Raw genomic sequence first — 72,089 nt, forward strand, 5'->3', positions numbered from 1 at the left:
AAATTTTCAAATGTAACTACTAGATTGTGATACAATACACTATTGGGTGAAGTTTGGTTGACTTCTGCGCAGCGGTTTGGGAGTTAACATCAAAATTACATTTCTCGGCCATATCGCATAGATCTCACTGTGAAAAGGCTTAAATGGCTTTTTTGACCTAAGTTTGAGGATTGCGCTCAAACCAAATGTCCTAGAACGAAATTTTCAAATGTAACTACTAGAATGTGATACAATACACTATTGGGTGAAGTTTGGTTGACTTCTGCGCAGCGGTTTGGGAGTTAACATCAAAATTACATTTCTCGGCCATATCGCATAGATCTCACTGTGAAAAGGCTTAAATGGCTTTTTTGACCTAAGTTTGAGGATTGCGCTCAAATCAAATGTCCTAGAACCAAATTTCCACATGTAACTACTAGATTGTGATAAAATACACTAATGGGTGAAGTTTGGTTGACTTCTGCGCAGCGGTTTGGGAGTTAACATCAAAATTACATTTCTCGGCCATATCGCATAGATCTCACTGTGAAAAGGCTTAAATGACTTTTTTAATTAAGTTTGATGATTGCGCTCAAACAAAATTTCCTAGAACAAAATTTTCAAATGTAACTACTAGATTGTGATACAATACACTATTGGGTGAAGTTTGGTTGACTTCTGCGCAGCGGTTTGGGAGTTAACATCAAAATTACATTTCTCGGCCATATCGCATAGATCTCACTGTGAAAAGGCTTAAATGGCTTTTTTGACCTAAGTTTGAGGATTGCGCTCAAATCAAATGTCCTATAACCAAATTTCCACATGTAACTACTAGATTGTGATACAATACACTAATGGGTGAAGTTTGGTTGACTTCTGCGCAGCGGTTTGGGAGTTAACATCAAAATTACATTTCTCGGCCATATCGCATAGATCTCACTGTGAAAAGGCTTAAATGACTTTTTTAATTAAGTTTGATGATTGCGTTCAAACAAAATGTCCTAGAACAAAATTTTTAAATGTAACTACTAGATTGTGATACAATACACTATTGGGTGAAGTTTGGTTGACTTCTGCGCAGCGGTTTGGGAGTTAACATCAAAATTACATTTCTCGGCCATATCGCATAGATCTCACTGTGAAAAGGCTTAAATGGCTTTTTTGACCTAAGTTTGAGGATTGCGCTCAAATCAAATGTCCTAGAACCAAATTTCCACATGTAACTACTAGATTGTGATAAAATACACTAATGGGTGAAGTTTGGTTGACTTCTGCGCAGCGGTTTGGGAGTTAACATCAAAATTACATTTCTCGGCCATATCGCATAGATCTCACTGTGAAAAGGCTTAAATGACTTTTTTAATTAAGTTTGATGATTGCGCTCAAACAAAATTTTCTAGAACCAAATTTTCAAATGTAACTACTAGATTGTGATACAATACACTATTGGGTGAAGTTTGGTTGACTTCTGCGCAGCGGTTTGGGAGTTAACATCAAAATTACATTTCTCTGCCATATCGCATAGATCTCACTGTGAAAAGGCTTAAATGACTTTTTTAATTAAGTTTGATGATTGCGCTCAAACAAAATTTCCTAGAACAAAATTTTCAAATGTAACTACTAGATTGTGATACAATACACTATTGGGTGAAGTTTGGTTGACTTCTGCGCAGCGGTTTGGGAGTTAACATCAAAATTACATTTCTCGGCCATATCGCATAGATCTCACTGTGAAAAGGCTTAAATGGCTTTTTTGACCTAAGTTTGAGGATTGCGCTCAAATCAAATGTCCTATAACCAAATTTCCACATGTAACTACTAGATTGTGATACAATACACTAATGGGTGAAGTTTGGTTGACTTCTGCGCAGCGGTTTGGGAGTTAACATCAAAATTACATTTCTCGGCCATATCGCATAGATCTCACTGTGAAAAGGCTTAAATGACTTTTTTAATTAAGTTTGATGATTGCGTTCAAACAAAATGTCCTAGAACAAAATTTTTAAATGTAACTACTAGATTGTGATACAATACACTATTGGGTGAAGTTTGGTTGACTTCTGCGCAGCGGTTTGGGAGTTAACATCAAAATTACATTTCTCGGCCATATCGCATAGATCTCACTGTGAAAAGGCTTAAATGGCTTTTTTGACCTAAGTTTGAGGATTGCGCTCAAATCAAATGTCCTAGAACCAAATTTCCACATGTAATTACTAGATTATGATACAATACACTAATGGGTGAAGTTTGGTTGACTTCTGCGCAGCGGTTTGGGAGTTAACATCAAAATTACATTTCTCGGCCATATCGCATAGATCTCACTGTGAAAAGGCTTAAATGACTTTTTAAATTAAGTTTGATGATTGCGCTCAAACAAAATTTCCTAGAACAAAATTTTCAAATGTAACTACTAGATTGTGATACAATACACTATTGGGTGAAGTTTGGTTGACTTCTGCGCAGCGGTTTGGGAGTTAACATCAAAATTACATTTCTCGGCCATATCGCATAGATCTCACTGTGAAAAGGCTTAAATGGCTTTTTTGACCTAAGTTTGAGGATTGCGCTCAAACAAAATGTCCTAGAACAAAATTTTCAAATGTAACTACTAGATTGTGATACAATACACTATTGGGTGAAGTTTGGTTGACTTCTGCGCAGCGGTTTGGGAGTTAACATCAAAATTACATTTCTCGGCCATATCGCATAGATCTCACTGTGAAAAGGCTTAAATGACTTTTTTAATTAAGTTTGATGATTGCGTTCAAACAAAATGTCCTAGAACAAAATTTTCAAATGTAACTACTAGATTGTGATACAATACACTATTGGGTGAAGTTTGGTTGACTTCTGCGCAGCGGTTTGGGAGTTAACATCAAAATTACATTTCTCGGCCATATCGCATAGATCTCACTGTGAAAAGGCTTAAATGACTTTTTTAATTAAGTTTGATGATTGCGTTCAAACAAAATGTCCTAGAACAAAATTTCTACATGTAACTACTAGATTGTGATACAATACACTATTGGGTGAAGTTTGGTTGACTTCTGCGCAGCGGTTTGGGAGTTAACATCAAAATTACATTTCTCGGCCATATCGCATAGATCTCACTGTGAAAAGGCTTAAATGGCTTTTTTGACCTAAGTTTGAGGATTGCGCTCAAATCAAATGTCAAAGAACCAAATTTCCACATGTAACTACTAGATTGTGATAAAATACACTAATGGGTGAAGTTTGGTTGACTTCTGCGCAGCGGTTTGGGAGTTAACATCAAAATTACATTTCTCGGCCATATCGCATAGATCTCACTGTGAAAAGGCTTAAATGACTTTTTTAATTAAGTTTGATGATTGCGCTCAAACAAAATTTTCTAGAACAAAATTTTCAAATGTAACTACTAGATTGTGATACAATACACTATTGGGTGAAGTTTGGTTGACTTCTGCGCAGCGGTTTGGGAGTTAACATCAAAATTACATTTCTCGGCCATATCGCATAGATCTCACTGTGAAAAGGCTTAAATGGCTTTTTTGACCTAAGTTTGAGGATTGCGCTCAAACCAAATGTCCTAGAACGAAATTTTCAAATGTAACTACTAGAATGTGATACAATACACTATTGGGTGAAGTTTGGTTGACTTCTGCGCAGCGGTTTGGGAGTTAACATCAAAATTACATTTCTCGGCCATATCGCATAGATCTCACTGTGAAAAGGCTTAAATGGCTTTTTTGACCTAAGTTTGAGGATTGCGCTCAAACCAAATGTCCTAGAACGAAATTTTCAAATGTAACTACTAGAATGTGATACAATACACTATTGGGTGAAGTTTGGTTGACTTCTGCGCAGCGGTTTGGGAGTTAACATCAAAATTACATTTCTCGGCCATATCGCATAGATCTCACTGTGAAAAGGCTTAAATGGCTTTTTTGACCTAAGTTTGAGGATTGCGCTCAAATCAAATGTCCTAGAACCAAATTTCCACATGTAACTACTAGATTGTGATAAAATACACTAATGGGTGAAGTTTGGTTGACTTCTGCGCAGCGGTTTGGGAGTTAACATCAAAATTACATTTCTCGGCCATATCGCATAGATCTCACTGTGAAAAGGCTTAAATGACTTTTTTAATTAAGTTTGATGATTGCGCTCAAACAAAATTTCCTAGAACAAAATTTTCAAATGTAACTACTAGATTGTGATACAATACACTATTGGGTGAAGTTTGGTTGACTTCTGCGCAGCGGTTTGGGAGTTAACATCAAAATTACATTTCTCGGCCATATCGCATAGATCTCACTGTGAAAAGGCTTAAATGGCTTTTTTGACCTAAGTTTGAGGATTGCGCTCAAATCAAATGTCCTATAACCAAATTTCCACATGTAACTACTAGATTGTGATACAATACACTAATGGGTGAAGTTTGGTTGACTTCTGCGCAGCGGTTTGGGAGTTAACATCAAAATTACATTTCTCGGCCATATCGCATAGATCTCACTGTGAAAAGGCTTAAATGACTTTTTTAATTAAGTTTGATGATTGCGTTCAAACAAAATGTCCTAGAACAAAATTTTTAAATGTAACTACTAGATTGTGATACAATACACTATTGGGTGAAGTTTGGTTGACTTCTGCGCAGCGGTTTGGGAGTTAACATCAAAATTACATTTCTCGGCCATATCGCATAGATCTCACTGTGAAAAGGCTTAAATGGCTTTTTTGACCTAAGTTTGAGGATTGCGCTCAAATCAAATGTCCTAGAACCAAATTTCCACATGTAACTACTAGATTGTGATAAAATACACTAATGGGTGAAGTTTGGTTGACTTCTGCGCAGCGGTTTGGGAGTTAACATCAAAATTACATTTCTCGGCCATATCGCATAGATCTCACTGTGAAAAGGCTTAAATGACTTTTTTAATTAAGTTTGATGATTGCGCTCAAACAAAATTTTCTAGAACAAAATTTTCAAATGTAACTACTAGATTGTGATACAATACACTATTGGGTGAAGTTTGGTTGACTTCTGCGCAGCGGTTTGGGAGTTAACATCAAAATTACATTTCTCGGCCATATCGCATAGATCTCACTGTGAAAAGGCTTAAATGGCTTTTTTGACCTAAGTTTGAGGATTGCGCTCAAATCAAATGTCCTATAACCAAATTTCCACATGTAACTACTAGATTGTGATACAATACACTAATGGGTGAAGTTTGGTTGACTTCTGCGCAGCGGTTTGGGAGTTAACATCAAAATTACATTTCTCGGCCATATCGCATAGATCTCACTGTGAAAAGGCTTAAATGACTTTTTTAATTAAGTTTGATGATTGCGTTCAAACAAAATGTCCTAGAACAAAATTTTTAAATGTAACTACTAGATTGTGATACAATACACTATTGGGTGAAGTTTGGTTGACTTCTGCGCAGCGGTTTGGGAGTTAACATCAAAATTACATTTCTTGGCCATATCGCATAGATCTCACTGTGAAAAGGCTTAAATGGCTTTTTTGACCTAAGTTTGAGGATTGCGCTCAAATCAAATGTCCTAGAACCAAATTTCCACATGTAACTACTAGATTGTGATAAAATACACTAATGGGTGAAGTTTGGTTGACTTCTGCGCAGCGGTTTGGGAGTTAACATCAAAATTACATTTCTCGGCCATATCGCATAGATCTCACTGTGAAAAGGCTTAAATGACTTTTTTAATTAAGTTTGATGATTGCGCTCAAACAAAATTTTCTAGAACAAAATTTTCAAATGTAACTACTAGATTGTGATACAATACACTATTGGGTGAAGTTTGGTTGACTTCTGCGCAGCGGTTTGGGAGTTAACATCAAAATTACATTTCTCGGCCATATCGCATAGATCTCACTGTGAAAAGGCTTAAATGACTTTTTTAATTAAGTTTGATGATTGCGCTCAAACAAAATTTCCTAGAACAAAATTTTCAAATGTAACTACTAGATTGTGATACAATACACTATTGGGTGAAGTTTGGTTGACTTCTGCGCAGCGGTTTGGGAGTTAACATCAAAATTACATTTCTCGGCCATATCGCATAGATCTCACTGTGAAAAGGCTTAAATGGCTTTTTTGACCTAAGTTTGAGGATTGCGCTCAAATCAAATGTCCTAGAACCAAATTTCCACATGTAATTACTAGATTATGATACAATACACTAATGGGTGAAGTTTGGTTGACTTCTGCGCAGCGGTTTGGGAGTTAACATCAAAATTACATTTCTCGGCCATATCGCATAGATCTCACTGTGAAAAGGCTTAAATGACTTTTGTAATTAAGTTTGATGATTGCGCTCAAACAAAATTTCCTAGAACAAAATTTTCAAATGTAACTACTAGATTGTGATACAATACACTATTGGGTGAAGTTTGGTTGACTTCTGCGCAGCGGTTTGGGAGTTAACATCAAAATTACATTTCTCGGCCATATCGCATAGATCTCACTGTGAAAAGGCTTAAATGGCTTTTTTGACCTAAGTTTGAGGATTGCGCTCAAACAAAATGTCCTAGAACAAAATTTTCAAATGTAACTACTAGATTGTGATACAATACACTATTGGGTGAAGTTTGGTTGACTTCTGCGCAGCGGTTTGGGAGTTAACATCAAAATTACATTTCTCGGCCATATCGCATAGATCTCACTGTGAAAAGGCTTAAATGACTTTTTTAATTAAGTTTGATGATTGCGCTCAAACAAAATTTTCTAGAACAAAATTTTCAAATGTAACTACTAGATTGTGATACAATACACTATTGGGTGAAGTTTGGTTGACTTCTGCGCAGCGGTTTGGGAGTTAACATCAAAATTACATTTCTCGGCCATATCGCATAGATCTCACTGTGAAAAGGCTTAAATGACTTTTTTAATTAAGTTTGATGATTGCGCTCAAACAAAATTTCCTAGAACAAAATTTTCAAATGTAACTACTAGATTTTGATACAATACACTATTGGGTGAAGTTTGGTTGACTTCTGCGCAGCGGTTTGGGAGTTAACATCAAAATTACATTTCTCGGCCATATCGCATAGATCTCACTGTGAAAAGGCTTAAATGGCTTTTTTGACCTAAGTTTGAGGATTGCGCTCAAATCAAATGTCCTAGAACCAAATTTCCACATGTAATTACTAGATTATGATACAATACACTAATGGGTGAAGTTTGGTTGACTTCTGCGCAGCGGTTTGGGAGTTAACATCAAAATTACATTTCTCGGCCATATCGCATAGATCTCACTGTGAAAAGGCTTAAATGACTTTTGTAATTAAGTTTGATGATTGCGCTCAAACAAAATTTCCTAGAACAAAATTTTCAAATGTAACTACTAGATTGTGATACAATACACTATTGGGTGAAGTTTGGTTGACTTCTGCGCAGCGGTTTGGGAGTTAACATCAAAATTACATTTCTCGGCCATATCGCATAGATCTCACTGTGAAAAGGCTTAAATGGCTTTTTTGACCTAAGTTTGAGGATTGCGCTCAAACAAAATGTCCTAGAACAAAATTTTCAAATGTAACTACTAGATTGTGATACAATACACTATTGGGTGAAGTTTGGTTGACTTCTGCGCAGCGGTTTGGGAGTTAACATCAAAATTACATTTCTCGGCCATATCGCATAGATCTCACTGTGAAAAGGCTTAAATGACTTTTTTAATTAAGTTTGATGATTGCGTTCAAACAAAATGTCCTAGAACAAAATTTTCAAATGTAACTACTAGATTGTGATACAATACACTATTGGGTGAAGTTTGGTTGACTTCTGCGCAGCGGTTTGGGAGTTAACATCAAAATTACATTTCTCGGCCATATCGCATAGATCTCACTGTGAAAAGGCTTAAATGACTTTTTTAATTAAGTTTGATGATTGCGTTCAAACAAAATGTCCTAGAACAAAATTTTCAAATGTAACTACTAGATTGTGATACAATACACTATTGGGTGAAGTTTGGTTGACTTCTGCGCAGCGGTTTGGGAGTTAACATCAAAATTACATTTCTCGGCCATATCGCATAGATCTCACTGTGAAAAGGCTTAAATGGCTTTTTTAACCTAAGTTTGAGGATTGCGCTCAAACCAAATGTCCTAGAACGAAATTTTCAAATGTAACTACTAGAATGTGATACAATACACTATTGGGTGAAGTTTGGTTGACTTCTGCGCAGCGGTTTGGGAGTTAACATCAAAATTACATTTCTCGGCCATATCGCATAGATCTCACTGTGAAAAGGCTTAAATGGCTTTTTTGACCTAAGTTTGAGGATTGCGCTCAAACCAAATGTCCTAGAACGAAATTTTCAAATGTAACTACTAGAATGTTATACAATACACTATTGGGTGAAGTTTGGTTGACTTCTGCGCAGCGGTTTGGGAGTTAACATCAAAATTACATTTCTCGGCCATATCGCATAGATCTCACTGTGAAAAGGCTTAAATGGCTTTTTTGACCTAAGTTTGAGGATTGCGCTCAAATCAAATGTCCTAGAACCAAATTTCCACATGTAACTACTAGATTGTGATAAAATACACTAATGGGTGAAGTTTGGTTGACTTCTGCGCAGCGGTTTGGGAGTTAACATCAAAATTACATTTCTCGGCCATATCGCATAGATCTCACTGTGAAAAGGCTTAAATGACTTTTTTAATTAAGTTTGATGATTGCGCTCAAACAAAATTTCCTAGAACAAAATTTTCAAATGTAACTACTAGATTGTGATACAATACACTATTGGGTGAAGTTTGGTTGACTTCTGCGCAGCGGTTTGGGAGTTAACATCAAAATTACATTTCTCGGCCATATCGCATAGATCTCACTGTGAAAAGGCTTAAATGGCTTTTTTGACCTAAGTTTGAGGATTGCGCTCAAATCAAATGTCCTATAACCAAATTTCCACATGTAACTACTAGATTGTGATACAATACACTAATGGGTGAAGTTTGGTTGACTTCTGCGCAGCGGTTTGGGAGTTAACATCAAAATTACATTTCTCGGCCATATCGCATAGATCTCACTGTGAAAAGGCTTAAATGACTTTTTTAATTAAGTTTGATGATTGCGTTCAAACAAAATGTCCTAGAACAAAATTTTTAAATGTAACTACTAGATTGTGATACAATACACTATTGGGTGAAGTTTGGTTGACTTCTGCGCAGCGGTTTGGGAGTTAACATCAAAATTACATTTCTCGGCCATATCGCATAGATCTCACTGTGAAAAGGCTTAAATGGCTTTTTTGACCTAAGTTTGAGGATTGCGCTCAAATCAAATGTCCTAGAACCAAATTTCCACATGTAACTACTAGATTGTGATAAAATACACTAATGGGTGAAGTTTGGTTGACTTCTGCGCAGCGGTTTGGGAGTTAACATCAAAATTACATTTCTCGGCCATATCGCATAGATCTCACTGTGAAAAGGCTTAAATGACTTTTTTAATTAAGTTTGATGATTGCGCTCAAACAAAATTTTCTAGAACAAAATTTTCAAATGTAACTACTAGATTGTGATACAATACACTATTGGGTGAAGTTTGGTTGACTTCTGCGCAGCGGTTTGGGAGTTAACATCAAAATTACATTTCTCGGCCATATCGCATAGATCTCACTGTGAAAAGGCTTAAATGACTTTTTTAATTAAGTTTGATGATTGCGCTCAAACAAAATTTCCTAGAACAAAATTTTCAAATGTAACTACTAGATTGTGATACAATACACTATTGGGTGAAGTTTGGTTGACTTCTGCGCAGCGGTTTGGGAGTTAACATCAAAATTACATTTCTCGGCCATATCGCATAGATCTCACTGTGAAAAGGCTTAAATGGCTTTTTTGACCTAAGTTTGAGGATTGCGCTCAAATCAAATGTCCTAGAACCAAATTTCCACATGTAATTACTAGATTATGATACAATACACTAATGGGTGAAGTTTGGTTGACTTCTGCGCAGCGGTTTGGGAGTTAACATCAAAATTACATTTCTCGGCCATATCGCATAGATCTCACTGTGAAAAGGCTTAAATGACTTTTTTAATTAAGTTTGATGATTGCGCTCAAACAAAATTTCCTAGAACAAAATTTTCAAATGTAACTACTAGATTGTGATACAATACACTATTGGGTGAAGTTTGGTTGACTTCTGCGCAGCGGTTTGGGAGTTAACATCAAAATTACATTTCTCGGCCATATCGCATAGATCTCACTGTGAAAAGGCTTAAATGGCTTTTTTGACCTAAGTTTGAGGATTGCGCTCAAACAAAATGTCCTAGAACAAAATTTTCAAATGTAACTACTAGATTGTGATACAATACACTATTGGGTGAAGTTTGGTTGACTTCTGCGCAGCGGTTTGGGAGTTAACATCAAAATTACATTTCTCGGCCATATCGCATAGATCTCACTGTGAAAAGGCTTAAATGACTTTTTTAATTAAGTTTGATGATTGCGTTCAAACAAAATGTCCTAGAACAAAATTTTCAAATGTAACTACTAGATTGTGATACAATACACTATTGGGTGAAGTTTGGTTGACTTCTGCGCAGCGGTTTGGGAGTTAACATCAAAATTACATTTCTCGGCCATATCGCATAGATCTCACTGTGAAAAGGCTTAAATGACTTTTTTAATTAAGTTTGATGATTGCGTTCAAACAAAATGTCCTAGAACAACATTTTCAAATGTAACTACTAGATTGTGATACAATACACTATTGGGTGAAGTTTGGTTGACTTCTGCGCAGCGGTTTGGGAGTTAACATCAAAATTACATTTCTCGGCCATATCGCATAGATCTCACTGTGAAAAGGCTTAAATGGCTTTTTTGACCTAAGTTTGAGGATTGCGCTCAAACCAAATGTCCTAGAACGAAATTTTCAAATGTAACTACTAGAATGTGATACAATACACTATTGGGTGAAGTTTGGTTGACTTCTGCGCAGCGGTTTGGGAGTTAACATCAAAATTACATTTCTCGGCCATATCGCATAGATCTCACTGTGAAAAGGCTTAAATGGCTTTTTTGACCTAAGTTTGAGGATTGCGCTCAAATCAAATGTCCTAGAACCAAATTTCCACATGTAACTACTAGATTGTGATAAAATACACTAATGGGTGAAGTTTGGTTGACTTCTGCGCAGCGGTTTGGGAGTTAACATCAAAATTACATTTCTCGGCCATATCGCATAGATCTCACTGTGAAAAGGCTTAAATGACTTTTTTAATTAAGTTTGATGATTGCGCTCAAACAAAATTTCCTAGAACAAAATTTTCAAATGTAACTACTAGATTGTGATACAATACACTATTGGGTGAAGTTTGGTTGACTTCTGCGCAGCGGTTTGGGAGTTAACATCAAAATTACATTTCTCGGCCATATCGCATAGATCTCACTGTGAAAAGGCTTAAATGGCTTTTTTGACCTAAGTTTGAGGATTGCGCTCAAACCAAATGTCCTAGAACGAAATTTTAAAATGTAACTACTAGAATGTGATACAATACACTATTGGGTGAAGTTTGGTTGACTTCTGCGCAGCGGTTTGGGAGTTAACATCAAAATTACATTTCTCGGCCATATCGCATAGATCTCACTGTGAAAAGGCTTAAATGGCTTTTTTGACCTAAGTTTGATGATTGCGCTCAAACAAAATTTCCTAGAACAAAATTTTCAAATGTAACTACTAGATTGTGATACAATACACTATTGGGTGAAGTTTGGTTGACTTCTGCGCAGCGGTTTGGGAGTTAACATCAAAATTACATTTCTCGGCCATATCGCATAGATCTCACTGTGAAAAGGCTTAAATGGCTTTTTTGACCTAAGTTTGAGGATTGCGCTCAAATCAAATGTCCTATAACCAAATTTCCACATGTAACTACTAGATTGTGATACAATACACTAATGGGTGAAGTTTGGTTGACTTCTGCGCAGCGGTTTGGGAGTTAACATCAAAATTACATTTCTCGGCCATATCGCATAGATCTCACTGTGAAAAGGCTTAAATGACTTTTTTAATTAAGTTTGATGATTGCGTTCAAACAAAATGTCCTAGAACAAAATTTTTAAATGTAACTACTAGATTGTGATACAATACACTATTGGGTGAAGTTTGGTTGACTTCTGCGCAGCGGTTTGGGAGTTAACATCAAAATTACATTTCTCGGCCATATCGCATAGATCTCACTGTGAAAAGGCTTAAATGGCTTTTTTGACCTAAGTTTGAGGATTGCGCTCAAATCAAATGTCCTAGAACCAAATTTCCACATGTAACTACTAGATTGTGATAAAATACACTAATGGGTGAAGTTTGGTTGACTTCTGCGCAGCGGTTTGGGAGTTAACATCAAAATTACATTTCTCGGCCATATCGCATAGATCTCACTGTGAAAAGGCTTAAATGACTTTTTTAATTAAGTTTGATGATTGCGCTCAAACAAAATTTTCTAGAACAAAATTTTCAAATGTAACTACTAGATTGTGATACAATACACTATTGGGTGAAGTTTGGTTGACTTCTGCGCAGCGGTTTGGGAGTTAACATCAAAATTACATTTCTCGGCCATATCGCATAGATCTCACTGTGAAAAGGCTTAAATGACTTTTTTAATTAAGTTTGATGATTGCGCTCAAACAAAATTTCCTAGAACAAAATTTTCAAATGTAACTACTAGATTGTGATACAATACACTATTGGGTGAAGTTTGGTTGACTTCTGCGCAGCGGTTTGGGAGTTAACATCAAAATTACATTTCTCGGCCATATCGCATAGATCTCACTGTGAAAAGGCTTAAATGGCTTTTTTGACCTAAGTTTGAGGATTGCGCTCAAATCAAATGTCCTAGAACCAAATTTCCACATGTAATTACTAGATTATGATACAATACACTAATGGGTGAAGTTTGGTTGACTTCTGCGCAGCGGTTTGGGAGTTAACATCAAAATTACATTTCTCGGCCATATCGCATAGATCTCACAGTGAAAAGGCTTAAATGGATTTTTTGACCTAAGTTTGAGGATTGCGCTCAAATCAAATGTCCTAGAACCAAATTTCCACATGTAACTACTAGATTGTGATAAAATACACTAATGGGTGAAGTTTGGTTGACTTCTGCGCAGCGGTTTGGGAGTTAACATCAAAATTACATTTCTCGGCCATATCGCATAGATCTCACTGTGAAAAGGCTTAAATGACTTTTTTAATTAAGTTTGATGATTGCGCTCAAACAAAATTTTCTAGAACAAAATTTTCAAATGTAACTACTAGATTGTGATACAATACACTATTGGGTGAAGTTTGGTTGACTTCTGCGCAGCGGTTTGGGAGTTAACATCAAAATTACATATCTCGGCCATATCGCATAGATCTCACTGTGAAAAGGCTTAAATGACTTTTTTAATTAAGTTTGATGATTGCGCTCAAACAAAATTTCCTAGAACAAAATTTTCAAATGTAACTACTAGATTGTGATACAATACACTATTGGGTGAAGTTTGGTTGACTTCTGCGCAGCGGTTTGGGAGTTAACATCAAAATTACATTTCTCGGCCATATCGCATAGATCTCACTGTGAAAAGGCTTAAATGGCTTTTTTGACCTAAGTTTGAGGATTGCGCTCAAATCAAATGTCCTATAACCAAATTTCCACATGTAACTACTAGATTGTGATACAATACACTAATGGGTGAAGTTTGGTTGACTTCTGCGCAGCGGTTTGGGAGTTAACATCAAAATTACATTTCTCGGCCATATCGCATAGATCTCACTGTGAAAAGGATTAAATGACTTTTTTAATTAAGTTTGATGATTGCGTTCAAACAAAATGTCCTAGAACAAAATTTTTAAATGTAACTACTAGATTGTGATACAATACACTATTGGGTGAAGTTTGGTTGACTTCTGCGCAGCGGTTTGGGAGTTAACATCAAAATTACATTTCTCGGCCATATCGCATAGATCTCACTGTGAAAAGGCTTAAATGGCTTTTTTGACCTAAGTTTGAGGATTGCGCTCAAATCAAATGTCCTAGAACCAAATTTCCACATGTAATTACTAGATTATGATACAATACACTAATGGGTGAAGTTTGGTTGACTTCTGCGCAGCGGTTTGGGAGTTAACATCAAAATTACATTTCTCGGCCATATCGCATAGATCTCACTGTGAAAAGGCTTAAATGACTTTTTTAATTAAGTTTGATGATTGCGCTCAAACAAAATTTCCTAGAACAAAATTTTCAAATGTAACTACTAGATTGTGATACAATACACTATTGGGTGAAGTTTGGTTGACTTCTGCGCAGCGGTTTGGGAGTTAACATCAAAATTACATTTCTCGGCCATATCGCATAGATCTCACTGTGAAAAGGCTTAAATGGCTTTTTTGACCTAAGTTTGAGGATTGCGCTCAAACAAAATGTCCTAGAACAAAATTTTCAAATGTAACTACTAGATTGTGATACAATACACTATTGGGTGAAGTTTGGTTGACTTCTGCGCAGCGGTTTGGGAGTTAACATCAAAATTACATTTCTCGGCCATATCGCATAGATCTCACTGTGAAAAGGCTTAAATGACTTTTTTAATTAAGTTTGATGATTGCGTTCAAACAAAATGTCCTAGAACAAAATTTTCAAATGTAACTACTAGATTGTGATACAATACACTATTGGGTGAAGTTTGGTTGACTTCTGCGCAGCGGTTTGGGAGTTAACATCAAAATTACATTTCTCGGCCATATCGCATAGATCTCACTGTGAAAAGGCTTAAATGACTTTTTTAATTAAGTTTGATGATTGCGTTCAAACAAAATGTCCTAGAACAAAATTTTCAAATGTAACTACTAGATTGTGATACAATACACTATTGGGTGAAGTTTGGTTGACTTCTGCGCAGCGGTTTGGGAGTTAACATCAAAATTACATTTCTCGGCCATATCGCATAGATCTCACTGTGAAAAGGCTTAAATGGCTTTTTTGACCTAAGTTTGAGGATTGCGCTCAAACTAAATGTCCTAGAACGAAATTTTCAAATGTAACTACTAGAATGTGATACAATACACTATTGGGTGAAGTTTGGTTGACTTCTGCGCAGCGGTTTGGGAGTTAACATCAAAATTACATTTCTCGGCCATATCGCATATATATCTCACTGTGAAAAGGCTTAAATGGCTTTTTTGACCTAAGTTTGAGGATTGCGCTCAAATCAAATGTCCTAGAACCAAATTTCCACATGTAACTACTAGATTGTGATAAAATACACTAATGGGTGAAGTTTGGTTGACTTCTGCGCAGCGGTTTGGGAGTTACCATCAAAATTACATTTCTCGGCCATATCGCATAGATCTCACTGTGAAAAGGCTTAAATGACTTTTTTAATTAAGTTTGATGATTGCGCTCAAACAAAATTTCCTAGAACAAAATTTTCAAATGTAACTACTAGATTGTGATACAATACACTATTGGGTGAAGTTTGGTTGACTTCTGCGCAGCGGTTTGGGAGTTAACATCAAAATTACATTTCTCGGCCATATCGCATAGATCTCACTGTGAAAAGGCTTAAATGGCTTTTTTGACCTAAGTTTGAGGATTGCGCTCAAATCAAATGTCCTATAACCAAATTTCCACATGTAACTACTAGATTGTGATACAATACACTAATGGGTGAAGTTTGGTTGACTTCTGCGCAGCGGTTTGGGAGTTAACATCAAAATTACATTTCTCGGCCATATCGCATAGATCTCACTGTGAAAAGGCTTAAATGACTTTTTTAATTAAGTTTGATGATTGCGTTCAAACAAAATGTCCTAGAACAAAATTTTTAAATGTAACTACTAGATTGTGATACAATACACTATTGGGTGAAGTTTGGTTGACTTCTGCGCAGCGGTTTGGGAGTTAACATCAAAATTACATTTCTCGGCCATATCGCATAGATCTCACTGTGAAAAGGCTTAAATGGCTTTTTTGACCTAAGTTTGAGGATTGCGCTCAAATCAAATGTCCTAGAACCAAATTTCCACATGTAACTACTAGATTGTGATAAAATACACTAATGGGTGAAGTTTGGTTGACTTCTGCGCAGCGGTTTGGGAGTTAACATCAAAATTACATTTCTCGGCCATATCGCATAGATCTCACTGTGAAAAGGCTTAAATGACTTTTTTAATTAAGTTTGATGATTGCGCTCAAACAAAATTTTCTAGAACAAAATTTTCAAATGTAACTACTAGATTGTGATACAATACACTATTGGGTGAAGTTTGGTTGACTTCTGCGCAGCGGTTTGGGAGTTAACATCAAAATTACATTTCTCGGCCATATCGCATAGATCTCACTGTGAAAAGGCTTAAATGGCTTTTTTGACCTAAGTTTGAGGATTGCGCTCAAACCAAATGTCCTAGAACGAAATTTTAAAATGTAACTACTAGAATGTGATACAATACACTATTGGGTGAAGTTTGGTTGACTTCTGCGCAGCGGTTTGGGAGTTAACATCAAAATTACATTTCTCGGCCATATCGCATAGATCTCACTGTGAAAAGGCTTAAATGGCTTTTTTGACCTAAGTTTGAGGATTGCGCTCAAACCAAATGTCCTAGAACGAAATTTTCAAATGTAACTACTAGAATGTGATACAATACACTATTGGGTGAAGTTTGGTTGACTTCTGCGCAGCGGTTTGGGAGTTAACATCAAAATTACATTTCTCGGCCATATCGCATAGATCTCACTGTGAAAAGGCTTAAATGGCTTTTTTGACCTAAGTTTGAGGATTGCGCTCAAATCAAATGTCCTAGAACCAAATTTCCACATGTAACTACTAGATTGTGATAAAATACACTAATGGGTGAAGTTTGGTTGACTTCTGCGCAGCGGTTTGGGAGTTAACATCAAAATTACATTTCTCGGCCATATCGCATAGATCTCACTGTGAAAAGGCTTAAATGACTTTTTTAATTAAGTTTGATGATTGCGCTCAAACAAAATTTCCTAGAACAAAATTTTCAAATGTAACTACTAGATTGTGATACAATACACTATTGGGTGAAGTTTGGTTGACTTCTGCGCAGCGGTTTGGGAGTTAACATCAAAATTACATTACTCGGCCATATCGCATAGATCTCACTGTGAAAAGGCTTAAATGGCTTTTTTGACCTAAGTTTGAGGATTGCGCTCAAATCAAATGTCCTATAACCAAATTTCCACATGTAACTACTAGATTGTGATACAATACACTAATGGGTGAAGTTTGGTTGACTTCTGCGCAGCGGTTTGGGAGTTAACATCAAAATTACATTTCTCGGCCATATCGCATAGATCTCACTGTGAAAAGGCTTAAATGACTTTTTTAATTAAGTTTGATGATTGCGTTCAAACAAAATGTCCTAGAACAAAATTTTTAAATGTAACTACTAGATTGTGATACAATACACTATTGGGTGAAGTTTGGTTGACTTCTGCGCAGCGGTTTGGGAGTTAACATCAAAATTACATTTCTCGGCCATATCGCATAGATCTCACTGTTAAAAGGCTTAAATGGCTTTTTTGACCTAAGTTTGAGGATTGCGCTCAAATCAAATGTCCTAGAACCAAATTTCCACATGTAACTACTAGATTGTGATAAAATACACTAATGGGTGAAGTTTGGTTGACTTCTGCGCAGCGGTTTGGGAGTTAACATCAAAATTACATTTCTCGGCCATATCGCATAGATCTCACTGTGAAAAGGCTTAAATGACTTTTTTAATTAAGTTTGATGATTGCGCTCAAACAAAATTTTCTAGAACAAAATTTTCAAATGTAACTACTAGATTGTGATACAATACACTATTGGGTGAAGTTTGGTTGACTTCTGCGCAGCGGTTTGGGAGTTAACATCAAAATTACATTTCTCGGCCATATCGCATAGATCTCACTGTGAAAAGGCTTAAATGACTTTTTTAATTAAGTTTGATGATTGCGCTCAAACAAAATTTCCTAGAACAAAATTTTCAAATGTAACTACTAGATTGTGATACAATACACTATTGGGTGAAGTTTGGTTGACTTCTGCGCAGCGGTTTGGGAGTTAACATCAAAATTACATTTCTCGGCCATATCGCATAGATCTCACTGTGAAAAGGCTTAAATGGCTTTTTTGACCTAAGTTTGAGGATTGCGCTCAAATCAAATGTCCTAGAACCAAATTTCCACATGTAATTACTAGATTATGATACAATACACTAATGGGTGAAGTTTGGTTGACTTCTGCGCAGCGGTTTGGGAGTTAACATCAAAATTACATTTCTCGGCCATATCGCATAGATCTCACTGTGAAAAGGCTTAAATGACTTTTTTAATTAAGTTTGATGATTGCGCTCAAACAAAATTTCCTAGAACAAAATTTTCAAATGTAACTACTAGATTGTGATACAATACACTATTGGGTGAAGTTTGGTTGACTTCTGCGCAGCGGTTTGGGAGTTAACATCAAAATTACATTTCTCGGCCATATCGCATAGATCTCACTGTGAAAAGGCTTAAATGGCTTTTTTGACCTAAGTTTGAGGATTGCGCTCAAACAAAATGTCCTAGAACAAAATTTTCAAATGTAACTACTAGATTGTGATACAATACACTATTGGGTGAAGTTTGGTTGACTTCTGCGCAGCGGTTTGGGAGTTAACATCAAAATTACATTTCTCGGCCATATCGCATAGATCTCACTGTGAAAAGGCTTAAATGACTTTTTTAATTAAGTTTGATGATTGCGTTCAAACAAAATGTCCTAGAACAAAATTTTCAAATGTAACTACTAGATTGTGATACAATACACTATTGGGTGAAGTTTGGTTGACTTCTGCGCAGCGGTTTGGGAGTTAACATCAAAATTACATTTCTCGGCCATATCGCATAGATCTCACTGTGAAAAGGCTTAAATGACTTTTTTAATTAAGTTTGATGATTGCGTTCAAACAAAATGTCCTAGAACAAAATTTTCAAATGTAACTACTAGATTGTGATACAATACACTATTGGGTGAAGTTTGGTTGACTTCTGCGCAGCGGTTTGGGAGTTAACATCAAAATTACATTTCTCGGCCATATCGCATAGATCTCACTGTGAAAAGGCTTAAATGGCTTTTTTGACCTAAGTTTGAGGATTGCGCTCAAACCAAATGTCCTAGAACGAAATTTTTAAATGTAACTACTAGAATGTGATACAATACACTATTGGGTGAAGTTTGGTTGACTTCTGCGCAGCGGTTTGGGAGTTAACATCAAAATTACATTTCTCGGCCATATCGCATAGATCTCACTGTGAAAAGGCTTAAATGGCTTTTTTGACCTAAGTTTGAGGATTGCGCTCAAACCAAATGTCCTAGAACGAAATTTTCAAATGTAACTACTAGAATGTGATACAATACACTATTGGGTGAAGTTTGGTTGACTTCTGCGCAGCGGTTTGGGAGTTAACATCAAAATTACATTTCTCGGCCATATCGCATAGATCTCACTGTGAAAAGGCTTAAATGGCTTTTTTGACCTAAGTTTGAGGATTGCGCTCAAATCAAATGTCCTAGAACCAAATTTCCACATGTAACTACTAGATTGTGATAAAATACACTAATGGGTGAAGTTTGGTTGACTTCTGCGCAGCGGTTTGGGAGTTAACATCAAAATTACATTTCTCGGCCATATCGCATAGATCTCACTGTGAAAAGGCTTAAATGACTTTTTTAATTAAGTTTGATGATTGCGCTCAAACAAAATTTCCTAGAACAAAATTTTCAAATGTAACTACTAGATTGTGATACAATACACTATTGGGTGAAGTTTGGTTGACTTCTGCGCAGCGGTTTGGGAGTTAACATCAAAATTACATTTCTCGGCCATATCGCATAGATCTCACTGTGAAAAGGCTTAAATGACTTTTTTAATTAAGTTTGATGATTGCGCTCAAACAAAATTTTCTAGAACAAAATTTTCAAATGTAACTACTAGATTGTGATACAATACACTATTGGGTGAAGTTTGGTTGACTTCTGCGCAGCGGTTTGGGAGTTAACATCAAAATTACATTTCTCGGCCATATCGCATAGATCTCACTGTGAAAAGGCTTAAATGGCTTTTTTGACCTAAGTTTGAGGATTGCGCTCAAACCAAATGTCCTAGAACGAAATTTTAAAATGTAACTACTAGAATGTGATACAATACACTATTGGGTGAAGTTTGGTTGACTTCTGCGCAGCGGTTTGGGAGTTAACATCAAAATTACATTTCTCGGCCATATCGCATAGATCTCACTGTGAAAAGGCTTAAATGGCTTTTTTGACCTAAGTTTGAGGATTGCGCTCAAACCAAATGTCCTAGAACGAAATTTTCAAATGTAACTACTAGAATGTGATACAATACACTATTGGGTGAAGTTTGGTTGACTTCTGCGCAGCGGTTTGGGAGTTAACATCAAAATTACATTTCTCGGCCATATCGCATAGATCTCACTGTGAAAAGGCTTAAATGGCTTTTTTGACCTAAGTTTGAGGATTGCGCTCAAATCAAATGTCCTAGAACCAAATTTCCACATGTAACTACTAGATTGTGATAAAATACACTAATGGGTGAAGTTTGGTTGACTTCTGCGCAGCGGTTTGGGAGTTAACATCAAAATTACATTTCTCGGCCATATCGCATAGATCTCACTGTGAAAAGGCTTAAATGACTTTTTTAATTAAGTTTGATGATTGCGCTCAAACAAAATTTCCTAGAACAAAATTTTCAAATGTAACTACTAGATTGTGATACAATACACTATTGGGTGAAGTTTGGTTGACTTCTGCGCAGCGGTTTGGGAGTTAACATCAAAATTACATTACTCGGCCATATCGCATAGATCTCACTGTGAAAAGGCTTAAATGGCTTTTTTGACCTAAGTTTGAGGATTGCGCTCAAATCAAATGTCCTATAACCAAATTTCCACATGTAACTACTAGATTGTGATACAATACACTAATGGGTGAAGTTTGGTTGACTTCTGCGCAGCGGTTTGGGAGTTAACATCAAAATTACATTTCTCGGCCATATCGCATAGATCTCACTGTGAAAAGGCTTAAATGACTTTTTTAATTAAGTTTGATGATTGCGTTCAAACAAAATGTCCTAGAACAAAATTTTTAAATGTAACTACTAGATTGTGATACAATACACTATTGGGTGAAGTTTGGTTGACTTCTGCGCAGCGGTTTGGGAGTTAACATCAAAATTACATTTCTCGGCCATATCGCATAGATCTCACTGTTAAAAGGCTTAAATGGCTTTTTTGACCTAAGTTTGAGGATTGCGCTCAAATCAAATGTCCTAGAACCAAATTTCCACATGTAACTACTAGATTGTGATAAAATACACTAATGGGTGAAGTTTGGTTGACTTCTGCGCAGCGGTTTGGGAGTTAACATCAAAATTACATTTCTCGGCCATATCGCATAGATCTCACTGTGAAAAGGCTTAAATGACTTTTTTAATTAAGTTTGATGATTGCGCTCAAACAAAATTTTCTAGAACAAAATTTTCAAATGTAACTACTAGATTGTGATACAATACACTATTGGGTGAAGTTTGGTTGACTTCTGCGCAGCGGTTTGGGAGTTAACATCAAAATTACATTTCTCGGCCATATCGCATAGATCTCACTGTGAAAAGGCTTAAATGACTTTTTTAATTAAGTTTGATGATTGCGCTCAAACAAAATTTCCTAGAACAAAATTTTCAAATGTAACTACTAGATTGTGATACAATACACTATTGGGTGAAGTTTGGTTGACTTCTGCGCAGCGGTTTGGGAGTTAACATCAAAATTACATTTCTCGGCCATATCGCATAGATCTCACTGTGAAAAGGCTTAAATGGCTTTTTTGACCTAAGTTTGAGGATTGCGCTCAAATCAAATGTCCTAGAACCAAATTTCCACATGTAATTACTAGATTATGATACAATACACTAATGGGTGAAGTTTGGTTGACTTCTGCGCAGCGGTTTGGGAGTTAACATCAAAATTACATTTCTCGGCCATATCGCATAGATCTCACTGTGAAAAGGCTTAAATGACTTTTTTAATTAAGTTTGATGATTGCGCTCAAACAAAATTTCCTAGAACAAAATTTTCAAATGTAACTACTAGATTGTGATACAATACACTATTGGGTGAAGTTTGGTTGACTTCTGCGCAGCGGTTTGGGAGTTAACATCAAAATTACATTTCTCGGCCATATCGCATAGATCTCACTGTGAAAAGGCTTAAATGGCTTTTTTGACCTAAGTTTGAGGATTGCGCTCAAACAAAATGTCCTAGAACAAAATTTTCAAATGTAACTACTAGATTGTGATACAATACACTATTGGGTGAAGTTTGGTTGACTTCTGCGCAGCGGTTTGGGAGTTAACATCAAAATTACATTTCTCGGCCATATCGCATAGATCTCACTGTGAAAAGGCTTAAATGACTTTTTTAATTAAGTTTGATGATTGCGTTCAAACAAAATGTCCTAGAACAAAATTTTCAAATGTAACTACTAGATTGTGATACAATACACTATTGGGTGAAGTTTGGTTGACTTCTGCGCAGCGGTTTGGGAGTTAACATCAAAATTACATTTCTCGGCCATATCGCATAGATCTCACTGTGAAAAGGCTTAAATGACTTTTTTAATTAAGTTTGATGATTGCGTTCAAACAAAATGTCCTAGAACAAAATTTTCAAATGTAACTACTAGATTGTGATACAATACACTATTGGGTGAAGTTTGGTTGACTTCTGCGCAGCGGTTTGGGAGTTAACATCAAAATTACATTTCTCGGCCATATCGCATAGATCTCACTGTGAAAAGGCTTAAATGGCTTTTTTGACCTAAGTTTGAGGATTGCGCTCAAACCAAATGTCCTAGAACGAAATTTTTAAATGTAACTACTAGAATGTGATACAATACACTATTGGGTGAAGTTTGGTTGACTTCTGCGCAGCGGTTTGGGAGTTAACATCAAAATTACATTTCTCGGCCATATCGCATAGATCTCACTGTGAAAAGGCTTAAATGGCTTTTTTGACCTAAGTTTGAGGATTGCGCTCAAACCAAATGTCCTAGAACGAAATTTTCAAATGTAACTACTAGAATGTGATACAATACACTATTGGGTGAAGTTTGGTTGACTTCTGCGCAGCGGTTTGGGAGTTAACATCAAAATTACATTTCTCGGCCATATCGCATAGATCTCACTGTGAAAAGGCTTAAATGGCTTTTTTGACCTAAGTTTGAGGATTGCGCTCAAATCAAATGTCCTAGAACCAAATTTCCACATGTAACTACTAGATTGTGATAAAATACACTAATGGGTGAAGTTTGGTTGACTTCTGCGCAGCGGTTTGGGAGTTAACATCAAAATTACATTTCTCGGCCATATCGCATAGATCTCACTGTGAAAAGGCTTAAATGACTTTTTTAATTAAGTTTGATGATTGCGCTCAAACAAAATTTCCTAGAACAAAATTTTCAAATGTAACTACTAGATTGTGATACAATACACTATTGGGTGAAGTTTGGTTGACTTCTGCGCAGCGGTTTGGGAGTTAACATCAAAATTACATTTCTCGGCCATATCGCATAGATCTCACTGTGAAAAGGCTTAAATGGCTTTTTTGACCTAAGTTTGAGGATTGCGCTCAAATCAAATGTCCTATAACCAAATTTCCACATGTAACTACTAGATTGTGATACAATACACTAATGGGTGAAGTTTGGTTGACTTCTGCGCAGCGGTTTGGGAGTTAACATCAAAATTACATTTCTCGGCCATATCGCATAGATCTCACTGTGAAAAGGCTTAAATGACTTTTTTAATTAAGTTTGATGATTGCGTTCAAACAAAATGTCCTAGAACAAAATTTTTAAATGTAACTACTAGATTGTGATACAATACACTATTGGGTGAAGTTTGGTTGACTTCTGCGCAGCGGTTTGGGAGTTAACATCAAAATTACATTTCTCGGCCATATCGCATAGATCTCACTGTGAAAAGGCTTAAATGGCTTTTTTGACCTAAGTTTGAGGATTGCGCTCAAATCAAATGTCCTAGAACCAAATTTCCACATGTAACTACTAGATTGTGATAAAATACACTAATGGGTGAAGTTTGGTTGACTTCTGCGCAGCGGTTTGGGAGTTAACATCAAAATTACATTTCTCGGCCATATCGCATAGATCTCACTGTGAAAAGGCTTAAATGACTTTTTTAATTAAGTTTGATGATTGCGCTCAAACAAAATTTTCTAGAACAAAATTTTCAAATGTAACTACTAGATTGTGATACAATACACTATTGGGTGAAGTTTGGTTGACTTCTGCGCAGCGGTTTGGGAGTTAACATCAAAATTACATTTCTCGGCCATATCGCATAGATCTCACTGTGAAAAGGCTTAAATGACTTTTTTAATTAAGTTTGATGATTGCGCTCAAACAAAATTTCCTAGAACAAAATTTTCAAATGTAACTACTAGATTGTGATACAATACACTATTGGGTGAAGTTTGGTTGACTTCTGCGCAGCGGTTTGGGAGTTAACATCAAAATTACATTTCTCGGCCATATCGCATAGATCTCACTGTGAAAAGGCTTAAATGGCTTTTTTGACCTAAGTTTGAGGATTGCGCTCAAATCAAATGTCCTAGAACCAAATTTCCACATGTAATTACTAGATTATGATACAATACACTAATGGGTGAAGTTTGGTTGACTTCTGCGCAGCGGTTTGGGAGTTAACATCAAAATTACATTTCTCGGCCATATCGCATAGATCTCACTGTGAAAAGGCTTAAATGACTTTTTTAATTAAGTTTGATGATTGCGCTCAAACAAAATTTCCTAGAACAAAATTTTCAAATGTAACTACTAGATTGTGATACAATACACTATTGGGTGAAGTTTGGTTGACTTCTGCGCAGCGGTTTGGGAGTTAACATCAAAATTACATTTCTCGGCCATATCGCATAGATCTCACTGTGAAAAGGCTTAAATGGCTTTTTTGACCTAAGTTTGAGGATTGCGCTCAAACAAAATGTCCTAGAACAAAATTTTCAAATGTAACTACTAGATTGTGATACAATACACTATTGGGTGAAGTTTGGTTGACTTCTGCGCAGCGGTTTGGGAGTTAACATCAAAATTACATTTCTCGGCCATATCGCATAGATCTCACTGTGAAAAGGCTTAAATGACTTTTTTAATTAAGTTTGATGATTGCGTTCAAACAAAATGTCCTAGAACAAAATTTTCAAATGTAACTACTAGATTGTGATACAATACACTATTGGGTGAAGTTTGGTTGACTTCTGCGCAGCGGTTTGGGAGTTAACATCAAAATTACATTTCTCGGCCATATCGCATAGATCTCACTGTGAAAAGGCTTAAATGACTTTTTTAATTAAGTTTGATGATTGCGTTCAAACAAAATGTCCTAGAACAAAATTTTCAAATGTAACTACTAGATTGTGATACAATACACTATTGGGTGAAGTTTGGTTGACTTCTGCGCAGCGGTTTGGGAGTTAACATCAAAATTACATTTCTCGGCCATATCGCATAGATCTCACTGTGAAAAGGCTTAAATGGCTTTTTTGACCTAAGTTTGATGATTGCGCTCAAACAAAATTTCCTAGAACAAAATTTTCAAATGTAACTACTAGATTGTGATACAATACACTATTGGGTGAAGTTTGGTTGACTTCTGCGCAGCGGTTTGGGAGTTAACATCAAAATTACATTTCTCGGCCATATCGCATAGATCTCACTGTGAAAAGGCTTAAATGGCTTTTTTGACCTAAGTTTGAGGATTGCGCTCAAATCAAATGTCCTATAACCAAATTTCCACATGTAACTACTAGATTGTGATACAATACACTAATGGGTGAAGTTTGGTTGACTTCTGCGCAGCGGTTTGGGAGTTAACATCAAAATTACATTTCTCGGCCATATCGCATAGATCTCACTGTGAAAAGGCTTAAATGACTTTTTTAATTAAGTTTGATGATTGCGTTCAAACAAAATGTCCTAGAACAAAATTTTTAAATGTAACTACTAGATTGTGATACAATACACTATTGGGTGAAGTTTGGTTGACTTCTGCGCAGCGGTTTGGGAGTTAACATCAAAATTACATTTCTCGGCCATATCGCATAGATCTCACTGTGAAAAGGCTTAAATGGCTTTTTTGACCTAAGTTTGAGGATTGCGCTCAAATCAAATGTCCTAGAACCAAATTTCCACATGTAACTACTAGATTGTGATAAAATACACTAATGGGTGAAGTTTGGTTGACTTCTGCGCAGCGGTTTGGGAGTTAACATCAAAATTACATTTCTCGGCCATATCGCATAGATCTCACTGTGAAAAGGCTTAAATGACTTTTTTAATTAAGTTTGATGATTGCGCTCAAACAAAATTTTCTAGAACAAAATTTTCAAATGTAACTACTAGATTGTGATACAATACACTATTGGGTGAAGTTTGGTTGACTTCTGCGCAGCGGTTTGGGAGTTAACATCAAAATTACATTTCTCGGCCATATCGCATAGATCTCACTGTGAAAAGGCTTAAATGACTTTTTTAATTAAGTTTGATGATTGCGCTCAAACAAAATTTCCTAGAACAAAATTTTCAAATGTAACTACTAGATTGTGATACAATACACTATTGGGTGAAGTTTGGTTGACTTCTGCGCAGCGGTTTGGGAGTTAACATCAAAATTACATTTCTCGGCCATATCGCATAGATCTCACTGTGAAAAGGCTTAAATGGCTTTTTTGACCTAAGTTTGAGGATTGCGCTCAAATCAAATGTCCTAGAACCAAATTTCCACATGTAATTACTAGATTATGATACAATACACTAATGGGTGAAGTTTGGTTGACTTCTGCGCAGCGGTTTGGGAGTTAACATCAAAATTACATTTCTCGGCCATATCGCATAGATCTCACTGTGAAAAGGCTTAAATGACTTTTTTAATTAAGTTTGATGATTGCGCTCAAACAAAATTTCCTAGAACAAAATTTTCAAATGTAACTACTAGATTGTGATACAATACACTATTGGGTGAAGTTTGGTTGACTTCTGCGCAGCGGTTTGGGAGTTAACATCAAAATTACATTTCTCGGCCATATCGCATAGATCTCACTGTGAAAAGGCTTAAATGGCTTTTTTAATTAAGTTTGATGATTGCGTTCAAACAAAATGTCCTAGAACAAAATTTTCAAATGTAACTACTAGATTGTGATACAATACACTATTGGGTGAAGTTTGGTTGACTTCTGCGCAGCGGTTTGGGAGTTAACATCAAAATTACATTTCTCGGCCATATCGCATAGATCTCACTGTGAAAAGGCTTAAATGGCTTTTTTGACCTAAGTTTGAGGATTGCGCTCAAACCAAATGTCCTAGAACGAAATTTTCAAATGTAACTACTAGAATGTGATACAATACACTATTGGGTGAAGTTTGGTTGACTTCTGCGCAGCGGTTTGGGAGTTAACATCAAAATTACATTTCTCGGCCATATCGCATAGATCTCACTGTGAAAAGGCTTAAATGGCTTTTTTGACCTAAGTTTGAGGATTGCGCTCAAACCAAATGTCCTAGAACGAAATTTTCAAATGTAACTACTAGAATGTGATACAATACACTATTGGGTGAAGTTTGGTTGACTTCTGCGCAGCGGTTTGGGAGTTAACATCAAAATTACATTTCTCGGCCATATCGCATAGATCTGACTGTGAAAAGGCTTAAATGGCTTTTTTGACCTAAGTTTGAGGATTGCGCTCAAATCAAATGTCCTAGAACCAAATTTCCACATGTAACTACTAGATTGTGATAAAATACACTAATGGGTGAAGTTTGGTTGACTTCTGCGCAGCGGTTTGGGAGTTAACATCAAAATTACATTTCTCGGCCATATCGCATAGATCTCACTGTGAAAAGGCTTAAATGACTTTTTTAATTAAGTTTGATGATTGCGCTCAAACAAAATTTCCTAGAACAAAATTTTCAAATGTAACTACTAGATTGTGATACAATACACTATTGGGTGAAGTTTGGTTGACTTCTGCGCAGCGGTTTGGGAGTTAACATCAAAATTACATTTCTCGGCCATATCGCATAGATCTCACTGTGAAAAGGCTTAAATGGCTTTTTTGACCTAAGTTTGAGGATTGCGCTCAAATCAAATGTCCTATAACCAAATTTCCACATGTAACTACTAGATTGTGATACAATACACTAATGGGTGAAGTTTGGTTGACTTCTGCGCAGCGGTTTGGGAGTTAACATCAAAATTACATTTCTCGGCCATATCGCATAGATCTCACTGTGAAAAGGCTTAAATGACTTTTTTAATTAAGTTTGATGATTGCGTTCAAACAAAATGTCCTAGAACAAAATTTTTAAATGTAACTACTAGATTGTGATACAATACACTATTGGGTGAAGTTTGGTTGACTTCTGCGCAGCGGTTTGGGAGTTAACATCAAAATTACATTTCTCGGCCATATCGCATAGATCTCACTGTGAAAAGGCTTAAATGGCTTTTTTGACCTAAGTTTGAGGATTGCGCTCAAATCAAATGTCCTAGAACCAAATTTCCACATGTAACTACTAGATTGTGATAAAATACACTAATGGGTGAAGTTTGGTTGACTTCTGCGCAGCGGTTTGGGAGTTAACATCAAAATTACATTTCTCGGCCATATCGCATAGATCTCACTGTGAAAAGGCTTAAATGACTTTTTTAATTAAGTTTGATGATTGCGCTCAAACAAAATTTTCTAGAACAAAATTTTCAAATGTAACTACTAGATTGTGATACAATACACTATTGGGTGAAGTTTGGTTGACTTCTGCGCAGCGGTTTGGGAGTTAACATCAAAATTACATTTCTCGGCCATATCGCATAGATCTCACTGTGAAAAGGCTTAAATGACTTTTTTAATTAAGTTTGATGATTGCGCTCAAACAAAATTTCCTAGAACAAAATTTTCAAATGTAACTACTAGATTGTGATACAATACACTATTGGGTGAAGTTTGGTTGACTTCTGCGCAGCGGTTTGGGAGTTAACATCAAAATTACATTTCTCGGCCATATCGCATAGATCTCACTGTGAAAAGGCTTAAATGGCTTTTTTGACCTAAGTTTGAGGATTGCGCTCAAATCAAATGTCCTAGAACCAAATTTCCACATGTAATTACTAGATTATGATACAATACACTAATGGGTGAAGTTTGGTTGACTTCTGCGCAGCGGTTTGGGAGTTAACATCAAAATTACATTTCTCGGCCATATCGCATAGATCTCACTGTGAAAAGGCTTAAATGACTTTTTTAATTAAGTTTGATGATTGCGCTCAAACAAAATTTCCTAGAACAAAATTTTCAAATGTAACTACTAGATTGTGATACAATACACTATTGGGTGAAGTTTGGTTGACTTCTGCGCAGCGGTTTGGGAGTTAACATCAAAATTACATTTCTCGGCCATATCGCATAGATCTCACTGTGAAAAGGCTTAAATGGCTTTTTTGACCTAAGTTTGAGGATTGCGCTCAAACAAAATGTCCTAGAACAAAATTTTCAAATGTAACTACTAGATTGTGATACAATACACTATTGGGTGAAGTTTGGTTGACTTCTGCGCAGCGGTTTGGGAGTTAACATCAAAATTACATTTCTCGGCCATATCGCATAGATCTCACTGTGAAAAGGCTTAAATGACTTTTTTAATTAAGTTTGATGATTGCGTTCAAACAAAATGTCCTAGAACAAAATTTTCAAATGTAACTACTAGATTGTGATACAATACACTATTGGGTGAAGTTTGGTTGACTTCTGCGCAGCGGTTTGGGAGTTAACATCAAAATTACATTTCTCGGCCATATCGCATAGATCTCACTGTGAAAAGGCTTAAATGACTTTTTTAATTAAGTTTGATGATTGCGTTCAAACAAAATGTCCTAGAACAAAATTTTCAAATGTAACTACTAGATTGTGATACAATACACTATTGGGTGAAGTTTGGTTGACTTCTGCGCAGCGGTTTGGGAGTTAACATCAAAATTACATTTCTCGGCCATATCGCATAGATCTCACTGTGAAAAGGCTTAAATGGCTTTTTTGACCTAAGTTTGAGGATTGCGCTCAAATCAAATGTCCTAGAACCAAATTTCCACATGTAACTACTAGATTGTGATAAAATACACTAATGGGTGAAGTTTGGTTGACTTCTGCGCAGCGGTTTGGGAGTTAACATCAAAATTACATTTCTCGGCCATATCGCATAGATCTCACTGTGAAAAGGCTTAAATGACTTTTTTAATTAAGTTTGATGATTGCGCTCAAACAAAATTTTCTAGAACAAAATTTTCAAATGTAACTACTAGATTGTGATACAATACACTATTGGGTGAAGTTTGGTTGACTTCTGCGCAGCGGTTTGGGAGTTAACATCAAAATTACATTTCTCGGCCATATCGCATAGATCTCACTGTGAAAAGGCTTAAATGACTTTTTTAATTAAGTTTGATGATTGCGCTCAAACAAAATTTCCTAGAACAAAATTTTCAAATGTAACTACTAGATTGTGATACAATACACTATTGGGTGAAGTTTGGTTGACTTCTGCGCAGCGGTTTGGGAGTTAACATCAAAATTACATTTCTCGGCCATATCGCATAGATCTCACTGTGAAAAGGCTTAAATGACTTTTTTAATTAAGTTTGATGATTGCGCTCAAACAAAATTTCCTAGAACAAAATTTTCAAATGTAACTACTAGATTGTGATACAATACACTATTGGGTGAAGTTTGGTTGACTTCTGCGCAGCGGTTTGGGAGTTAACATCAAAATTACATTTCTCGGCCATATCGCATAGATCTCACTGTGAAAAGGCTTAAATGACTTTTTTAATTAAGTTTGATGATTGCGCTCAAACAAAATTTCCTAGAACAAAATTTTCAAATGTAACTACTAGATTGTGATACAATACACTATTGGGTGAAGTTTGGTTGACTTCTGCGCAGCGGTTTGGGAGTTAACATCAAAATTACATTTCTCGGCCATATCGCATAGATCTCACTGTGAAAAGGCTTAAATGGCTTTTTTGACCTAAGTTTGAGGATTGCGCTCAAACAAAATGTCCTAGAACAAAATTTTCAAATGTAACTACTAGATTGTGATACAATACACTATTGGGTGAAGTTTGGTTGACTTCTGCGCAGCGGTTTGGGAGTTAACATCAAAATTACATTTCTCGGCCATATCGCATAGATCTCACTGTGAAAAGGCTTAAATGACTTTTTTAATTAAGTTTGATGATTGCGTTCAAACAAAATGTCCTAGAACAAAATTTTCAAATGTAACTACTAGATTGTGATACAATACACTATTGGGTGAAGTTTGGTTGACTTCTGCGCAGCGGTTTGGGAGTTAACATCAAAATTACATTTCTCGGCCATATCGCATAGATCTCACTGTGAAAAGGCTTAAATGACTTTTTTAATTAAGTTTGATGATTGCGTTCAAACAAAATGTCCTAGAACAAAATTTTCAAATGTAACTACTAGATTGTGATACAATACACTATTGGGTGAAGTTTGGTTGACTTCTGCGCAGCGGTTTGGGAGTTAACATCAAAATTACATTTCTCGGCCATATCGCATAGATCTCACTGTGAAAAGGCTTAAATGGCTTTTTTGACCTAAGTTTGAGGATTGCGCTCAAACCAAATGTCCTAGAACGAAATTTTCAAATGTAACTACTAGAATGTGATACAATACACTATTGGGTGAAGTTTGGTTGACTTCTGCGCAGCGGTTTGGGAGTTAACATCAAAATTACATTTCTCGGCCATATCGCATAGATCTCACTGTGAAAAGGCTTAAATGGCTTTTTTGACCTAAGTTTGAGGATTGCGCTCAAATCAAATGTCCTAGAACCAAATTTCCACATGTAACTACTAGATTGTGATAAAATACACTAATGGGTGAAGTTTGGTTGACTTCTGCGCAGCGGTTTGGGAGTTAACATCAAAATTACATTTCTCGGCCATATCGCATAGATCTCACTGTGAAAAGGCTTAAATGACTTTTTTAATTAAGTTTGATGATTGCGCTCAAACAAAATTTCCTAGAACAAAATTTTCAAATGTAACTACTAGATTGTGATACAATACACTATTGGGTGAAGTTTGGTTGACTTCTGCGCAGCGGTTTGGGAGTTAACATCAAAATTACATTTCTCGGCCATATCGCATAGATCTCACTGTGAAAAGGCTTAAATGGCTTTTTTGACCTAAGTTTGAGGATTGCGCTCAAACCAAATGTCCTAGAACGAAATTTTAAAATGTAACTACTAGAATGTGATACAATACACTATTGGGTGAAGTTTGGTTGACTTCTGCGCAGCGGTTTGGGAGTTAACATCAAAATTACATTTCTCGGCCATATCGCATAGATCTCACTGTGAAAAGGCTTAAATGGCTTTTTTGACCTAAGTTTGATGATTGCGCTCAAACAAAATTTCCTAGAACAAAATTTTCAAATGTAACTACTAGATTGTGATACAATACACTATTGGGTGAAGTTTGGTTGACTTCTGCGCAGCGGTTTGGGAGTTAACATCAAAATTACATTTCTCGGCCATATCGCATAGATCTCACTGTGAAAAGGCTTAAATGGCTTTTTTGACCTAAGTTTGAGGATTGCGCTCAAATCAAATGTCCTATAACCAAATTTCCACATGTAACTACTAGATTGTGATACAATACACTAATGGGTGAAGTTTGGTTGACTTCTGCGCAGCGGTTTGGGAGTTAACATCAAAATTACATTTCTCGGCCATATCGCATAGATCTCACTGTGAAAAGGCTTAAATGACTTTTTTAATTAAGTTTGATGATTGCGTTCAAACAAAATGTCCTAGAACAAAATTTTTAAATGTAACTACTAGATTGTGATACAATACACTATTGGGTGAAGTTTGGTTGACTTCTGCGCAGCGGTTTGGGAGTTAACATCAAAATTACATTTCTCGGCCATATCGCATAGATCTCACTGTGAAAAGGCTTAAATGGCTTTTTTGACCTAAGTTTGAGGATTGCGCTCAAATCAAATGTCCTAGAACCAAATTTCCACATGTAACTACTAGATTGTGATAAAATACACTAATGGGTGAAGTTTGGTTGACTTCTGCGCAGCGGTTTGGGAGTTAACATCAAAATTACATTTCTCGGCCATATCGCATAGATCTCACTGTGAAAAGGCTTAAATGACTTTTTTAATTAAGTTTGATGATTGCGCTCAAACAAAATTTTCTAGAACAAAATTTTCAAATGTAACTACTAGATTGTGATACAATACACTATTGGGTGAAGTTTGGTTGACTTCTGCGCAGCGGTTTGGGAGTTAACATCAAAATTACATTTCTCGGCCATATCGCATAGATCTCACTGTGAAAAGGCTTAAATGACTTTTTTAATTAAGTTTGATGATTGCGCTCAAACAAAATTTCCTAGAACAAAATTTTCAAATGTAACTACTAGATTGTGATACAATACACTATTGGGTGAAGTTTGGTTGACTTCTGCGCAGCGGTTTGGGAGTTAACATCAAAATTACATTTCTCGGCCATATCGCATAGATCTCACTGTGAAAAGGCTTAAATGGCTTTTTTGACCTAAGTTTGAGGATTGCGCTCAAATCAAATGTCCTAGAACCAAATTTCCACATGTAATTACTAGATTATGATACAATACACTAATGGGTGAAGTTTGGTTGACTTCTGCGCAGCGGTTTGGGAGTTAACATCAAAATTACATTTCTCGGCCATATCGCATAGATCTCACTGTGAAAAGGCTTAAATGACTTTTTTAATTAAGTTTGATGATTGCGCTCAAACAAAATTTCCTAGAACAAAATTTTCAAATGTAACTACTAGATTGTGATACAATACACTATTGGGTGAAGTTTGGTTGACTTCTGCGCAGCGGTTTGGGAGTTAACATCAAAATTACATTTCTCGGCCATATCGCATAGATCTCACTGTGAAAAGGCTTAAATGGCTTTTTTAATTAAGTTTGATGATTGCGTTCAAACAAAATGTCCTAGAACAAAATTTTCAAATGTAACTACTAGATTGTGATACAATACACTATTGGGTGAAGTTTGGTTGACTTCTGCGCAGCGGTTTGGGAGTTAACATCAAAATTACATTTCTCGGCCATATCGCATAGATCTCACTGTGAAAAGGCTTAAATGGCTTTTTTGACCTAAGTTTGAGGATTGCGCTCAAACCAAATGTCCTAGAACGAAATTTTCAAATGTAACTACTAGAATGTGATACAATACACTATTGGGTGAAGTTTGGTTGACTTCTGCGCAGCGGTTTGGGAGTTAACATCAAAATTACATTTCTCGGCCATATCGCATAGATCTCACTGTGAAAAGGCTTAAATGGCTTTTTTGACCTAAGTTTGAGGATTGCGCTCAAACCAAATGTCCTAGAACGAAATTTTCAAATGTAACTACTAGAATGTGATACAATACACTATTGGGTGAAGTTTGGTTGACTTCTGCGCAGCGGTTTGGGAGTTAACATCAAAATTACATTTCTCGGCCATATCGCATAGATCTCACTGTGAAAAGGCTTAAATGGCTTTTTTGACCTAAGTTTGAGGATTGCGCTCAAATCAAATGTCCTAGAACCAAATTTCCACATGTAACTACTAGATTGTGATAAAATACACTAATGGGTGAAGTTTGGTTGACTTCTGCGCAGCGGTTTGGGAGTTAACATCAAAATTACATTTCTCGGCCATATCGCATAGATCTCACTGTGAAAAGGCTTAAATGACTTTTTTAATTAAGTTTGATGATTGCGCTCAAACAAAATTTCCTAGAACAAAATTTTCAAATGTAACTACTAGATTGTGATACAATACACTATTGGGTGAAGTTTGGTTGACTTCTGCGCAGCGGTTTGGGAGTTAACATCAAAATTACATTTCTCGGCCATATCGCATAGATCTCACTGTGAAAAGGCTTAAATGGCTTTTTTGACCTAAGTTTGAGGATTGCGCTCAAATCAAATGTCCTAGAACCAAATTTCCACATGTAACTACTAGATTGTGATAAAATACACTAATGGGTGAAGTTTGGTTGACTTCTGCGCAGCGGTTTGGGAGTTAACATCAAAATTACATTTCTCGGCCATATCGCATAGATCTCACTGTGAAAAGGCTTAAATGACTTTTTTAATTAAGTTTGATGATTGCGCTCAAACAAAATTTTCTAGAACAAAATTTTCAAATGTAACTACTAGATTGTGATACAATACACTATTGGGTGAAGTTTGGTTGACTTCTGCGCAGCGGTTTGGGAGTTAACATCAAAATTACATTTCTCGGCCATATCGCATAGATCTCACTGTGAAAAGGCTTAAATGACTTTTTTAATTAAGTTTGATGATTGCGCTCAAACAAAATTTCCTAGAACAAAATTTTCAAATGTAACTACTAGATTGTGATACAATACACTATTGGGTGAAGTTTGGTTGACTTCTGCGCAGCGGTTTGGGAGTTAACATCAAAATTACATTTCTCGGCCATATCGCATAGATCTCACTGTGAAAAGGCTTAAATGGCTTTTTTGACCTAAGTTTGAGGATTGCGCTCAAATCAAATGTCCTAGAACCAAATTTCCACATGTAATTACTAGATTATGATACAATACACTAATGGGTGAAGTTTGGTTGACTTCTGCGCAGCGGTTTGGGAGTTAACATCAAAATTACATTTCTCGGCCATATCGCATAGATCTCACTGTGAAAAGGCTTAAATGACTTTTTTAATTAAGTTTGATGATTGCGCTCAAACAAAATTTCCTAGAACAAAATTTTCAAATGTAACTACTAGATTGTGATACAATACACTATTGGGTGAAGTTTGGTTGACTTCTGCGCAGCGGTTTGGGAGTTAACATCAAAATTACATTTCTCGGCCATATCGCATAGATCTCACTGTGAAAAGGCTTAAATGGCTTTTTTAATTAAGTTTGATGATTGCGTTCAAACAAAATGTCCTAGAACAAAATTTTCAAATGTAACTACTAGATTGTGATACAATACACTATTGGGTGAAGTTTGGTTGACTTCTGCGCAGCGGTTTGGGAGTTAACATCAAAATTACATTTCTCGGCCATATCGCATAGATCTCACTGTGAAAAGGCTTAAATGGCTTTTTTGACCTAAGTTTGAGGATTGCGCTCAAACCAAATGTCCTAGAACGAAATTTTCAAATGTAACTACTAGAATGTGATACAATACACTATTGGGTGAAGTTTGGTTGACTTCTGCGCAGCGGTTTGGGAGTTAACATCAAAATTACATTTCTCGGCCATATCGCATAGATCTCACTGTGAAAAGGCTTAAATGGCTTTTTTGACCTAAGTTTGAGGATTGCGCTCAAACCAAATGTCCTAGAACGAAATTTTCAAATGTAACTACTAGAATGTGATACAATACACTATTGGGTGAAGTTTGGTTGACTTCTGCGCAGCGGTTTGGGAGTTAACATCAAAATTACATTTCTCGGCCATATCGCATAGATCTCACTGTGAAAAGGCTTAAATGGCTTTTTTGACCTAAGTTTGAGGATTGCGCTCAAATCAAATGTCCTAGAACCAAATTTCCACATGTAACTACTAGATTGTGATAAAATACACTAATGGGTGAAGTTTGGTTGACTTCTGCGCAGCGGTTTGGGAGTTAACATCAAAATTACATTTCTCGGCCATATCGCATAGATCTCACTGTGAAAAGGCTTAAATGACTTTTTTAATTAAGTTTGATGATTGCGCTCAAACAAAATTTCCTAGAACAAAATTTTCAAATGTAACTACTAGATTGTGATACAATACACTATTGGGTGAAGTTTGGTTGACTTCTGCGCAGCGGTTTGGGAGTTAACATCAAAATTACATTTCTCGGCCATATCGCATAGATCTCACTGTGAAAAGGCTTAAATGGCTTTTTTGACCTAAGTTTGAGGATTGCGCTCAAATCAAATGTCCTATAACCAAATTTCCACATGTAACTACTAGATTGTGATACAATACACTAATGGGTGAAGTTTGGTTGACTTCTGCGCAGCGGTTTGGGAGTTAACATCAAAATTACATTTCTCGGCCATATCGCATAGATCTCACTGTGAAAAGGCTTAAATGACTTTTTTAATTAAGTTTGATGATTGCGTTCAAACAAAATGTCCTAGAACAAAATTTTTAAATGTAACTACTAGATTGTGATACAATACACTATTGGGTGAAGTTTGGTTGACTTCTGCGCAGCGGTTTGGGAGTTAACATCAAAATTACATTTCTCGGCCATATCGCATAGATCTCACTGTGAAAAGGCTTAAATGGCTTTTTTGACCTAAGTTTGAGGATTGCGCTCAAATCAAATGTCCTAGAACCAAATTTCCACATGTAACTACTAGATTGTGATAAAATACACTAATGGGTGAAGTTTGGTTGACTTCTGCGCAGCGGTTTGGGAGTTAACATCAAAATTACATTTCTCGGCCATATCGCATAGATCTCACTGTGAAAAGGCTTAAATGACTTTTTTAATTAAGTTTGATGATTGCGCTCAAACAAAATTTTCTAGAACAAAATTTTCAAATGTAACTACTAGATTGTGATACAATACACTATTGGGTGAAGTTTGGTTGACTTCTGCGCAGCGGTTTGGGAGTTAACATCAAAATTACATTTCTCGGCCATATCGCATAGATCTCACTGTGAAAAGGCTTAAATGACTTTTTTAATTAAGTTTGATGATTGCGCTCAAACAAAATTTCCTAGAACAAAATTTTCAAATGTAACTACTAGATTGTGATACAATACACTATTGGGTGAAGTTTGGTTGACTTCTGCGCAGCGGTTTGGGAGTTAACATCAAAATTACATTTCTCGGCCATATCGCATACATCTCACTGTGAAAAGGCTTAAATGGCTTTTTTGACCTAAGTTTGAGGATTGCGCTCAAATCAAATGTCCTAGAACCAAATTTCCACATGTAATTACTAGATTATGATACAATACACTAATGGGTGAAGTTTGGTTGACTTCTGCGCAGCGGTTTGGGAGTTAACATCAAAATTACATTTCTCGGCCATATCGCATAGATCTCACTGTGAAAAGGCTTAAATGGCTTTTTTGACCTAAGTTTGAGGATTGCGCTCAAATCAAATGTCCTAGAACCAAATTTCCACATGTAACTACTAGATTGTGATAAAATACACTAATGGGTGAAGTTTGGTTGACTTCTGCGCAGCGGTTTGGGAGTTAACATCAAAATTACATTTCTCGGCCATATCGCATAGATCTCACTGTGAAAAGGCTTAAATGACTTTTTTAATTAAGTTTGATGATTGCGCTCAAACAAAATTTTCTAGAACAAAATTTTCAAATGTAACTACTAGATTGTGATACAATACACTATTGGGTGAAGTTTGGTTGACTTCTGCGCAGCGGTTTGGGAGTTAACATCAAAATTACATATCTCGGCCATATCGCATAGATCTCACTGTGAAAAGGCTTAAATGACTTTTTTAATTAAGTTTGATGATTGCGCTCAAACAAAATTTCCTAGAACAAAATTTTCAAATGTAACTACTAGATTGTGATACAATACACTATTGGGTGAAGTTTGGTTGACTTCTGCGCAGCGGTTTGGGAGTTAACATCAAAATTACATTTCTCGGCCATATCGCATAGATCTCACTGTGAAAAGGCTTAAATGGCTTTTTTGACCTAAGTTTGAGGATTGCGCTCAAATCAAATGTCCTATAACCAAATTTCCACATGTAACTACTAGATTGTGATACAATACACTAATGGGTGAAGTTTGGTTGACTTCTGCGCAGCGGTTTGGGAGTTAACATCAAAATTACATTTCTCGGCCATATCGCATAGATCTCACTGTGAAAAGGATTAAATGACTTTTTTAATTAAGTTTGATGATTGGGTTCAAACAAAATGTCCTAGAACAAAATTTTTAAATGTAACTACTAGATTGTGATACAATACACTATTGGGTGAAGTTTGGTTGACTTCTGCGCAGCGGTTTGGGAGTTAACATCAAAATTACATTTCTCGGCCATATCGCATAGATCTCACTGTGAAAAGGCTTAAATGGCTTTTTTGACCTAAGTTTGAGGATTGCGCTCAAATCAAATGTCCTAGAACCAAATTTCCACATGTAATTACTAGATTATGATACAATACACTAATGGGTGAAGTTTGGTTGACTTCTGCGCAGCGGTTTGGGAGTTAACATCAAAATTACATTTCTCGGCCATATCGCATAGATCTCACTGTGAAAAGGCTTAAATGACTTTTTTAATTAAGTTTGATGATTGCGCTCAAACAAAATTTCCTAGAACAAAATTTTCAAATGTAACTACTAGATTGTGATACAATACACTATTGGGTGAAGTTTGGTTGACTTCTGCGCAGCGGTTTGGGAGTTAACATCAAAATTACATTTCTCGGCCATATCGCATAGATCTCACTGTGAAAAGGCTTAAATGACTTTTTTAATTAAGTTTGATGATTGCGTTCAAACAAAATGTCCTAGAACAAAATTTTCAAATGTAACTACTAGATTGTGATACAATACACTATTGGTTGAAGTTTGGTTGACTTCTGCGCAGCGGTTTGGGAGTTAACATCAAAATTACATTTCTCGGCCATATCGCATAGATCTCACTGTGAAAAGGCTTAAATGGCTTTTTTGACCTAAGTTTGAGGATTGCGCTCAAACTAAATGTCCTAGAACGAAATTTTCAAATGTAACTACTAGAATGTGATACAATACACTATTGGGTGAAGTTTGGTTGACTTCTGCGCAGCGGTTTGGGAGTTAACATCAAAATTACATTTCTCGGCCATATCGCATATATATCTCACTGTGAAAAGGCTTAAATGGCTTTTTTGACCTAAGTTTGAGGATTGCGCTCAAATCAAATGTCCTAGAACCAAATTTCCACATGTAACTACTAGATTGTGATAAAATACACTAATGGGTGAAGTTTGGTTGACTTCTGCGCAGCGGTTTGGGAGTTAACATCAAAATTACATTTCTCGGCCATATCGCATAGATCTCACTGTGAAAAGGCTTAAATGACTTTTTTAATTAAGTTTGATGATTGCGCTCAAACAAAATTTCCTAGAACAAAATTTTCAAATGTAACTACTAGATTGTGATACAATACACTATTGGGTGAAGTTTGGTTGACTTCTGCGCAGCGGTTTGGGAGTTAACATCAAAATTACATTTCTCGGCCATATCGCATAGATCTCACTGTGAAAAGGCTTAAATGGCTTTTTTGACCTAAGTTTGAGGATTGCGCTCAAATCAAATGTCCTATAACCAAATTTCCACATGTAACTACTAGATTGTGATACAATACACTAATGGGTGAAGTTTGGTTGACTTCTGCGCAGCGGTTTGGGAGTTAACATCAAAATTACATTTCTCGGCCATATCGCATAGATCTCACTGTGAAAAGGCTTAAATGACTTTTTTAATTAAGTTTGATGATTGCGTTCAAACAAAATGTCCTAGAACAAAATTTTTAAATGTAACTACTAGATTGTGATACAATACACTATTGGGTGAAGTTTGGTTGACTTCTGCGCAGCGGTTTGGGAGTTAACATCAAAATTACATTTCTCGGCCATATCGCATAGATCTCACTGTGAAAAGGCTTAAATGGCTTTTTTGACCTAAGTTTGAGGATTGCGCTCAAATCAAATGTCCTAGAACCAAATTTCCACATGTAACTACTAGATTGTGATAAAATACACTAATGGGTGAAGTTTGGTTGACTTCTGCGCAGCGGTTTGGGAGTTAACATCAAAATTACATTTCTCGGCCATATCGCATAGATCTCACTGTGAAAAGGCTTAAATGACTTTTTTAATTAAGTTTGATGATTGCGCTCAAACAAAATTTTCTAGAACAAAATTTTCAAATGTAACTACTAGATTGTGATACAATACACTATTGGGTGAAGTTTGGTTGACTTCTGCGCAGCGGTTTGGGAGTTAACATCAAAATTACATTTCTCGGCCATATCGCATAGATCTCACTGTGAAAAGGCTTAAATGGCTTTTTTGACCTAAGTTTGAGGATTGCGCTCAAACCAAATGTCCTAGAACGAAATTTTAAAATGTAACTACTAGAATGTGATACAATACACTATTGGGTGAAGTTTGGTTGACTTCTGCGCAGCGGTTTGGGAGTTAACATCAAAATTACATTTCTCGGCCATATCGCATAGATCTCACTGTGAAAAGGCTTAAATGGCTTTTTTGACCTAAGTTTGAGGATTGCGCTCAAACCAAATGTCCTAGAACGAAATTTTCAAATGTAACTACTAGAATGTGATACAATACACTATTGGGTGAAGTTTGGTTGACTTCTGCGCAGCGGTTTGGGAGTTAACATCAAAATTACATTTCTCGGCCATATCGCATAGATCTCACTGTGAAAAGGCTTAAATGGCTTTTTTGACCTAAGTTTGAGGATTGCGCTCAAATCAAATGTCCTAGAACCAAATTTCCACATGTAACTACTAGATTGTGATAAAATACACTAATGGGTGAAGTTTGGTTGACTTCTGCGCAGCGGTTTGGGAGTTAACATCAAAATTACATTTCTCGGCCATATCGCATAGATCTCACTGTGAAAAGGCTTAAATGACTTTTTTAATTAAGTTTGATGATTGCGCTCAAACAAAATTTCCTAGAACAAAATTTTCAAATGTAACTACTAGATTGTGATACAATACACTATTGGGTGAAGTTTGGTTGACTTCTGCGCAGCGGTTTGGGAGTTAACATCAAAATTACATTACTCGGCCATATCGCATAGATCTCACTGTGAAAAGGCTTAAATGGCTTTTTTGACCTAAGTTTGAGGATTGCGCTCAAATCAAATGTCCTATAACCAAATTTCCACATGTAACTACTAGATTGTGATACAATACACTAATGGGTGAAGTTTGGTTGACTTCTGCGCAGCGGTTTGGGAGTTAACATCAAAATTACATTTCTCGGCCATATCGCATAGATCTCACTGTGAAAAGGCTTAAATGACTTTTTTAATTAAGTTTGATGATTGCGTTCAAACAAAATGTCCTAGAACAAAATTTTTAAATGTAACTACTAGATTGTGATACAATACACTATTGGGTGAAGTTTGGTTGACTTCTGCGCAGCGGTTTGGGAGTTAACATCAAAATTACATTTCTCGGCCATATCGCATAGATCTCACTGTTAAAAGGCTTAAATGGCTTTTTTGACCTAAGTTTGAGGATTGCGCTCAAATCAAATGTCCTAGAACCAAATTTCCACATGTAACTACTAGATTGTGATAAAATACACTAATGGGTGAAGTTTGGTTGACTTCTGCGCAGCGGTTTGGGAGTTAACATCAAAATTACATTTCTCGGCCATATCGCATAGATCTCACTGTGAAAAGGCTTAAATGACTTTTTTAATTAAGTTTGATGATTGCGTTCAAACAAAATGTCCTAGAACAAAATTTTCAAATGTAACTACTAGATTGTGATACAATACACTATTGGGTGAAGTTTGGTTGACTTCTGCGCAGCGGTTTGGGAGTTAACATCAAAATTACATTTCTCGGCCATATCGCATAGATCTCACTGTGAAAAGGCTTAAATGACTTTTTTAATTAAGTTTGATGATTGCGTTCAAACAAAATGTCCTAGAACAAAATTTTCAAATGTAACTACTAGATTGTGATACAATACACTATTGGGTGAAGTTTGGTTGACTTCTGCGCAGCGGTTTGGGAGTTAACATCAAAATTACATTTCTCGGCCATATCGCATAGATCTCACTGTGAAAAGGCTTAAATGGCTTTTTTGACCTAAGTTTGAGGATTGCGCTCAAACCAAATGTCCTAGAACGAAATTTTTAAATGTAACTACTAGAATGTGATACAATACACTATTGGGTGAAGTTTGGTTGACTTCTGCGCAGCGGTTTGGGAGTTAACATCAAAATTACATTTCTCGGCCATATCGCATAGATCTCACTGTGAAAAGGCTTAAATGGCTTTTTTGACCTAAGTTTGAGGATTGCGCTCAAACCAAATGTCCTAGAACGAAATTTTCAAATGTAACTACTAGAATGTGATACAATACACTATTGGGTGAAGTTTGGTTGACTTCTGCGCAGCGGTTTGGGAGTTAACATCAAAATTACATTTCTCGGCCATATCGCATAGATCTCACTGTGAAAAGGCTTAAATGGCTTTTTTGACCTAAGTTTGAGGATTGCGCTCAAATCAAATGTCCTAGAACCAAATTTCCACATGTAACTACTAGATTGTGATAAAATACACTAATGGGTGAAGTTTGGTTGACTTCTGCGCAGCGGTTTGGGAGTTAACATCAAAATTACATTTCTCGGCCATATCGCATAGATCTCACTGTGAAAAGGCTTAAATGACTTTTTTAATTAAGTTTGATGATTGCGCTCAAACAAAATTTCCTAGAACAAAATTTTCAAATGTAACTACTAGATTGTGATACAATACACTATTGGGTGAAGTTTGGTTGACTTCTGCGCAGCGGTTTGGGAGTTAACATCAAAATTACATTTCTCGGCCATATCGCATAGATCTCACTGTGAAAAGGCTTAAATGGCTTTTTTGACCTAAGTTTGAGGATTGCGCTCAAATCAAATGTCCTATAACCAAATTTCCACATGTAACTACTAGATTGTGATACAATACACTAATGGGTGAAGTTTGGTTGACTTCTGCGCAGCGGTTTGGGAGTTAACATCAAAATTACATTTCTCGGCCATATCGCATAGATCTCACTGTGAAAAGGCTTAAATGACTTTTTTAATTAAGTTTGATGATTGCGTTCAAACAAAATGTCCTAGAACAAAATTTTTAAATGTAACTACTAGATTGTGATACAATACACTATTGGGTGAAGTTTGGTTGACTTCTGCGCAGCGGTTTGGGAGTTAACATCAAAATTACATTTCTCGGCCATATCGCATAGATCTCACTGTGAAAAGGCTTAAATGGCTTTTTTGACCTAAGTTTGAGGATTGCGCTCAAATCAAATGTCCTAGAACCAAATTTCCACATGTAACTACTAGATTGTGATAAAATACACTAATGGGTGAAGTTTGGTTGACTTCTGCGCAGCGGTTTGGGAGTTAACATCAAAATTACATTTCTCGGCCATATCGCATAGATCTCACTGTGAAAAGGCTTAAATGACTTTTTTAATTAAGTTTGATGATTGCGCTCAAACAAAATTTCCTAGAACAAAATTTTCAAATGTAACTACTAGATTGTGATACAATACACTATTGGGTGAAGTTTGGTTGACTTCTGCGCAGCGGTTTGGGAGTTAACATCAAAATTACATTTCTCGGCCATATCGCATAGATCTCACTGTGAAAAGGCTTAAATGGCTTTTTTGACCTAAGTTTGAGGATTGCGCTCAAATCAAATGTCCTATAACCAAATTTCCACATGTAACTACTAGATTGTGATACAATACACTAATGGGTGAAGTTTGGTTGACTTCTGCGCAGCGGTTTGGGAGTTAACATCAAAATTACATTTCTCGGCCATATCGCATAGATCTCACTGTGAAAAGGCTTAAATGACTTTTTTAATTAAGTTTGATGATTGCGTTCAAACAAAATGTCCTAGAACAAAATTTTTAAATGTAACTACTAGATTGTGATACAATACACTATTGGGTGAAGTTTGGTTGACTTCTGCGCAGCGGTTTGGGAGTTAACATCAAAATTACATTTCTCGGCCATATCGCATAGATCTCACTGTGAAAAGGCTTAAATGGCTTTTTTGACCTAAGTTTGAGGATTGCGCTCAAATCAAATGTCCTAGAACCAAATTTCCACATGTAACTACTAGATTGTGATAAAATACACTAATGGGTGAAGTTTGGTTGACTTCTGCGCAGCGGTTTGGGAGTTAACATCAAAATTACATTTCTCGGCCATATCGCATAGATCTCACTGTGAAAAGGCTTAAATGACTTTTTTAATTAAGTTTGATGATTGCGCTCAAACAAAATTTTCTAGAACAAAATTTTCAAATGTAACTACTAGATTGTGATACAATACACTATTGGGTGAAGTTTGGTTGACTTCTGCGCAGCGGTTTGGGAGTTAACATCAAAATTACATTTCTCGGCCATATCGCATAGATCTCACTGTGAAAAGGCTTAAATGGCTTTTTTGACCTAAGTTTGAGGATTGCGCTCAAACCAAATGTCCTAGAACGAAATTTTAAAATGTAACTACTAGAATGTGATACAATACACTATTGGGTGAAGTTTGGTTGACTTCTGCGCAGCGGTTTGGGAGTTAACATCAAAATTACATTTCTCGGCCATATCGCATAGATCTCACTGTGAAAAGGCTTAAATGGCTTTTTTGACCTAAGTTTGAGGATTGCGCTCAAACCAAATGTCCTAGAACGAAATTTTCAAATGTAACTACTAGAATGTGATACAATACACTATTGGGTGAAGTTTGGTTGACTTCTGCGCAGCGGTTTGGGAGTTAACATCAAAATTACATTTCTCGGCCATATCGCATAGATCTCACTGTGAAAAGGCTTAAATGGCTTTTTTGACCTAAGTTTGAGGATTGCGCTCAAATCAAATGTCCTAGAACCAAATTTCCACATGTAACTACTAGATTGTGATAAAATACACTAATGGGTGAAGTTTGGTTGACTTCTGCGCAGCGGTTTGGGAGTTAACATCAAAATTACATTTCTCGGCCATATCGCATAGATCTCACTGTGAAAAGGCTTAAATGACTTTTTTAATTAAGTTTGATGATTGCGCTCAAACAAAATTTCCTAGAACAAAATTTTCAAATGTAACTACTAGATTGTGATACAATACACTATTGGGTGAAGTTTGGTTGACTTCTGCGCAGCGGTTTGGGAGTTAACATCAAAATTACATTACTCGGCCATATCGCATAGATCTCACTGTGAAAAGGCTTAAATGGCTTTTTTGACCTAAGTTTGAGGATTGCGCTCAAATCAAATGTCCTATAACCAAATTTCCACATGTAACTACTAGATTGTGATACAATACACTAATGGGTGAAGTTTGGTTGACTTCTGCGCAGCGGTTTGGGAGTTAACATCAAAATTACATTTCTCGGCCATATCGCATAGATCTCACTGTGAAAAGGCTTAAATGACTTTTTTAATTAAGTTTGATGATTGCGTTCAAACAAAATGTCCTAGAACAAAATTTTTAAATGTAACTACTAGATTGTGATACAATACACTATTGGGTGAAGTTTGGTTGACTTCTGCGCAGCGGTTTGGGAGTTAACATCAAAATTACATTTCTCGGCCATATCGCATAGATCTCACTGTTAAAAGGCTTAAATGGCTTTTTTGACCTAAGTTTGAGGATTGCGCTCAAATCAAATGTCCTAGAACCAAATTTCCACATGTAACTACTAGATTGTGATAAAATACACTAATGGGTGAAGTTTGGTTGACTTCTGCGCAGCGGTTTGGGAGTTAACATCAAAATTACATTTCTCGGCCATATCGCATAGATCTCACTGTGAAAAGGCTTAAATGACTTTTTTAATTAAGTTTGATGATTGCGTTCAAACAAAATGTCCTAGAACAAAATTTTCAAATGTAACTACTAGATTGTGATACAATACACTATTGGGTGAAGTTTGGTTGACTTCTGCGCAGCGGTTTGGGAGTTAACATCAAAATTACATTTCTCGGCCATATCGCATAGATCTCACTGTGAAAAGGCTTAAATGACTTTTTTAATTAAGTTTGATGATTGCGTTCAAACAAAATGTCCTAGAACAAAATTTTCAAATGTAACTACTAGATTGTGATACAATACACTATTGGGTGAAGTTTGGTTGACTTCTGCGCAGCGGTTTGGGAGTTAACATCAAAATTACATTTCTCGGCCATATCGCATAGATCTCACTGTGAAAAGGCTTAAATGACTTTTTTAATTAAGTTTGATGATTGCGCTCAAACAAAATTTCCTAGAACAAAATTTTCAAATGTAACTACTAGATTGTGATACAATACACTATTGGGTGAAGTTTGGTTGACTTCTGCGCAGCGGTTTGGGAGTTAACATCAAAATTACATTTCTCGGCCATATCGCATAGATCTCACTGTGAAAAGGCTTAAATGGCTTTTTTGACCTAAGTTTGAGGATTGCGCTCAAATCAAATGTCCTATAACCAAATTTCCACATGTAACTACTAGATTGTGATACAATACACTAATGGGTGAAGTTTGGTTGACTTCTGCGCAGCGGTTTGGGAGTTAACATCAAAATTACATTTCTCGGCCATATCGCATAGATCTCACTGTGAAAAGGCTTAAATGACTTTTTTAATTAAGTTTGATGATTGCGTTCAAACAAAATGTCCTAGAACAAAATTTTTAAATGTAACTACTAGATTGTGATACAATACACTATTGGGTGAAGTTTGGTTGACTTCTGCGCAGCGGTTTGGGAGTTAACATCAAAATTACATTTCTCGGCCATATCGCATAGATCTCACTGTGAAAAGGCTTAAATGGCTTTTTTGACCTAAGTTTGAGGATTGCGCTCAAATCAAATGTCCTAGAACCAAATTTCCACATGTAACTACTAGATTGTGATAAAATACACTAATGGGTGAAGTTTGGTTGACTTCTGCGCAGCGGTTTGGGAGTTAACATCAAAATTACATTTCTCGGCCATATCGCATAGATCTCACTGTGAAAAGGCTTAAATGACTTTTTTAATTAAGTTTGATGATTGCGCTCAAACAAAATTTTCTAGAACAAAATTTTCAAATGTAACTACTAGATTGTGATACAATACACTATTGGGTGAAGTTTGGTTGACTTCTGCGCAGCGGTTTGGGAGTTAACATCAAAATTACATTTCTCGGTAATATCGCATAGATCTCACTGTGAAAAGGCTTAAATGACTTTTTTAATTAAGTTTGATGATTGCGCTCAAACAAAATTTCCTAGAACAAAATTTTCAAATGTAACTACTAGATTGTGATACAATACACTATTGGGTGAAGTTTGGTTGACTTCTGCGCAGCGGTTTGGGAGTTAACATCAAAATTACATTTCTCGGCCATATCGCATAGATCTCACTGTGAAAAGGCTTAAATGGCTTTTTTGACCTAAGTTTGAGGATTGCGCTCAAATCAAATGTCCTAGAACCAAATTTCCACATGTAATTACTAGATTATGATACAATACACTAATGGGTGAAGTTTGGTTGACTTCTGCGCAGCGGTTTGGGAGTTAACATCAAAATTACATTTCTCGGCCATATCGCATAGATCTCACTGTGAAAAGGCTTAAATGACTTTTTTAATTAAGTTTGATGATTGCGCTCAAACAAAATTTCCTAGAACAAAATTTTCAAATGTAACTACTAGATTGTGATACAATACACTATTGGGTGAAGTTTGGTTGACTTCTGCGCAGCGGTTTGGGAGTTAACATCAAAATTACATTTCTCGGCCATATCGCATAGATCTGACTGTGAAAAGGCTTAAATGGCTTTTTTGACCTAAGTTTGAGGATTGCGCTCAAATCAAATGTCCTAGAACCAAATTTCCACATGTAACTACTAGATTGTGATAAAATACACTAATGGGTGAAGTTTGGTTGACTTCTGCGCAGCGGTTTGGGAGTTAACATCAAAATTACATTTCTCGGCCATATCGCATAGATCTCACTGTGAAAAGGCTTAAATGACTTTTTTAATTAAGTTTGATGATTGCGCTCAAACAAAATTTCCTAGAACAAAATTTTCAAATGTAACTACTAGATTGTGATACAATACACTATTGGGTGAAGTTTGGTTGACTTCTGCGCAGCGGTTTGGGAGTTAACATCAAAATTACATTTCTCGGCCATATCGCATAGATCTCACTGTGAAAAGGCTTAAATGGCTTTTTTGACCTAAGTTTGAGGATTGCGCTCAAACCAAATGTCCTATAACCAAATTTCCACATGTAACTACTAGATTGTGATACAATACACTAATGGGTGAAGTTTGGTTGACTTCTGCGCAGCGGTTTGGGAGTTAACATCAAAATTACATTTCTCGGCCATATCGCATAGATCTCACTGTGAAAAGGCTTAAATGACTTTTTTAATTAAGTTTGATGATTGCGTTCAAACAAAATGTCCTAGAACAAAATTTTTAAATGTAACTACTAGATTGTGATACAATACACTATTGGGTGAAGTTTGGTTGACTTCTGCGCAGCGGTTTGGGAGTTAACATCAAAATTACATTTCTCGGCCATATCGCATAGATCTCACTGTGAAAAGGCTTAAATGGCTTTTTTGACCTAAGTTTGAGGATTGCGCTCAAATCAAATGTCCTAGAACCAAATTTCCACATGTAACTACTAGATTGTGATAAAATACACTAATGGGTGAAGTTTGGTTGACTTCTGCGCAGCGGTTTGGGAGTTAACATCAAAATTACATTTCTCGGCCATATCGCATAGATCTCACTGTGAAAAGGCTTAAATGACTTTTTTAATTAAGTTTGATGATTGCGCTCAAACAAAATTTTCTAGAACAAAATTTTCAAATGTAACTACTAGATTGTGATACAATACACTATTGGGTGAAGTTTGGTTGACTTCTGCGCAGCGGTTTGGGAGTTAACATCAAAATTACATTTCTCGGCCATATCGCATAGATCTCACTGTGAAAAGGCTTAAATGACTTTTTTAATTAAGTTTGATGATTGCGCTCAAACAAAATTTCCTAGAACAAAATTTTCAAATGTAACTACTAGATTGTGATACAATACACTATTGGGTGAAGTTTGGTTGACTTCTGCGCAGCGGTTTGGGAGTTAACATCAAAATTACATTTCTCGGCCATATCGCATAGATCTCACTGTGAAAAGGCTTAAATGGCTTTTTTGACCTAAGTTTGAGGATTGCGCTCAAATCAAATGTCCTAGAACCAAATTTCCACATGTAATTACTAGATTATGATACAATACACTAATGGGTGAAGTTTGGTTGACTTCTGCGCAGCGGTTTGGGAGTTAACATCAAAATTACATTTCTCGGCCATATCGCATAGATCTCACTGTGAAAAGGCTTAAATGACTTTTTTAATTAAGTTTGATGATTGCGCTCAAACAAAATTTCCTAGAACAAAATTTTCAAATGTAACTACTAGATTGTGATACAATACACTATTGGGTGAAGTTTGGTTGACTTCTGCGCAGCGGTTTGGGAGTTAACATCAAAATTACATTTCTCGGCCATATCGCATAGATCTCACTGTGAAAAGGCTTAAATGGCTTTTTTGACCTAAGTTTGAGGATTGCGCTCAAACAAAATGTCCTAGAACAAAATTTTCAAATGTAACTACTAGATTGTGATACAATACACTATTGGGTGAAGTTTGGTTGACTTCTGCGCAGCGGTTTGGGAGTTAACATCAAAATTACATTTCTCGGCCATATCGCATAGATCTCACTGTGAAAAGGCTTAAATGACTTTTTTAATTAAGTTTGATGATTGCGTTCAAACAAAATGTCCTAGAACAAAATTTTCAAATGTAACTACTAGATTGTGATACAATACACTATTGGGTGAAGTTTGGTTGACTTCTGCGCAGCGGTTTGGGAGTTAACATCAAAATTACATTTCTCGGCCATATCGCATAGATCTCACTGTGAAAAGGCTTAAATGACTTTTTTAATTAAGTTTGATGATTGCGTTCAAACAAAATGTCCTAGAACAAAATTTTCAAATGTAACTACTAGATTGTGATACAATACACTATTGGGTGAAGTTTGGTTGACTTCTGCGCAGCGGTTTGGGAGTTAACATCAAAATTACATTTCTCGGCCATATCGCATAGATCTCACTGTGAAAAGGCTTAAATGGCTTTTTTGACCTAAGTTTGAGGATTGCGCTCAAATCAAATGTCCTAGAACCAAATTTCCACATGTAACTACTAGATTGTGATAAAATACACTAATGGGTGAAGTTTGGTTGACTTCTGCGCAGCGGTTTGGGAGTTAACATCAAAATTACATTTCTCGGCCATATCGCATAGATCTCACTGTGAAAAGGCTTAAATGACTTTTTTAATTAAGTTTGATGATTGCGCTCAAACAAAATTTTCTAGAACAAAATTTTCAAATGTAACTACTAGATTGTGATACAATACACTATTGGGTGAAGTTTGGTTGACTTCTGCGCAGCGGTTTGGGAGTTAACATCAAAATTACATTTCTCGGCCATATCGCATAGATCTCACTGTGAAAAGGCTTAAATGACTTTTTTAATTAAGTTTGATGATTGCGCTCAAACAAAATTTCCTAGAACAAAATTTTCAAATGTAACTACTAGATTGTGATACAATACACTATTGGGTGAAGTTTGGTTGACTTCTGCGCAGCGGTTTGGGAGTTAACATCAAAATTACATTTCTCGGCCATATCGCATAGATCTCACTGTGAAAAGGCTTAAATGGCTTTTTTGACCTAAGTTTGAGGATTGCGCTCAAATCAAATGTCCTAGAACCAAATTTCCACATGTAATTACTAGATTATGATACAATACACTAATGGGTGAAGTTTGGTTGACTTCTGCGCAGCGGTTTGGGAGTTAACATCAAAATTACATTTCTCGGCCATATCGCATAGATCTCACTGTGAAAAGGCTTAAATGACTTTTTTAATTAAGTTTGATGATTGCGCTCAAACAAAATTTCCTAGAACAAAATTTTCAAATGTAACTACTAGATTGTGATACAATACACTATTGGGTGAAGTTTGGTTGACTTCTGCGCAGCGGTTTGGGAGTTAACATCAAAATTACATTTCTCGGCCATATCGCATAGATCTCACTGTGAAAAGGCTTAAATGGCTTTTTTGACCTAAGTTTGAGGATTGCGCTCAAACAAAATGTCCTAGAACAAAATTTTCAAATGTAACTACTAGATTGTGATACAATACACTATTGGGTGAAGTTTGGTTGACTTCTGCGCAGCGGTTTGGGAGTTAACATCAAAATTACATTTCTCGGCCATATCGCATAGATCTCACTGTGAAAAGGCTTAAATGACTTTTTTAATTAAGTTTGATGATTGCGTTCAAACAAAATGTCCTAGAACAAAATTTTCAAATGTAACTACTAGATTGTGATACAATACACTATTGGGTGAAGTTTGGTTGACTTCTGCGCAGCGGTTTGGGAGTTAACATCAAAATTACATTTCTCGGCCATATCGCATAGATCTCACTGTGAAAAGGCTTAAATGACTTTTTTAATTAAGTTTGATGATTGCGTTCAAACAAAATGTCCTAGAACAAAATTTTCAAATGTAACTACTAGATTGTGATACAATACACTATTGGGTGAAGTTTGGTTGACTTCTGCGCAGCGGTTTGGGAGTTAACATCAAAATTACATTTCTCGGCCATATCGCATAGATCTCACTGTGAAAAGGCTTAAATGGCTTTTTTGACCTAAGTTTGAGGATTGCGCTCAAACCAAATGTCCTAGAACGAAATTTTCAAATGTAACTACTAGAATGTGATACAATACACTATTGGGTGAAGTTTGGTTGACTTCTGCGCAGCGGTTTGGGAGTTAACATCAAAATTACATTTCTCGGCCATATCGCATAGATCTCACTGTGAAAAGGCTTAAATGGCTTTTTTGACCTAAGTTTGAGGATTGCGCTCAAATCAAATGTCCTAGAACCAAATTTCCACATGTAACTACTAGATTGTGATAAAATACACTAATGGGTGAAGTTTGGTTGACTTCTGCGCAGCGGTTTGGGAGTTAACATCAAAATTACATTTCTCGGCCATATCGCATAGATCTCACTGTGAAAAGGCTTAAATGACTTTTTTAATTAAGTTTGATGATTGCGCTCAAACAAAATTTCCTAGAACAAAATTTTCAAATGTAACTACTAGATTGTGATACAATACACTATTGGGTGAAGTTTGGTTGACTTCTGCGCAGCGGTTTGGGAGTTAACATCAAAATTACATTTCTCGGCCATATCGCATAGATCTCACTGTGAAAAGGCTTAAATGGCTTTTTTGACCTAAGTTTGAGGATTGCGCTCAAATCAAATGTCCTATAACCAAATTTCCACATGTAACTACTAGATTGTGATACAATACACTAATGGGTGAAGTTTGGTTGACTTCTGCGCAGCGGTTTGGGAGTTAACATCAAAATTACATTTCTCGGCCATATCGCATAGATCTCACTGTGAAAAGGCTTAAATGACTTTTTTAATTAAGTTTGATGATTGCGTTCAAACAAAATGTCCTAGAACAAAATTTTTAAATGTAACTACTAGATTGTGATACAATACACTATTGGGTGAAGTTTGGTTGACTTCTGCGCAGCGGTTTGGGAGTTAACATCAAAATTACATTTCTCGGCCATATCGCATAGATCTCACTGTGAAAAGGCTTAAATGGCTTTTTTGACCTAAGTTTGAGGATTGCGCTCAAATCAAATGTCCTAGAACCAAATTTCCACATGTAACTACTAGATTGTGATAAAATACACTAATGGGTGAAGTTTGGTTGACTTCTGCGCAGCGGTTTGGGAGTTAACATCAAAATTACATTTCTCGGCCATATCGCATAGATCTCACTGTGAAAAGGCTTAAATGACTTTTTTAATTAAGTTTGATGATTGCGCTCAAACAAAATTTTCTAGAACAAAATTTTCAAATGTAACTACTAGATTGTGATACAATACACTATTGGGTGAAGTTTGGTTGACTTCTGCGCAGCGGTTTGGGAGTTAACATCAAAATTACATTTCTCGGCCATATCGCATAGATCTCACTGTGAAAAGGCTTAAATGACTTTTTTAATTAAGTTTGATGATTGCGTTCAAACAAAATGTCCTAGAACAAAATTTTCAAATGTAACTACTAGATTGTGATACAATACACTATTGGGTGAAGTTTGGTTGACTTCTGCGCAGCGGTTTGAGAGTTAACATCAAAATTACATTTCTCGGCCATATCGCATAGATCTCACTGTGAAAAGGCTTAAATGGCTTTTTTGACCTAAGTTTGAGGATTGCGCTCAAACCAAATGTCCTAGAACAAAATTTTCAAATGTAACTACTAGAATGTGATACAATACACTATTGGGTGAAGTTTGGTTGACTTCTGCGCAGCGGTTTGGGAGTTAACATCAAAATTACATTTCTCGGCCATATCGCATAGATCTCACTGTGAAAAGGCTTAAATGACTTTTTTAATTAAGTTTGATGATTGCGCTCAAACAAAATTTCCTAGAACCAAATTTCCAAATGTAACTACTAGATTGTGATACAATACACTAATGGGTGAAGTTTGGTTGACTTCTGCGCAGCGGTTTGGGAGTTAACATCAAAATTACATTTCTCGGCCATATCGCATAGATCTCACTGTGAAAAGGCTTAAATGACTTTTTTAATTAAGTTTGATGATTGCGCTCAAACAAAATTTCCTAGAACAAAATTTTCAAATGTAACTACTAGATTGTGATACAATACACTATTGGGTGAAGTTTGGTTGACTTCTGCGCAGCGGTTTGGGAGTTAACATCAAAATTACATTTCTCGGCCATATCGCATAGATCTCACTGTGAAAAGGCTTAAATGGCTTTTTTGACCTAAGTTTGAGGATTGCGCTCAAACCAAATGTCCTAGAACGAAATTTTCAAATGTAACTACTAGAATGTGATACAATACACTATTGGGTGAAGTTTGGTTGACTTCTGCGCAGCGGTTTGGGAGTTAACATCAAAATTACATTTCTCGGCCATATCGCATAGATCTCACTGTGAAAAGGCTTAAATGGCTTTTTTGACCTAAGTTTGAGGATTGCGCTCAAATCAAATGTCCTAGAACCAAATTTCCACATGTAACTACTAGATTGTGATAAAATACACTAATGGGTGAAGTTTGGTTGACTTCTGCGCAGCGGTTTGGGAGTTAACATCAAAATTACATTTCTCGGCCATATCGCATAGATCTCACTGTGAAAAGGCTTAAATGACTTTTTTAATTAAGTTTGATGATTGCGCTCAAACAAAATTTCCTGGAACAAAATTTTCAAATGTAACTACTAGATTGTGATACAATACACTATTGGGTGAAGTTTGGTTGACTTCTGCGCAGCGGTTTGGGAGTGAACATCAAAATTACATTTCTCGGCCATATCGCATAGATCTCACTGTGAAAAGGCTTAAATGGCTTTTTTAATTAAGTTTGATGATTGCGTTCAAACAAAATGTCCTAGAACAAAATTTTCAAATGTAACTACTAGATTGTGATACAATACACTATTGGGTGAAGTTTGGTTGACTTCTGCGCAGCGGTTTGGGAGTTAACATCAAAATTACATTTCTCGGCCATATCGCATAGATCTCACTGTGAAAAGGCTTAAATGGCTTTTTTGACCTAAGTTTGAGGATTGCGCTCAAACCAAATGTCCTAGAACGAAATTTTCAAATGTAACTACTAGAATGTGATACAATACACTATTGGGTGAAGTTTGGTTGACTTCTGCGCAGCGGTTTGGGAGTTAACATCAAAATTACATTTCTCGGCCATATCGCATAGATCTCACTGTGAAAAGGCTTAAATGGCTTTTTTGACCTAAGTTTGAGGATTGCGCTCAAATCAAATGTCCTAGAACCAAATTTCCACATGTAACTACTAGATTGTGATAAAATACACTAATGGGTGAAGTTTGGTTGACTTCTGGGCAGCGGTTTGGGAGTTAACATCAAAATTACATTTCTCGGCCATATCGCATAGATCTCACTGTGAAAAGGCTTAAATGACTTTTTTAATTAAGTTTGATGATTGCGCTCAAACAAAATTTCCTAGAACAAAATTTTCAAATGTAACTACTAGATTGTGATACAATACACTATTGGGTGAAGTTTGGTTGACTTCTGCGCAGCGGTTTGGGAGTTAACATCAAAATTACATTTCTCGGCCATATCGCATAGATCTCACTGTGAAAAGGCTTAAATGGCTTTTTTGACCTAAGTTTGAGGATTGCGCTCAAATCAAATGTCCTATAACCAAATTTCCACATGTAACTACTAGATTGTGATACAATACACTAATGGGTGAAGTTTGGTTGACTTCTGCGCAGCGGTTTGGGAGTTAACATCAAAATTACATTTCTCGGCCATATCGCATAGATCTCACTGTGAAAAGGCTTAAATGACTTTTTTAATTAAGTTTGATGATTGCGTTCAAACAAAATGTCCTAGAACAAAATTTTTAAATGTAACTACTAGATTGTGATACAATACACTATTGGGTGAAGTTTGGTTGACTTCTGCGCAGCGGTTTGGGAGTTAACATCAAAATAACATTTCTCGGCCATATCGCATAGATCTCACTGTGAAAAGGCTTAAATGGCTTTTTTGACCTAAGTTTGAGGATTGCGCTCAAATCAAATGTCCTAGAACCAAATTTCCACATGTAACTACTAGATTGTGATAAAATACACTAATGGGTGAAGTTTGGTTGACTTCTGCGCAGCGGTTTGGGAGTTAACATCAAAATTACATTTCTCGGCCATATCGCATAGATCTCACTGTGAAAAGGCTTAAATGACTTTTTTAATTAAGTTTGATGATTGCGCTCAAACAAAATTTTCTAGAACAAAATTTTCAAATGTAACTACTAGATTGTGATACAATACACTATTGGGTGAAGTTTGGTTGACTTCTGCGCAGCGGTTTGGGAGTTAACATCAAAATTACATTTCTCGGCCATATCGCATAGATCTCACTGTGAAAAGGCTTAAATGACTTTTTTAATTAAGTTTGATGATTGCGTTCAAACAAAATGTCCTAGAACAAAATTTTCAAATGTAACTACTAGATTGTGATACAATACACTATTGGGTGAAGTTTGGTTGACTTCTGCGCAGCGGTTTGAGAGTTAACATCAAAATTACATTTCTCGGCCATATCGCATAGATCTCACTGTGAAAAGGCTTAAATGGCTTTTTTGACCTAAGTTTGAGGATTGCGCTCAAACCAAATGTCCTAGAACAAAATTTTAAAATGTAACTACTAGAATGTGATACAATACACTATTGGGTGAAGTTTGGTTGACTTCTGCGCAGCGGTTTGGGAGTTAACATCAAAATTACATTTCTCGGCCATATCGCATAGATCTCACTGTGAAAAGGCTTAAATGACTTTTTTAATTAAGTTTGATGATTGCGCTCAAACAAAATTTCCTAGAACCAAATTTCCAAATGTAACTACTAGATTGTGATACAATACACTAATGGGTGAAGTTTGGTTGACTTCTGCGCAGCGGTTTGGGAGTTAACATCAAAATTACATTTCTCGGCCATATCGCATAGATCTCACTGTGAAAAGGCTTAAATGACTTTTTTAATTAAGTTTGATGATTGCTCTCAAACAAAATTTCCTAGAACAAAATTTTCAAATGTAACTACTAGATTGTGATACAATACACTATTGGGTGAAGTTTGGTTGACTTCTGCGCAGCGGTTTGGGAGTTAACATCAAAATTACATTTCTCGGCCATATCGCATAGATCTCACTGTGAAAAGGCTTAAATGGCTTTTTTGACCTAAGTTTGAGGATTGCGCTCAAACCAAATGTCCTAGAACGAAATTTTCAAATGTAACTACTAGAATGTGATACAATACACTATTGGGTGAAGTTTGGTTGACTTCTGCGCAGCGGTTTGGGAGTTAACATCAAAATTACATTTCTCGGCCATATCGCATAGATCTCACTGTGAAAAGGCTTAAATGGCTTTTTTGACCTAAGTTTGAGGATTGCGCTCAAATCAAATGTCCTAGAACCAAATTTCCACATGTAACTACTAGATTGTGATAAAATACACTAATGGGTGAAGTTTGGTTGACTTCTGCGCAGCGGTTTGGGAGTTAACATCAAAATTACATTTCTCGGCCATATCGCATAGATCTCACTGTGAAAAGGCTTAAATGACTTTTTTAATTAAGTTTGATGATTGCGCTCAAACAAAATTTCCTGGAACAAAATTTTCAAATGTAACTACTAGATTGTGATACAATACACTATTGGGTGAAGTTTGGTTGACTTCTGCGCAGCGGTTTGGGAGTGAACATCAAAATTACATTTCTCGGCCATATCGCATAGATCTCACTGTGAAAAGGCTTAAATGGCTTTTTTAATTAAGTTTGATGATTGCGTTCAAACAAAATGTCCTAGAACAAAATTTTCAAATGTAACTACTAGATTGTGATACAATACACTATTGGGTGAAGTTTGGTTGACTTCTGCGCAGCGGTTTGGGAGTTAACATCAAAATTACATTTCTCGGCCATATCGCATAGATCTCACTGTGAAAAGGCTTAAATGGCTTTTTTGACCTAAGTTTGAGGATTGCGCTCAAACCAAATGTCCTAGAACGAAATTTTCAAATGTAACTACTAGAATGTGATACAATACACTATTGGGTGAAGTTTGGTTGACTTCTGCGCAGCGGTTTGGGAGTTAACATCAAAATTACATTTCTCGGCCATATCGCATAGATCTCACTGTGAAAAGGCTTAAATGGCTTTTTTGACCTAAGTTTGAGGATTGCGCTCAAATCAAATGTCCTAGAACCAAATTTCCACATGTAACTACTAGATTGTGATAAAATACACTAATGGGTGAAGTTTGGTTGACTTCTGCGCAGCGGTTTGGGAGTTAACATCAAAATTACATTTCTCGGCCATATCGCATAGATCTCACTGTGAAAAGGCTTAAATGACTTTTTTAATTAAGTTTGATGATTGCGCTCAAACAAAATTTCCTAGAACAAAATTTTCAAATGTAACTACTAGATTGTGATACAATACACTATTGGGTGAAGTTTGGTTGACTTCTGCGCAGCGGTTTGGGAGTTAACATCAAAATTACATTTCTCGGCCATATCGCATAGATCTCACTGTGAAAAGGCTTAAATGGCTTTTTTGACCTAAGTTTGAGGATTGCGCTAAAATCAAATGTCCTAGAACCAAATTTCCACATGTAATTACTAGATTATGATACAATACACTAATGGGTGAAGTTTGGTTGACTTCTGCGCAGCGGTTTGGGAGTTAACATCAAAATTACATTTCTCGGCCATATCGCATAGATCTCACTGTGAAAAGGCTTAAATGACTTTTTTAATTAAGTTTGATGATTGCGCTCAAACAAAATTTCCTAGAACAAAATTTTCAAATGTAACTACTAGATTGTGATACAATACACTATTGGGTGAAGTTTGGTTGACTTCTGCGCAGCGGTTTGGGAGTTAACATCAAAATTACATTTCTCGGCCATATCGCATAGATCTCACTGTGAAAAGGCTTAAATGACTTTTTTAATTAAGTTTGATGATTGCGTTCAAACAAAATGTCCTAGAACAAAATTTTCAAATGTAACTACTAGATTGTGATACAATACACTATTGGGTGAAGTTTGGTTGACTTCTGCGCAGCGGTTTGGGAGTTAACATCAAAATTACATTTCTCGGCCATATCGCATAGATCTCACTGTGAAAAGGCTTAAATGACTTTTTTAATTAAGTTTGATGATTGCGTTCAAACAAAATGTCCTAGAACAAAATTTTCAAATGTAACTACTAGATTGTGATACAATACACTATTGGGTGAAGTTTGGTTGACTTCTGCGCAGCGGTTTGGGAGTTAACATCAAAATTACATTTCTCGGCCATATCGCATAGATCTCACTGTGAAAAGGCTTAAATGGCTTTTTTGACCTAAGTTTGATGATTGCGCTCAAACAAAATTTCCTAGAACAAAATTTTCAAATGTAACTACTAGATTGTGATACAATACACTATTGGGTGAAGTTTGGTTGACTTTAGCGCAGCGGTTTGGGAGTTAACATCAAAATTACATTTCTCGGCCATATCGCATAGATCTCACTGTGAAAAGGCTTAAATGACTTTTTTAATTAAGTTTGATGATTGCGCTCAAACAAAATTTCCTAGAACAAAATTTTCAAATGTAACTACTAGATTGTGATACAATACACTATTGGGTGAAGTTTGGTTGACTTCTGCGCAGCGGTTTGGGAGTTAACATCAAAATTACATTTCTCGGCCATATCGCATAGATCTCACTGTGAAAAGGCTTAAATGGCTTTTTTGACCTAAGTTTGAGGATTGCGCTCAAACAAAATGTCCTAGAACAAAATTTTCAAATGTAACTACTAGATTGTGATACAATACACTATTGGGTGAAGTTTGGTTGACTTCTGCGCAGCGGTTTGGGAGTTAACATCAAAATTACATTTCTCGGCCATATCGCATAGATCTCACTGTGAAAAGGCTTAAATGACTTTTTTAATTAAGTTTGATGATTGCGTTCAAACAAAATGTCCTAGAACAAAATTTTCAAATGTAACTACTAGATTGTGATACAATACACTATTGGGTGAAGTTTGGTTGACTTCTGCGCAGCGGTTTGGGAGTTAACATCAAAATTACATTTCTCGGCCATATCGCATAGATCTCACTGTGAAAAGGCTTAAATGACTTTTTTAATTAAGTTTGATGATTGCGTTCAAACAAAATGTCCTAGAACAAAATTTTCAAATGTAACTACTAGATTGTGATACAATACACTATTGGGTGAAGTTTGGTTGACTTCTGCGCAGCGGTTTGGGAGTTAACATCAAAATTACATTTCTCGGCCATATCGCATAGATCTCACTGTGAAAAGGCTTAAATGGCTTTTTTGACCTAAGTTTGAGGATTGCGCTCAAATCAAATGTCCTAGAACCAAATTTCCACATGTAACTACTAGATTGTGATAAAATACACTAATGGGTGAAGTTTGGTTGACTTCTGCGCAGCGGTTTGGGAGTTAACATCAAAATTACATTTCTCGGCCATATCGCATAGATCTCACTGTGAAAAGGCTTAAATGACTTTTTTAATTAAGTTTGATGATTGCGCTCAAACAAAATTTTCTAGAACAAAATTTTCAAATGTAACTACTAGATTGTGATACAATACACTATTGGGTGAAGTTTGGTTGACTTCTGCGCAGCGGTTTGGGAGTTAACATCAAAATTACATTTCTCGGCCATATCGCATAGATCTCACTGTGAAAAGGCTTAAATGACTTTTTTAATTAAGTTTGATGATTGCGCTCAAACAAAATTTCCTAGAACAAAATTTTCAAATGTAACTACTAGATTGTGATACAATACACTATTGGGTGAAGTTTGGTTGACTTCTGCGCAGCGGTTTGGGAGTTAACATCAAAATTACATTTCTCGGCCATATCGCATAGATCTCACTGTGAAAAGGCTTAAATGGCTTTTTTGACCTAAGTTTAATGATTGCGCTCAAACCAAATGTCCTAGAACGAAATTTTCAAATGTAACTACTAGAATGTGATACAATACACTATTGGGTGAAGTTTGGTTGACTTCTGCGCAGCGGTTTGGGAGTTAACATCAAAATTACATTTCTCGGCCATATCGCATAGATCTCACTGTGAAAAGGCTTAAATGGCTTTTTTGACCTAAGTTTGAGGATTGCGCTCAAACCAAATGTCCTAGAACGAAATTTTCAAATGTAACTACTAGAATGTGATACAATACACTATTGGGTGAAGTTTGGTTGACTTCTGCGCAGCGGTTTGGGAGTTAACATCAAAATTACATTTCTCGGCCATATCGCATAGATCTCACTGTGAAAAGGCTTAAATGGCTTTTTTGACCTAAGTTTGAGGATTGCGCTCAAATCAAATGTCCTAGAACCAAATTTCCACATGTAACTACTAGATTGTGATAAAATACACTAATGGGTGAAGTTTGGTTGACTTCTGCGCAGCGGTTTGGGAGTTAACATCAAAATTACATTTCTCGGCCATATCGCATAGATCTCACTGTGAAAAGGCTTAAATGACTTTTTTAATTAAGTTTGATGATTGCGCTCAAACAAAATTTCCTAGAACAAAATTTTCAAATGTAACTACTAGATTGTGATACAATACACTATTGGGTGAAGTTTGGTTGACTTCTGCGCAGCGGTTTGGGAGTTAACATCAAAATTACATTTCTCGGCCATATCGCATAGATCTCACTGTGAAAAGGCTTAAATGGCTTTTTTGACCTAAGTTTGAGGATTGCGCTCAAATCAAATGTCCTATAACCAAATTTCCACATGTAACTACTAGATTGTGATACAATACACTAATGGGTGAAGTTTGGTTGACTTCTGCGCAGCGGTTTGGGAGTTAACATCAAAATTACATTTCTCGGCCATATCGCATAGATCTCACTGTGAAAAGGCTTAAATGACTTTTTTAATTAAGTTTGATGATTGCGTTCAAACAAAATGTCCTAGAACAAAATTTTTAAATGTAACTACTAGATTGTGATACAATACACTATTGGGTGAAGTTTGGTTGACTTCTGCGCAGCGGTTTGGGAGTTAACATCAAAATTACATTTCTCGGCCATATCGCATAGATCTCACTGTGAAAAGGCTTAAATGGCTTTTTTGACCTAAGTTTGAGGATTGCGCTCAAATCAAATGTCCTAGAACCAAATTTCCACATGTAACTACTAGATTGTGATAAAATACACTAATGGGTGAAGTTTGGTTGACTTCTGCGCAGCGGTTTGGGAGTTAACATCAAAATTACATTTCTCGGCCATATCGCATAGATCTCACTGTGAAAAGGCTTAAATGACTTTTTTAATTAAGTTTGATGATTGCGCTCAAACAAAATTTTCTAGAACAAAATTTTCAAATGTAACTACTAGATTGTGATACAATACACTATTGGGTGAAGTTTGGTTGACTTCTGCGCAGCGGTTTGGGAGTTAACATCAAAATTACATTTCTCGGCCATATCGCATAGATCTCACTGTGAAAAGGCTTAAATGACTTTTTTAATTAAGTTTGATGATTGCGTTCAAACAAAATGTCCTAGAACAAAATTTTCAAATGTAACTACTAGATTGTGATACAATACACTATTGGGTGAAGTTTGGTTGACTTCTGCGCAGCGGTTTGAGAGTTAACATCAAAATTACATTTCTCGGCCATATCGCATAGATCTCACTGTGAAAAGGCTTAAATGGCTTTTTTGACCTAAGTTTGAGGATTGCGCTCAAACCAAATGTCCTAGAACAAAATTTTCAAATGTAACTACTAGAATGTGATACAATACACTATTGGGTGAAGTTTGGTTGACTTCTGCGCAGCGGTTTGGGAGTTAACATCAAAATTACATTTCTCGGCCATATCGCATAGATCTCACTGTGAAAAGGCTTAAATGACTTTTTTAATTAAGTTTGATGATTGCGCTCAAACAAAATTTCCTAGAACCAAATTTCCAAATGTAACTACTAGATTGTGATACAATACACTAATGGGTGAAGTTTGGTTGACTTCTGCGCAGCGGTTTGGGAGTTAACATCAAAATTACATTTCTCGGCCATATCGCATAGATCTCACTGTGAAAAGGCTTAAATGACTTTTTTAATTAAGTTTGATGATTGCGCTCAAACAAAATTTCCTAGAACAAAATTTTCAAATGTAACTACTAGATTGTGATACAATACACTATTGGGTGAAGTTTGGTTGACTTCTGCGCAGCGGTTTGGGAGTTAACATCAAAATTACATTTCTCGGCCATATCGCATAGATCTCACTGTGAAAAGGCTTAAATGGCTTTTTTGACCTAAGTTTGAGGATTGCGCTCAAACCAAATGTCCTAGAACGAAATTTTCAAATGTAACTACTAGAATGTGATACAATACACTATTGGGTGAAGTTTGGTTGACTTCTGCGCAGCGGTTTGGGAGTTAACATCAAAATTACATTTCTCGGCCATATCGCATAGATCTCACTGTGAAAAGGCTTAAATGGCTTTTTTGACCTAAGTTTGAGGATTGCGCTCAAATCAAATGTCCTAGAACCAAATTTCCACATGTAACTACTAGATTGTGATAAAATACACTAATGGGTGAAGTTTGGTTGACTTCTGCGCAGCGGTTTGGGAGTTAACATCAAAATTACATTTCTCGGCCATATCGCATAGATCTCACTGTGAAAAGGCTTAAATGACTTTTTTAATTAAGTTTGATGATTGCGCTCAAACAAAATTTCCTGGAACAAAATTTTCAAATGTAACTACTAGATTGTGATACAATACACTATTGGGTGAAGTTTGGTTGACTTCTGCGCAGCGGTTTGGGAGTGAACATCAAAATTACATTTCTCGGCCATATCGCATAGATCTCACTGTGAAAAGGCTTAAATGGCTTTTTTAATTAAGTTTGATGATTGCGTTCAAACAAAATGTCCTAGAACAAAATTTTCAAATGTAACTACTAGATTGTGATACAATACACTATTGGGTGAAGTTTGGTTGACTTCTGCGCAGCGGTTTGGGAGTTAACATCAAAATTACATTTCTCGGCCATATCGCATAGATCTCACTGTGAAAAGGCTTAAATGGCTTTTTTGACCTAAGTTTGAGGATTGCGCTCAAACCAAATGTCCTAGAACGAAATTTTCAAATGTAACTACTAGAATGTGATACAATACACTATTGGGTGAAGTTTGGTTGACTTCTGCGCAGCGGTTTGGGAGTTAACATCAAAATTACATTTCTCGGCCATATCGCATAGATCTCACTGTGAAAAGGCTTAAATGGCTTTTTTGACCTAAGTTTGAGGATTGCGCTCAAATCAAATGTCCTAGAACCAAATTTCCACATGTAACTACTAGATTGTGATAAAATACACTAATGGGTGAAGTTTGGTTGACTTCTGGGCAGCGGTTTGGGAGTTAACATCAAAATTACATTTCTCGGCCATATCGCATAGATCTCACTGTGAAAAGGCTTAAATGACTTTTTTAATTAAGTTTGATGATTGCGCTCAAACAAAATTTCCTAGAACAAAATTTTCAAATGTAACTACTAGATTGTGATACAATACACTATTGGGTGAAGTTTGGTTGACTTCTGCGCAGCGGTTTGGGAGTTAACATCAAAATTACATTTCTCGGCCATATCGCATAGATCTCACTGTGAAAAGGCTTAAATGGCTTTTTTGACCTAAGTTTGAGGATTGCGCTCAAATCAAATGTCCTATAACCAAATTTCCACATGTAACTACTAGATTGTGATACAATACACTAATGGGTGAAGTTTGGTTGACTTCTGCGCAGCGGTTTGGGAGTTAACATCAAAATTACATTTCTCGGCCATATCGCATAGATCTCACTGTGAAAAGGCTTAAATGACTTTTTTAATTAAGTTTGATGATTGCGTTCAAACAAAATGTCCTAGAACAAAATTTTTAAATGTAACTACTAGATTGTGATACAATACACTATTGGGTGAAGTTTGGTTGACTTCTGCGCAGCGGTTTGGGAGTTAACATCAAAATTACATTTCTCGGCCATATCGCATAGATCTCACTGTGAAAAGGCTTAAATGGCTTTTTTGACCTAAGTTTGAGGATTGCGCTCAAATCAAATGTCCTAGAACCAAATTTCCACATGTAACTACTAGATTGTGATAAAATACACTAATGGGTGAAGTTTGGTTGACTTCTGCGCAGCGGTTTGGGAGTTAACATCAAAATTACATTTCTCGGCCATATCGCATAGATCTCACTGTGAAAAGGCTTAAATGACTTTTTTAATTAAGTTTGATGATTGCGCTCAAACAAAATTTTCTAGAACAAAATTTTCAAATGTAACTACTAGATTGTGATACAATACACTATTGGGTGAAGTTTGGTTGACTTCTGCGCAGCGGTTTGGGAGTTAACATCAAAATTACATTTCTCGGCCATATCGCATAGATCTCACTGTGAAAAGGCTTAAATGACTTTTTTAATTAAGTTTGATGATTGCGTTCAAACAAAATGTCCTAGAACAAAATTTTCAAATGTAACTACTAGATTGTGATACAATACACTATTGGGTGAAGTTTGGTTGACTTCTGCGCAGCGGTTTGAGAGTTAACATCAAAATTACATTTCTCGGCCATATCGCATAGATCTCACTGTGAAAAGGCTTAAATGGCTTTTTTGACCTAAGTTTGAGGATTGCGCTCAAACCAAATGTCCTAGAACAAAATTTTAAAATGTAACTACTAGAATGTGATACAATACACTATTGGGTGAAGTTTGGTTGACTTCTGCGCAGCGGTTTGGGAGTTAACATCAAAATTACATTTCTCGGCCATATCGCATAGATCTCACTGTGAAAAGGCTTAAATGACTTTTTTAATTAAGTTTGATGATTGCGCTCAAACAAAATTTCCTAGAACCAAATTTCCAAATGTAACTACTAGATTGTGATACAATACACTAATGGGTGAAGTTTGGTTGACTTCTGCGCAGCGGTTTGGGAGTTAACATCAAAATTACATTTCTCGGCCATATCGCATAGATCTCACTGTGAAAAGGCTTAAATGACTTTTTTAATTAAGTTTGATGATTGCGCTCAAACAAAATTTCCTAGAACAAAATTTTCAAATGTAACTACTAGATTGTGATACAATACACTATTGGGTGAAGTTTGGTTGACTTCTGCGCAGCGGTTTGGGAGTTAACATCAAAATTACATTTCTCGGCCATATCGCATAGATCTCACTGTGAAAAGGCTTAAATGGCTTTTTTGACCTAAGTTTGAGGATTGCGCTCAAACCAAATGTCCTAGAACGAAATTTTCAAATGTAACTACTAGAATGTGATACAATACACTATTGGGTGAAGTTTGGTTGACTTCTGCGCAGCGGTTTGGGAGTTAACATCAAAATTACATTTCTCGGCCATATCGCATAGATCTCACTGTGAAAAGGCTTAAATGGCTTTTTTGACCTAAGTTTGAGGATTGCGCTCAAATCAAATGTCCTAGAACCAAATTTCCACATGTAACTACTAGATTGTGATAAAATACACTAATGGGTGAAGTTTGGTTGACTTCTGCGCAGCGGTTTGGGAGTTAACATCAAAATTACATTTCTCGGCCATATCGCATAGATCTCACTGTGAAAAGGCTTAAATGACTTTTTTAATTAAGTTTGATGATTGCGCTCAAACAAAATTTCCTGGAACAAAATTTTCAAATGTAACTACTAGATTGTGATACAATACACTATTGGGTGAAGTTTGGTTGACTTCTGCGCAGCGGTTTGGGAGTGAACATCAAAATTACATTTCTCGGCCATATCGCATAGATCTCACTGTGAAAAGGCTTAAATGGCTTTTTTAATTAAGTTTGATGATTGCGTTCAAACAAAATGTCCTAGAACAAAATTTTCAAATGTAACTACTAGATTGTGATACAATACACTATTGGGTGAAGTTTGGTTGACTTCTGCGCAGCGGTTTGGGAGTTAACATCAAAATTACATTTCTCGGCCATATCGCATAGATCTCACTGTGAAAAGGCTTAAATGGCTTTTTTGACCTAAGTTTGAGGATTGCGCTCAAACCAAATGTCCTAGAACGAAATTTTCAAATGTAACTACTAGAATGTGATACAATACACTATTGGGTGAAGTTTGGTTGACTTCTGCGCAGCGGTTTGGGAGTTAACATCAAAATTACATTTCTCGGCCATATCGCATAGATCTCACTGTGAAAAGGCTTAAATGGCTTTTTTGACCTAAGTTTGAGGATTGCGCTCAAATCAAATGTCCTAGAACCAAATTTCCACATGTAACTACTAGATTGTGATAAAATACACTAATGGGTGAAGTTTGGTTGACTTCTGCGCAGCGGTTTGGGAGTTAACATCAAAATTACATTTCTCGGCCATATCGCATAGATCTCACTGTGAAAAGGCTTAAATGACTTTTTTAATTAAGTTTGATGATTGCGCTCAAACAAAATTTCCTAGAACAAAATTTTCAAATGTAACTACTAGATTGTGATACAATACACTATTGGGTGAAGTTTGGTTGACTTCTGCGCAGCGGTTTGGGAGTTAACATCAAAATTACATTTCTCGGCCATATCGCATAGATCTCACTGTGAAAAGGCTTAAATGGCTTTTTTGACCTAAGTTTGAGGATTGCGCTCAAATCAAATGTCCTATAACCAAATTTCCACATGTAACTACTAGATTGTGATACAATACACTAATGGGTGAAGTTTGGTTGACTTCTGCGCAGCGGTTTGGGAGTTAACATCAAAATTACATTTCTCGGCCATATCGCATAGATCTCACTGTGAAAAGGCTTAAATGACTTTTTTAATTAAGTTTGATGATTGCGTTCAAACAAAATGTCCTAGAACAAAATTTTTAAATGTAACTACTAGATTGTGATACAATACACTATTGGGTGAAGTTTGGTTGACTTCTGCGCAGCGGTTTGGGAGTTAACATCAAAATTACATTTCTCGGCCATATCGCATAGATCTCACTGTGAAAAGGCTTAAATGGCTTTTTTGACCTAAGTTTGAGGATTGCGCTCAAATCAAATGTCCTAGAACCAAATTTCCACATGTAACTACTAGATTGTGATAAAATACACTAATGGGTGAAGTTTGGTTGACTTCTGCGCAGCGGTTTGGGAGTTAACATCAAAATTACATTTCTCGGCCATATCGCATAGATCTCACTGTGAAAAGGCTTAAATGACTTTTTTAATTAAGTTTGATGATTGCGCTCAAACAAAATTTTCTAGAACAAAATTTTCAAATGTAACTACTAGATTGTGATACAATACACTATTGGGTGAAGTTTGGTTGACTTCTGCGCAGCGGTTTGGGAGTTAACATCAAAATTACATTTCTCGGCCATATCGCATAGATCTCACTGTGAAAAGGCTTAAATGACTTTTTTAATTAAGTTTGATGATTGCGTTCAAACAAAATGTCCTAGAACAAAATTTTCAAATGTAACTACTAGATTGTGATACAATACACTATTGGGTGAAGTTTGGTTGACTTCTGCGCAGCGGTTTGAGAGTTAACATCAAAATTACATTTCTCGGCCATATCGCATAGATCTCACTGTGAAAAGGCTTAAATGGCTTTTTTGACCTAAGTTTGAGGATTGCGCTCAAACCAAATGTCCTAGAACGAAATTTTCAAATGTAACTACTAGAATGTGATACAATACACTATTGGGTGAAGTTTGGTTGACTTCTGCGCAGCGGTTTGGGAGTTAACATCAAAATTACATTTCTCGGCCATATCGCATAGATCTCACTGTGAAAAGGCTTAAATGACTTTTTTAATTAAGTTTGATGATTGCGCTCAAACAAAATTTCCTAGAACCAAATTTCCAAATGTAACTACTAGATTGTGATACAATACACTAATGGGTGAAGTTTGGTTGACTTCTGCGCAGCGGTTTGGGAGTTAACATCAAAATTACATTTCTCGGCCATATCGCATAGATCTCACTGTGAAAAGGCTTAAATGACTTTTTTAATTAAGTTTGATGATTGCGCTCAAACAAAATTTCCTAGAACAAAATTTTCAAATGTAACTACTAGATTGTGATACAATACACTATTGGGTGAAGTTTGGTTGACTTCTGCGCAGCGGTTTGGGAGTTAACATCAAAATTACATTTCTCGGCCATATCGCATAGATCTCACTGTGAAAAGGCTTAAATGGCTTTTTTGACCTAAGTTTGAGGATTGCGCTCAAACCAAATGTCCTAGAACGAAATTTTCAAATGTAACTACTAGAATGTGATACAATACACTATTGGGTGAAGTTTGGTTGACTTCTGCGCAGCGGTTTGGGAGTTAACATCAAAATTACATTTCTCGGCCATATCGCATAGATCTCACTGTGAAAAGGCTTAAATGGCTTTTTTGACCTAAGTTTGAGGATTGCGCTCAAATCAAATGTCCTAGAACCAAATTTCCACATGTAACTACTAGATTGTGATAAAATACACTAATGGGTGAAGTTTGGTTGACTTCTGCGCAGCGGTTTGGGAGTTAACATCAAAATTACATTTCTCGGCCATATCGCATAGATCTCACTGTGAAAAGGCTTAAATGACTTTTTTAATTAAGTTTGATGATTGCGCTCAAACAAAATTTCCTGGAACAAAATTTTCAAATGTAACTACTAGATTGTGATACAATACACTATTGGGTGAAGTTTGGTTGACTTCTGCGCAGCGGTTTGGGAGTGAACATCAAAATTACATTTCTCGGCCATATCGCATAGATCTCACTGTGAAAAGGCTTAAATGGCTTTTTTGACCTAAGTTTGAGGATTGCGCTCAAATCAAATGTCCTATAACCAAATTTCCACATGTAACTACTAGATTGTGATACAATACACTAATGGGTGAAGTTTGGTTGACTTCTGCGCAGCGGTTTGGGAGTTAACATCAAAATTACATTTCTCGGCCATATCGCATAGATCTCACTGTGAAAAGGCTTAAATGACTTTTTTAATTAAGTTTGATGATTGCGTTCAAACAAAATGTCCTAGAACAAAATTTTTAAATGTAACTACTAGATTGTGATACAATACACTATTGGGTGAAGTTTGGTTGACTTCTGCGCAGCGGTTTGGGAGTTAACATCAAAATTACATTTCTCGGCCATATCGCATAGATCTCACTGTGAAAAGGCTTAAATGGCTTTTTTGACCTAAGTTTGAGGATTGCGCTCAAATCAAATGTCCTAGAACCAAATTTCCACATGTAACTACTAGATTGTGATAAAATACACTAATGGGTGAAGTTTGGTTGACTTCTGCGCAGCGGTTTGGGAGTTAACATCAAAATTACATTTCTCGGCCATATCGCATAGATCTCACTGTGAAAAGGCTTAAATGACTTTTTTAATTAAGTTTGATGATTGCGCTCAAACAAAATTTCCTGGAACAAAATTTTCAAATGTAACTACTAGATTGTGATACAATACACTATTGGGTGAAGTTTGGTTGACTTCTGCGCAGCGGTTTGGGAGTGAACATCAAAATTACATTTCTCGGCCATATCGCATAGATCTCACTGTGAAAAGGCTTAAATGGCTTTTTTAATTAAGTTTGATGATTGCGTTCAAACAAAATGTCCTAGAACAAAATTTTCAAATGTAACTACTAGATTGTGATACAATACACTATTGGGTGAAGTTTGGTTGACTTCTGCGCAGCGGTTTGGGAGTTAACATCAAAATTACATTTCTCGGCCATATCGCATAGATCTCACTGTGAAAAGGCTTAAATGGCTTTTTTGACCTAAGTTTGAGGATTGCGCTCAAACCAAATGTCCTAGAACGAAATTTTCAAATGTAACTACTAGAATGTGATACAATACACTATTGGGTGAAGTTTGGTTGACTTCTGCGCAGCGGTTTGGGAGTTAACATCAAAATTACATTTCTCGGCCATATCGCATAGATCTCACTGTGAAAAGGCTTAAATGGCTTTTTTGACCTAAGTTTGAGGATTGCGCTCAAATCAAATGTCCTAGAACCAAATTTCCACATGTAACTACTAGATTGTGATAAAATACACTAATGGGTGAAGTTTGGTTGACTTCTGCGCAGCGGTTTGGGAGTTAACATCAAAATTACATTTCTCGGCCATATCGCATAGATCTCACTGTGAAAAGGCTTAAATGACTTTTTTAATTAAGTTTGATGATTGCGCTCAAACAAAATTTCCTAGAACAAAATTTTCAAATGTAACTACTAGATTGTGATACAATACACTATTGGGTGAAGTTTGGTTGACTTCTGCGCAGCGGTTTGGGAGTTAACATCAAAATTACATTTCTCGGCCATATCGCATAGATCTCACTGTGAAAAGGCTTAAATGGCTTTTTTGACCTAAGTTTGAGGATTGCGCTCAAATCAAATGTCCTATAACCAA

Source organism: Corythoichthys intestinalis, chromosome 17, assembly GCF_030265065.1.
Source record: "Corythoichthys intestinalis isolate RoL2023-P3 chromosome 17, ASM3026506v1, whole genome shotgun sequence".
NCBI classification, from domain to species: Eukaryota; Metazoa; Chordata; class Actinopteri; order Syngnathiformes; family Syngnathidae; genus Corythoichthys; species Corythoichthys intestinalis.